At 38.0% G+C, this 72,089-nt stretch overlaps 1 long non-coding RNA gene across 2 annotated transcripts; it reads right to left on the reverse strand.

The window, feature by feature from the left end:
- Nucleotides 1-7,244: 7,244 nt before the first annotated feature.
- Nucleotides 7,245-32,874, reverse strand: LOC127467746 (uncharacterized). 2 transcript variants are annotated; one of them, XR_007903272.1, is made up of 5 exons: nucleotides 32,779-32,874; nucleotides 15,769-15,802; nucleotides 13,291-13,400; nucleotides 9,434-9,508; nucleotides 7,245-7,356 (listed from the first exon to the last, which is right to left on the reverse strand). It is a non-coding gene; the product is annotated as an uncharacterized LOC127467746 (long non-coding RNA). The 2 variants fall into 2 exon arrangements; XR_007903271.1 differs by lacking the exon at nucleotides 7,245-7,356 and adding an exon at nucleotides 8,251-8,437.
- Between the last annotated feature and the right edge of the window lie 39,215 nt (nucleotides 32,875-72,089).

Below are 72,089 nucleotides of genomic sequence, written 5' to 3' on the forward strand. Positions count from 1 at the left end.
GTTGCTCTGATTGCAGTGCTCACTTCAGTGGGGTATTAACAGATGACAAAATTATCTATGGTAAGCCTAGCTTTTTATTCTTTTTTGATAAGTACTTTATTAAGAACTATACAAATAAAATGCCAAGACACACCTCTCAGTGAACATTTTAAGTTCTCAGAGAGTGCAGGAGTCAGACAACTTATAAACTCTGACTAGCTCTTTCCAACAACTGTTTTTCACAATTAAAAAAGCCCACCACACACCACCAGGAAAAAACTACAGAGGAAAATAACACACAACTAGTAAATTTTGATCCTCTTGTCTGACAAACTAGAAATCTGTAACAAGGTCAAATTATGGATACTTTTAACTTAATCTCCTTGAGTAGCTGCTTATCAAGAAAACAATAAAGGACAATACTTGAAAACAATACTATTCAATCCTTCATAATTTTGGTTGCATTCACAGTTTAAGATAACAGATAACATCAAAAACTCGTATTTTTTTCCTTCATTCATGCAGCTTCCTACTTTACCAACCAATGGTTTTAATCTTTTATACATTTATTTTAACTCTACAGCAACATCAACAGTTGCCTCTTAATTTTGTAGATAAACCCTTTCCTAAGAAAGAATTTCACTTTTCACCATTGTTTATTAGAAGTCTGCTTCTTTCACAGACTGGCAGTGTTATCACTGATACAGTAATTACTAACAGATACCATCAGCCATTGAAACAGAAACATCCTGTTGTTTCAGTCCTTTCGCATGCATTTGGTTTTCATACAAAGAACTCAGGGTACCAAAATGAGAAATAATGAAAAAGTAGCAATTATTAAATAAATGGAGGCCTCTGCTTTTTCCTCTTAAAATAACAGATTATATGTATTAATGAAGATCTTCATCCAATAATAAAGTCAAACCTATTATTACTGGTAGTAATCTCGCAAAGCTGTACTGAAGTGACACTTGCAATCTTTGAATAATTTCAGGCTTTCATAAATATTGTTATCTTGTTAAAAAATAGTTTTTAAAAAATAATACAGCAGATTTGATCTTTGGCCTTTTATCTTCGGTGCTGCAACAGAAATGGTCTGCTTAAGTAACTAAGGAAAATGTAATGCTAGCCAACGTGAAACCCATGGACAAGGAGTTTCAAACGAGGTTTTTAATTTTCCTTTCTTTCCTGTTTGTACAAACTCCACTTGTCTTTATTTTCTCTAACAGGGGAAGTTCTTGCCAAATTATTTTTACCTAGTTTCTTAATCTTGTGTAATGTAAACACCACAATTTTGATATTGATGTACCTCCAGTCTCTTCATGCAGAGAGTTAGTTGCATTGCTCTGCTGTTTTGGTAGGCCAAGTAACAGCACAGTTCTTAAGATGGTCATCACACCGATCTTTCAGGAAAACCCAATGCTTTAATGTGAATGGAACAACCAAGCCAACCTCACATCAGCACTGTTTCTTATCCTTTTGTAAAGTGTATGAAAAGGGAGTCTAGTGAAGTTTAAGAAAGGCCCTGTTGTCAACTTCGCAGAGTCAAAACAGCTATTCAGCTACTTCTGTGTTTCCAAGTATCCGATTAGGGCATCTCCAGCTGTTTCCTGGTGTTCTCTGGCAATAACCTTCATACCTTCATACACCCATGGCACTATCTTCCAACAAAGACTCCTGCACTCTGACACCCTGTACATTGAGAAAAAAATTGCCGCTCATGAGAAATCTGCAGCTTTAGTCAGACCGCTAGCCAGTATCACCTGCCCATGCCACACTTTGTACTCCTTGCTTTGACAGCTTCCTAGGAAAACCTCTAACTGGCTCGCTAGACTTCTTTGCTGACCTCTATCTTACAAAATTTTTACCATACATTTTGTTCCATGTTGCAAAGAATGAGCAGCAACAAAGCAGAAGCCTTATAGACCACTGAATTTCTTTATTTGCAAAGCTGAAGAACATTTCTATAGAACAGACTTGAGGCCTGATTCAGCACCTTTCAGATAATTAATTTCACCTAAGAAATGCACATTCTCATCATTGTTCACTCTGTGGAAGAAAAAAAAATAAAATCAAACAACTTAATCTTTCCACTACAAAAAATTGAAAGCTTTCAGAAATTAGGCAAACCGTAACATGAAGTGCATTGTGAAACACTCTTCTGGAGTAAAACAGAGAAACACATTGCAAATATGTTACTTCAATGAAAAAGAAAAGGACAATAGGACCAGAGAGATTTATTGCAGTATGAATATTGAGTAGTATACATGACCCTAATAGGAGTTTTCTGCTATCAATTTCTATCATTCAAGTGTTTCAAACTTTTTCACAATAGAATTTTCCAAGTTTTACAGTTGCCATGACAAGTAGCTTTGCAGGTGTCAACATAACACCTGGTATATTCTGAAGCTTTTTTTTCTCCTTTAAATATATCCTTTTAAGGATGTGCTGCCTTCAGAAAAAGAGGAAAGCAGTGTTTCTTTCAGGCCCAGAGGAAGCAACTACCCTTGAGATACTCTTCAAATATAACTGGGGTCCTTAGAGTCCACAGGGATGCTCTTATGGTAATGAGTTCTGCTGGGAAATACAGTAATTTTTAATGGCCCCAGAAATGCTTTGCAAGTTCCTGCTGGCTTTTATGCAGGCAGATTATATGTTTTTAATTTATAGTGGTTTTACTGTGGTTCTTCAGCAGAGAACGCCCTTCCTCACCATCCAGCATGTTTGTGTATCCATGCTTAAACTACTTCATTTCCAAATTGGTATAATATTCATCACTATAGGACTACTGAATGGATGGTATGAGAAAATAAGTGATTGGAAAACAACCCGTTCACCAGTTTTTACTATTGTGGCTTATTCAAACTGCTTTGCATGTAAGAAAACATATGCTTTCACACAAGAAAACATAAAGCATTCCACATACCAAAGAATTTATGATTAAAAGGAGAAAAAAGTTTTAGGATCAGCATCTATGCCTAAGGTTTCCAGTCACTGGCCCTTACATTTAAAGACTCCGATACTGCATGTATGCACCTCAAATGTTGGTGATTATCAGAATTTACAAGCTATCACCTCTACTGTTTTCTCTGCAGGCATCTTGAATGTGATTGATTTAACTGTGCTGACCTCCCAGCTGTGACAACTGCGGGTCCCACTGTCACCTGCTAATAACAGCCATATATTTAGCTGCATCCCCTAACTGCCTACTGGTGGGAGATGTCTGATAAGTTATTTAGCCTGGATTTAGGGAAGACATGAGACATCAGAGATTTTGTGTCCTAATAACATTCCCTTAAGCCATCCACCTTCTCTGCCTTTTAAGTTGTTTACTAACCAAGATAAATGAGCTTGCCAAGACAGGACAATGACAATAGTTGGCAGATACATTGCTCACACAGCTGACCCTATTCAATTTTAAAACAAAATAAATCTATGCTGTTTTGTTTTATGTATGACTTATTAAATTACTGATATAGAACTTGTCTGCCCCAGATTGCAGGGCACCGCTAATGCACTCAGCTGCAGACACTACTAGCCTTAAAAAAAGCCCAAACAAAAAAGGTTTACATTAAAATTACCATGAAAAAGAGATAGGTTCAGATGGAATGAGAGATGAAAGATTAAAAAAAAAAAAAAAAGGTTTGTCTAATTGTCTTCCGGGAACCCAACATGCTATCAACTGCCACGATTTACAAAGCAGCTGATGACTGGGAAAGACAGCTAGGACACATTAAAGCTATTCATTCAGAAGGTGGAGTCACAATGCTTCAGAAATTGCTGTATCCAAAGAGTTTTTGTCGAACCTCCGCAACTAGATGCACTCAAAAACATCCTGTGAAAGCATTATAGGATTTGAAAAGGACTCATAAAAGTTGTTAGTTGGAGGCAAAATATTTTTCAGCCAGAACTAGTAATTTAGGAAATCATAGAGTCATATCATAGAAAGGCTTGGGTTGGAAGGGTCCTTAAAGATCACCTAGTTCCAAACCCCCTGTCACAGGGAGCGATGCCAACCACTAGATCAGGTTGCTCAGGGCCCCATTCACCTTGGTCTTGAATGTTTTCAGGGATGGGGCAACCTGTTCCAGTGTCTCACCATCCTCACAGTAAAGAGTTTCTTCCTAATCTCTAACCTAAATCTCTCGGTTTAAAACCACTCTCCTATCACTATCCACCATTAAAAAAGTTGCTCTCACTCTTTTTTATAAAAGCTTTTTAAGTGCTGCTCTAAAATCTTCCCTAGGGCCTTCTCTTTCCAGACTGAACAACCCCAACTCTCTCAGCCTGTCTTCACAAAAGAGATGCTTCAGCCCTCTCATCATCTTCATGGCCGTCCTCTGGACTTGCTCCAACAGATCCATGTCTTTCCCATGCTGGAGACCCCAGAGCTGGATGCAGCACTCCAGTGGGGTTGCAAAAGGGCAGAGCAGAGGGGCATAATACTCTCTCTCGACCTGCTGCCCACACTGCTTTTGATGCAGCCCAGGATTTGTTTGGCCTGCTGGGCTTTAAGTGCACATTGCCAGATTAGGTCCAGCTTTTCACCCGTGAGAACCCCCAAGTCCTCCTCTGTGGGGCTGCTCTCGAATGAGTTCATCTCCCAGTCTGTAATCACATCTGGGATTGTCCCGGTCCAGGTGCAGCAACGCACACTTGGACTTGTTGAACCTCATAAGGGTCTTGAGTTCTGTTTGCTGTTTCTTATGAAACATGCAATGCTCTGGTATTAGGGTTAACAAAAAAAGACCTTGCTAGTTTACATAAATATTATTATTCTAATCCAATTCATGGGAGGCTTATAAAAAATAATTTTTATGAGCTCACGAAAGAACCCTAAAACCATCTAGTATTTCACTTCCAGGTGGGATGGACATTTGTTCCATCCCTTATCACCATAGACCTTGTGTCTTTCTTTACAGGAACACTAAATAGTAAAGGTCAGAATAGATGGAGTCAGCAAAGGTCTATATGACTCAAGGACTTATGTGGGAAAAACTGTGCAAAATAACAAACTGAAAAGAAGCCTTGGCAGAAAACCCTCGAAAAATATCAGCATCCAGAACACCCAAAGGCACAACACTGGGGCTTTGCTGAATTCTTCAGATTTTTTTTTCTACATTTCTAATAGAAACCATTGAATACCATTATTCATTGCATTATAAGAGAATGTTCTCTAATAATGAGATTAGAGAGACAAAGAAATAAAACACCCATTTCTTAATCTGTCAAGTAATTACCACATACTCCATTTTAGACCAGCTAAGAAACATGAGCCATCCCATTTTTGTGGCTGCAATAACTCAGTTTTTGCCTAACATCTCCTTAACAGGAGAGAAAATGGCATCCAGGCAGAAAAATAATATGTGGAAAACAAAACACATTGCTTGTAGTAATTATAAAAATTATGTTCTACATGTATTTGGCCAGGTCAGGAAGCAGCCAGTCTCAGTGAAAAGGAAGAATCCAACACCCTCTCTCTCCATATAAGCAAAAGGATATTTCATTCTTTAGTCTTCAGATATTTCTTTGATTGGTTGTTTTTTTTTTTTTCATAAAGTAAGCCCTAGTTATACACCAGACTCTGCTTCAGACTTCCCATACTCCCCAAATTTATTCCCTCTCCTGGGATTTTATTGTGTGCACAGACACCCTGACGCATGAAATCATCTCCATTGTTCTTCACATTCTGCTAGCAAGAATACAGGCCATTTATAAACAAACAGCATGTTGGATGGATAAAATGCAAATCACCATACTAGTCAGAAAAATACTTTAACACGGTCTGCAGTGCTAATCCTATCCAATCACTCCTCCCACCCCAATCCCTACCAGTTTCAGGGTAGCTTCTTAAAGCAGTGCTTGAATAACAAGGTATGTACAACAGAATTTGGTGTTGGGTGAATCTGGATAGAGTCAGAGAAATGACAAGACACCCTGCAGTTTCTCCATTTCCTAATGGTAAAAACATGAGTAATTCCCTTAATCCCAGTTTCTCCTCGTCTGTTATTGCCCTGGCCTCACAAGTGCATTGCAAAAACTACGTAGAGAGGCCCCAGATTCTTGCGCTGACAGCAACTATAAAACTCCAAGTACTCAGTTTTTACAGGACAAGAGGGGACAGTTGGACAACTTCAGACTAGAGGAAGACAATGAATTCTGCTGCATGAGTGACCTGAGAGTCAGTGCTTAAGCATAGCCTGGAGCTCTAAGCTAAAATCACAGTTTAAATCTGCATCGTGACCTCAGTCACAAAGTCACACCAAACACAAAAGTCAAAAAGGTTCCTAACTTGTAAACAGAACCTAACTAAAATCACAGGAACAGGAGTTCCTATGATCAGGATCAAGGATCAAGATAGAAAACATAATGGTAAGATGTTTTTTCCACTTGTAATGTTCAGATATATCCAGCAATAAATGATTTAGCTAAACCATTTTGTGCCAGAGCACTTAAAACAGAAAAAAAAAAAAATCAAAATTACAGACAACTTTTAAAGTGCAGTTGCATATTTTTAAGTGAAAAATAGAATGAATCACAGACTATCATTTTCTCACTACTTATTTCCAGTGTTTTAGATGATCACTAGTGAGAAGCCACTTCCCTTACATCCTTCCTGAGGTAACAGTTAACTCTAAGAGACATTGTAGTAAATCTAATTAAATACCAGTCCAAGATATATTCCCAGTGCATTGTCTTGTCTTGCAAGAGCCTTTTTTCTCTCTGCGTTTTCAGAATTAGAGGCTTTTTTTTGGTTTTGGTTTTTCTGGAGTTTTTTTGATATTGTGACAAAAGACCCAGTCAAGCAGAAGATAAAATGTATAAAACCACAGAAAAGTATGTAGAAAAGGAACACTTTTGATTCAGCTTTTAGTAGCTGTAACATGTTGCATATTAACCCCAGACACCTCACTATTTCTCTAGAGCTCACTAGCCTATGTCCTAACAAATGAAATGCTGCCTGCTATAACACCTGATCACAAAAACCATTGTTATTTACAAATTGGGGCATAGACTCACGGGCAGATGTAGTATTTTATTATCATATTTGACTAAAGTTTCTTTACATATTCTCATTATTTCTGGGGTAAGACTGAGTTGTCCATCTCATCCACCTGTATCATACCCAGTGAGAATCAGTAACATTACTTCAAACGTTGCTGTCTTAGCATCAAAAGGAATTAATTTTTGCTGTTTCATTTCAGTTTTTTTACAGAGGACAATCTGAGCACAAAAAAACCCTAGCATACACCAGACAAAGGGGTCAAGTGGGGTTTTAAAAGAACATATAAGGCAAACTTTAATGTGACGATACCAGTATTTCCCTCCTTGTGTTTATTGTTCTGTAAGTAGTACCATCCTCAGAAGCTTCTCTGCCTATAAAAAAGTAAAAATATTAAGATAGACATGGCAGCACGAACACACTAAATTATGAAGCTTTACTCCCTAAATGGTCCAACTGGCTTAGCAGGAATAGAAAATAATTGTGTGGAATACAGAGGAGACAGACAATGCCTGGAAAACCAGAAAGAGAAATCAAGCCTCCAGCTTGAACTGCTCGATAACAACTTTTTAATCAATAGCTTCTTTTTTGTGGCTAATGCAAAATTTAAATGTATTTCAGACAAAGCTAACTGGACTTTCTTAATTGGTATCAAAATTATGCTCTCTGGCTTCTGCATCCTTGTTTAAGGTAGGAGTTGTGTGGCTTTGTGGCAGCTTTATTGGGAATTTCAACGTTCTGTTTTTTTTCCATGAATGCAAATGAGTACCCTTCCAAGACTTACTTATTACTTTATGCTTTTAGATCATTCCCCCATAACTTATCCCCAAATCCTAAAGCAAGTAAACTTCACTCATGAAAGTTCTGCTGCCTTAAAGAAAGTGGCCATAAAAGTTACCCTGATGAGCTGAGTTGTGTGGAAAAATGAAATAGAAAAAAGATTGGCCTAAACTAAAAAGAAGTAATATAAAAGAAGAAAAAGAAAATAGTTTCCTTTATATAATATGCCAAACTGCATATTATTTTTCTGAAAGGCACAGCCTAATAGAATAGCTTGCTTTATTTATAGAATACATTTGATACATTCATTTCTTACATATATCATACCATGGATGTTTTCTGCACTTTAAACAATTCAACATGCAGTAAGACTCTCTGGATTTGCCAGGTGTAGAACAAACAATATAAACAATACCTTGACGTATTATTTCCATTTATTCCCAAGAGAGACCTTTAGTTCAAACACACTGTTTTAAACTTAATTTTTAACTGAGTAGTGGAGATATGGTGGCCAGTACCCAAAATGAAGACTGACTGTCAAGACAGAGCCTAAGCAGTGACAGAGTTCTCTGTGTGATTTCCATTTAGTCTGAAAATCTCTTCAGGTTGGAAATACAGCATTGGTAAAAGTCAGGGTCGGTGCTCAGAACAGAATCTCCCCATTCATCTCTGAAACTAAATTAAAAGAAACAGCTCGAGATCAGTTTTTTACTTTTAAATACTATCCACTCCCATTCATCCTCTCACCTTTTCTCTCAACCACAAATGCAAAAAATTAGTGTTTGAAAGATCTTGACATCATATCTAGTGGGTAAGACAATTCATGATCTTACAACTCCTTTCCCTTCACTCTATTCTCTCTGAACAGGCCAATAGCTCTTGCCCAGGAAGACCATCCATTATCATGGTGACAGTTATTGATTTTAATTAAAGTAGTAGAAAGAAGCTGAAAATATTAAGCCCTATTCTTCCACGTTCCACGAATCAAAATAAATGGTACTGAGAATTTACACTGACACAACCACATATTTATGCCTATGTCCAAAGCTACAGCCAATTTGCACAAGATGCCAAGAGAGAACTCCAAGAGCTTTAATTAGTATAGAAAGCTGATTTGATGGTAGGTACAACATGTAATAGTCTTGGCACCAGTGACTCACAAGAGCAGTGAGTCCCTATTGCAGTGAAAGACTTGACGGGCAGCAGTAGTCACTTAATTTGTTTGTATAACTAAGCAAGCTAGTTTGCCCTTTCATTTTTCCCCCTATTGCTTATTGCATACATGCAAAGAAAGCATTTGGGTTAACATCCAGCTACTCATAATTACAACTTGAAATGCCTGCCAACTGCATAAATCTCACTAGCCATGAAAAGGAAAAAGGCTTTTTCGTAGAACGAGAGATCAAGGCACGCAAACACACACACACAGAGAAAACAGGAGTGCAGGCTGCTCCTAAGCAATGTATGACTCCAAGCTGCATAAAAACACTTCAGTTACAGACTTCAGAGAAGTAAACTGATTCAGAAAGGCTGTGCTTCATGTAAAATTGCAAAACATGCTTTTGTTGACCTTTTTTTTCTGTCCCATCAGAAACAGCATCTTGTAATATAGCTTTGCTGCCCTGCAAGAACTGATGAAATGATGTTCACAAGGCACGGGGCACTACTTACCCTTGAGTAAGTGCCAGATAGAAAGGACTGCTACTCTAATGATCAAGAAAAATCCATCCATCTCTCAAGCTCCACCTGATCAATGGGATAAAATTGGTTTACAATGTGATCCCACTACATTTTAGAGTAAGCTGACTGAAGGATAGACTTGTGCAGTCTACCTTCAGCCTTTTCCACTGCTATGTGGATGAATGAACAGAAAATTTTCTGTGTATTCCATTTTCTCTGTGGAATCCCTGCAGAAAAATGAAGTTGTTTTCCCAATGATTGTCACATGTAAGTACTTAGATATTAATCATCAATTTTACATATCAGGTAATTTTTCCTGCTTTCTCTCAAGCAACAAAAATATGATATGAAATCCATAACAGCCTTGTTCCATCTGTAAATCCATCTGCTTTTTTAGCATGTGCCCTTGAAGTACTGATGCATTTGGGGAAAAACAAGCTGCAAATAAACAAGTTTCATATACAGCATTTCAGTTGTGGAATGCAAAAATTCATCATGTCTTGCAACATGAAACTGCACTGCATTCCTGTAACAGATATCTCTGGCTTGCAGGTTGTAGCACATTGTTGTCATTTGAATGTTTATTTCTTTCAATACCATTTGAACAGGTACCTCCTTTCAGTAAAAGAAGGATGCAATAAAGGAACTGCTTGGAAGTCTGAAATTTATTCATTTTTTTTTCCCCAAGAATCTGTGAATTTGGCCATTTTCTTGGTGTTCCTCCTCTGATTATCTGCCTGCATCTTATGGGCACAGAGATTTCACGGGACCTGATGTGACTGTGGGTCCCTTTGGAACAATATGCTGAATGAGCTTTATTGTTCCTGCTGGCTGAGTGACAGGTATTGAGCACACGTATGTTTCTCTGATTCAGGGTCATAGAGGAGAACCAGCTACTTCTGATGCAGCTCTGAAGTCAAACAAAAGAAATTCCGTGCTACTCAGGAGCATCATCTGAACCAGCAACTCTTTTCCCCTGACAATAGCGCTAAGTAAGAGATTTACCACGTGCAACAATTTTCTGCCACCTAGAGAGAGACTTGACAGAAAAAATGGCGTAAAATTAAAAACTGCCACTTACTCAACTTGCACAGAAAAAAAATAAAAATTGTTTGCACTCATTTTGAGCTTTGACAAGGGAAACAGGATGCTAATGCTTCCAGCATGCGCTGTCTTGGGTAAACTACAGCATAAACATCCATCAATCCCGAAACCAATTACTGTTCTTCTGATGTCCATCACAACAGACACCATTTTCTCTGTATGAATATTCATTAATCGGACCACTACGCATTGCAGGTAAGTTCAAAGAGGCTTTCCTTATCATGAAATGCGGATTAAAACATACTACAGCAAGAATACATTGTAATGTAATGTAACATAATGGTCGAATCTGGCCAATATATCTCAATTCACTCACAGCACTGTTGGAAATTCTCTAAACATGTCACTTCTTGGCTTGGACTTAGTTAATGACTGAAGTAGAACACACAAAGAATTTGGGGAAGGTATGCAAGCATTTACCCACCAACAGATGTCCCATCAGGGAATGACCCTTAAATCACAGCATGACCGGTAGAAAAAGAATCTATTGGAAACCTTGTGCAGCTAAGGGATGAGCATACCAATAAGTGAGGAGAATGAGGAATGCTAATTTTCATGCTACTCTAGGGTGTAATGAAAAAAAATGAAAATCTTTCCTGAAGACATGAATCTTTCCAGGTTTTCAAGAGCTCCATGTCTCACTCTCGGCTGACAGAATACAGTCACCTTGGGGTTATATTGAACAGAAGTAGTTATCGATTAGAAAAGTGTTTGCAGATTAGGAGCTTTGCAAAAGAGTTACTCAGCAATCTCTATTAATTGGATATGTTCAGCGCTTGAAACTTAATTTCTATCTCCATTTAAGCGGGTCAATATTGTGGAAGCAGCTAGAAAACAGGTCTGGCACAATAAAACCACAGTTCTATTCCTATTTGTGTGGATCAGTCTAGTCAAAAGCGGAATGTGTCTACCTTTATTTCAGGCTAAATAACCACTGGCCTCATGAAGAGGTTGTGATGGTTTCCATCTGGCACTGTACCAGGGATTCATGGATTGTACCAAGTTACAGAATCACAGCTTAGCTCAGAAACTGGTGATTGCCTAGTCCAAATCCCTCCGCTCAAGCAGGTTGTACAGAATCATGCTCAGTTGAGTTTTGAATATCTCATAGGGTGGAGACTCCACAGCCTCTCCAGGTAGCCTGTTACAGTGTACCAAATGTAGCAAACTCTCCCTACAGCAGCTGAGCCTTCTCTTCAAGGCTAAACAATCCCAGCTCTCTCAGCCTCCCCTTGTGCTGCCATGTATACACTCCCTGAATCCTCTTTGTGATCTTTGCTCCATTATGTCCATGTCTCCTCTTGTACTGGAGAGGACAGATCCAGACACAGCACTCTAGATATGCTCTCACCAGGAATGAGTAGAGTACAGGGGTAACCTCTCTTGAACTCCTGGCAATGTTCTTCCTAATACAGCTTTCTTTGCCCCAGGGGCTCATGCTCAATTTTTTTGCTCCAACAGGACCCCCAGTGCCTGTTCTGCAAAGCTGTTTCTCAGACAGTGAGCCCCTGGTCTGTACTAGCACAGGGAGTTATCCTTCACCAGATGCAGGATCCTGCCTGTGTCTTTGTCGAACTTCATGAGATTCTTGTTGGCCTGTTTATCAAGCCTGTCAAGATACCTTTGAAGGGCAACACAGACATCTGATGTGCCAAACACTCCTCACAGCTTTACATTTTCTTCAAACTTGCTCAGAGCGCACTCTGCCCTGTTGTCCAGGTCAGGGATAACAGTATCGGCCCCAGCGCAGACCCTGGGGTATGCAACTGGTGACTGGCCTCCAGCTAGACTTCATGCCACTATCACAACCTTCTGAGGCCAGCAGGCCAGCTACTTTGCAGTCCATCTCCCTGTCCACTTGTCTAATGCATACTTCATTAGTTTGTCTACTCTTGGACACTTTTTGGGGCTCAGGAGCTCCATAAAAATCAGGTTCTGTTAAATTCTGTTTCTAGTAGTATCAAGTAACTAATCTTTACAGACTGTAACATGAAGACTTAGGCATTGGCTGTGCCAAAACAAGATGACTGGTCATAGTAATCTTGTCAGTTTTGCTCCTCAGTTCTGTAGGAAGTGGCAAATCACACTGAATAGGGATCAAGAGCAATTATGCAATTGAAGGAAACTCATTGTGTTTCTTCCCTCAAAGGCTAATATGCTAACATGACTAAAGGAGAAATACCGAGCACATTTTCTGAAAAACAACATGACCTTTAACAGGAAATGAAAAAAGTCTCATTTTTTCTTCTCCTATACAAAACAGAGAGCTCCTGTTTGAAGTTGCAGTGAATCTCAGCCTTAAGCTAACCTCTGGAGCCTTGCACATCTGTAGCTTAACTCAGAAGCAGATTAATTTAATTAAATAACTTTCAGTGTGTATGTTTTTGAAACACTAAATAGAAAGAGGTAAAATTTTACAGTACTAGCAAAGATAGGATGGAGACACTGAATCCAAACACGTTTAGTTTGAGTTTATCCATTTACTAATCTTCAAGGTTTGCCAAGTCATTTAATTTTTAGAAACACAGCACCTATGTAATGCTTAGAAACACCCGAATACCTCATGACAATTCTGATAAGACAAAGCAATCACAGGACTCCTGCACCTACTTAAGAGCAGGAATAACAGAATTCCCATAAGCAAAATATGTGGATACAAGCTCCCAGAACCCAGGTCTTTCTGACCATTAGTCTTACAGAGGAAGAGGTATGTCTTCACATGTTTAAAAGCACCAACTACTCACATTTGTTGAGGCATAAAGTTCTGCAGAAACATAGTAATGAGGTACGTTCTTCTCGTTTTGTATAATTACTGTAAATTTCAGTGCCTTGCTCATCCAAGTCCCATGCACAACTAAAGTAACCAGTAGAAAGTGTCAGTACCAACTGAAGACAGAGTTCTCCTAAAATTCGTTTATGATGGGTCCATGTGTCCCTTCTCTCTTTTTATGCATGTAACCATTTCATCCATACTCCCCATATACAGTGAGAAAGCCAAACTTTGTGAATGCATCTATCTTCTAAAATCCTTTACTCTCTGAACAAAGAAAGTATTTTGCTATTTTTGCTGTGATAATGTGATGTGTGCTAATAACTTTCTGATAGGCTGTCATCAGTGTCTCAGCAATTGTTTTTTCATCATGGAGTTCTCTTTGAAGATTATTAGTCACTGTCAAGGGTGACCTGCTAGCTCTATTGTTAATGGTTAATAGATGATTTTTCTTTACCTAATTTATACCAAAAATTAAACTCTAAAGGTTATGCTAGATGTTCCAAATCCTAAAGACCAAGTCTAAAAGTGCAGGTATTTAAAAAGGTGAGATGCATGAAGCAGCACAGCTATTCTTGGGCAAGCATTAATAATTAGATATTATTTTGGAGAAAGGGCAATGCTTCATCTGAAGATGAAGTATTATCTTCAATATCTCTTTGTGCAGTTGGTGGAACATGCCCACTGATTGTGCTTCTAATCTCAAAATAAGTTGGCAGGTTTGCCCTTTTCTAGCTGAAATATAGTCTCTTCTGGGAAATCTTTACCAACACATCCTGACAACTGTTATGTCCTATTAAAGGTTGTTCACTGATATTTGTAGTATCTTAAATACACACGGCATTATTACAGGTGAATTCTACATTTGCTTAGAATAAAGATTATGCTGAAAATAAAAGGCAAGCAGACATCCACAGGGCTGGTTTGTTTAGGAAGCAGACTCATTACTGTGCTAGACTATTGTTGTATACTATGGAGTTTCTTCAGGATCAGCAAAGTCAGCTGGGGATGAAAAACAGGCAGTTGTCAGACTCTGGGAGAAATGTGGTTATTTATGATCTCCTGCTCTCTAAGAACAAGAGAGTTCCACAGACATTTTTGATAGAAAAGGTAAAGAAACAGCTTGACTGATCCCTACACCAGAGTGATATTTAAAATTATGCTCAAATATTATTTTGTCTTTTCCTCAGATAAAAGTAGGAAAGTCCTCTTCATTTGGCCAAAGGGTTTTTTTGGTTTGGTCTGTATTTTTTCTGTTTAAAAAAACCCAGTAAAACAGTTGATCACATGAGAAAACAGAGGACTTCATTTCTTTCCTGAAGAAGGAAAATGCATGCTAGACTGATTTACTGGTTGGGAAAATTTACCTTGGCTTCAATTAAGCAATTTAAAAAGAAAAATCTGCTTGCTTGCAATAATGAAGAAACTATACCAGACACTAATGCACTCATTACATTATCCCTTTAGGGCTGGCAAAACAGTCTACACTCCATTTTTGTCAAAAATCTACCCTGGAACATCTGATGTCAAAACAATTTAGCTTTTATGTTTGTAACATTTTTAAGGTACCCATTTGTGTAAACACAAAAACAGTAGCAAAAGACCGCAATGATTCATTTGATAAAAAAAAAACAGGAAAGAAAAAAGAAGAAAAAAAAAGGAGAGAAAAAAAACCCACAACAAAGCAGCAGCTTAAAATCCTTCTGACAACTAAAAGTTAGAGCTCAGTAAAATAATTCCATTACATGAATTGTTGCTGAGAGTGTTACAATATTGGTTAACAGACAATATACTGATAATATCCAACTGTCATAATTCAGAAAAAAAAAATTAACTCAAAGGCCAATTGTAATACTACCCATTCTCCCTCCCAAAAAACATATCCCATTTTCTTGTTCTTCTTTTAAACCTGTGTACAGGCACCAGAAATATAATGAAATAATTTTTTTCCCAAGGTATTAAAAAATCCATAAAACCAACTCTGCTAACATCTGTCACGCATTCCTGGACTAAAAGGCAAGTGTCACTGGAAGGTAATTGTATATAAAGTGCTAGAGCATGTAATTATTGAATCCCTTTTATGTTAATAGCCCCATTTATTCAGTAAGGATGGTCAAAATGGTTTTCTCAAACATGTTTGGGCAAACCTCAATCTCAGTAGACATATTCTGAAGACAACGCTTGCAAGGCAAGAAAGTTATTTGCCCTTGTATGCAAGTGCATACATGGATTTAGAAAGAGTCCCAACCTGTCTCTAGTCAGTCATATTCAGAATGCCTCGTCCTATTTATTTCTCACTGTGAGCCAGTGCATCCTGCTGGAGCACATATCCTGTGCTCCTGAACTCTCCAGTAGAAAAAAAATCTGTGTGCTCAGGAATTCGACAAGCAAAGCAGAACATTGGGGCATTTTCAGCTTGTGATAATCTCAAAGCTAAGTAGTATGTACTCACCTGCAAAATATAAAATCCCTTTAGCCTACTTGCTCTGTGGGAAAAAAAAAATTGACGCAACGAGTTTAGCTTGTTTGCTTGCCCATCACAAAAAAAGTATTTTCCAATATTAATTGCAAAAGACACAGCCTTTATTACTGTTAATGATCCAGCCCCAGTCGGTGAAAATCAGCCCAAAGCTTTATTCCTAAGAATTTAGAATTAAGCATATTCATAGAGTATAGCCAGATTTTAAACAAGGATTAGAATTTGTGTCCTTCAAGTATAAACTTACAATAGTGACATTTGTAAATTAATATTTAAGATTAATTTAATGACATGGGGTTGAGTACATTTTTAACCTCAACTAAATTTTCTCTTTATATTTTGCAAGTCCTTTTTTAACTTTCTCATTTCTTTGTATGCCACTTGCATACAAAATCTGTACATACTAAATGAACAATCACAGGCAGAAAAGTAATCATGGATATATATTAATACAAGTGGTTTACCATCATGTGACACTTCAAGTTCATGTGTTTTACTGTGTGGGATCTGACTCTGTGTGTCCTGAGTATTCTCTCAACAACAAAGACATGTGAGAAGTCACTTGTATCCTGTTTCTGAGAATACAGTTTCACATCTAAAAATGTACTCTCTGAAACAAATTAAATTAGATACTGCCTACTTTATGAAGTGAATTGAACCAAACACACCAGTAGGACTATTTTAATAAATAAAAATAGCTTGGTTTTGAAGGGAAGGGATTTCTGACAAAATGGAGAAACCTTCAGCCTTTGGTCTTTCATTTTGTTTACTGGAGTGGTAAAAAGAAGGTGGGGAAGAAAGTATGAATCAACAGATAAATTCACGTTTGTTTTTCTTGCAAGAAATAAGGAAAATAAATTTCAGAACTTAAAAACCTCACCAAACTTTCAAAAAGTCAATCTGCAATTATATGGATGTCAGAGAGCTGAAACAGATGAAAAGTTAACTACTGCTACTTAAAGCCAAGAGCCATATGCACAGTCCACACCGAGTTTTAGTTCACAGAAGTAAGAAGAAACAGAAAGTGTTCCAGGACTGTAATTACAGAATAAAATGTAGGTGTTTATATTGTAAAATATGAGTCAGTCTACAATCCATTTAAAAAGTCTCACTTTTCAAAAAAACATTTTGCAGTAACAATATGTACAAGGTAATTGAGGCAATGAGAGACAGGCCAACAGAGTTAGTATGACTATGCATCTCTTAAAGCTTATAAATTGAGAAGATATTTTAAAGGATTTTCTAGGCAGCTGGAATTCAGGAGTCTGGCTTTGACAGCATAACAGAGAAATGGAGAGAAAGAGAGAGTGTGTACAAGGCGGTGTGCAAGAGGGCATGATAAAGGGTGAGGGTGAATGAGGCAGCACGAAAGGGGGAGAACAAGAATAAAGAGTGAGCAAGAGCAAGTGAGAAAGAGCATGAGGGAGAGCAAGGGCGTGAATGAGTGCAGGCAAGTGATAGGAAGAGCAACAGTGAGGGCAAGTGAGAGCAAGAAAGCAAGCACATGAGAGAGAGCATGTAGGAGAAAGAGAGCTTGTCTAAAATGTTCAGTAATATCAGCTATTAATAACAGATGTAAGAAACTAACTTGTCTCCAGTGAACTGCGCTTTGACCCACTTATTACAGAAGTCAAATGTGAGCTAAAAGAGTTGGGCTTGGAAAAGTGAAGTTCAGCTACTAACATTGTGTTTAAAAGCAATATCAATTAGTTGGAGGAAAAAGCAATTAAAAAAAAAGAAAGATCAGCAGAACACAGGAGGGGCAAGTAAAGTCTTATAATTGATAGAGTCTATGGGTTTCTGTTGCTGGTGATTCACACTGGCACAGTTTGTATAATTTCTCTGCCTCCTTTGCAACCGCACAGTATGCAAGTGTGTTGATTAAATGACACCATGGACTTATATAGAGACTGTTGTCCTGAAGTGTTCCCACTGATCATCCATTTGAGGCCAAACTCACACTAGACTCTCTAATAGAGTAGGAATACATAGAAGAGCTCTGGCCTACTAGCATAGATCAACTGATGCAAAAGGGTGCAATCCCCTAGACTGTCTCCCCCTGTTACACCACAGCCTAAGGTGGAAATGGACCTCTGGGACAGCTTCTCAGAGCAAACAAGTAGCTTGGATCAGTATTTCCCTCACAGGAAGGAAGTCACTCATACTACATCCAAAATGAAAGAAAAATAGGGTGGGAAAGGAGTAAGAGTGGCTCTAAAAACACAGCTGGAAATTAGCTAGCTCCAATTGCAAGAAGCAGTTTGGGTTTTGGTTTCACTATGGATGACTTTCTGTACCCTGTTACATACTTTCCTATGACTTGTAGGTTTGCAAGTCTGATGCCTGTTGAGGCATATCTGTGACATGAAAGTACACCCTTCTACTGTCTGTCCAAGATGATGCCAGGAGTACCGTTACTCATTGCCAAAAGACTGGACTACTAAGAAGGTACATCTGCCATTTTGCATCAGGCAGGCTGAGTTCAGGTCATGTTGTCCTTGCATTTGAGTGGTCAGGTAGGAGAAAGATAGACTTCCTTGAGGATTCACTTTCCAGTTTCTCATTGAAGTGTACTACTGCATACCACCCCTTTGTTTTTAACTTTACTTTTAAATCATTTTAGTTTCCTGTCTAAAGGTAAGAACTGAAAACATAGGTAATTACTCATCCAAACCACTGGTTGAAGCTAACGTTTCCTCACTTGTAGTTATGTTGCATAGTATAACATTAAAAAAACAACCCACACAGAACTGAAGTCTGCTTACCAAACATCCTCCCAGCAGTCTGTTTCCCAAGCATCCTTCAGCCTTCTGGAAGCAGTAAAATGCTTCTGCTGAAGGCATGGAATAATCCTGAGAAAACTAAAAAAGACTTTTCATAGCTCTAGGATTAATGAGATAGGTAGCTTGTCACTAGTTGCTCATTATAAAGCAAGCTCAGAACAGTAATGGCTAAAAGTCATTAACTTCTGGCAGCAGCTCAGTGACATATGGGAAGAACTGATGGCCTCAGCTCACTTCTTAGAGCATGTAACATTTCTCAGTTGTCAGTCCCAGCAGAAAGACCACAGTTACAACGCAATCTGGAGAGCTGATTTCTACATCCCAGCTATCAGATCTCATGGAATTTGGAAACTAACAGAGGAGCTAACTCAGAGATCTGTCTTCCCCGAGTAGCACACATCAGTTTCAAATTAGGTAATTTTGCATCTGCTGTGAATACTAACGTCAAGCCAAAGGGATTCTTAAAATAAAGCAACCCCCAAATCATTAAGCTTCTTTAAGAGCCACAGGAACATATTCAAACGTACTTACTGCTCAATCACACTCTTTATCTTAAATCATGTCCCTTTGGTTCTCTCCTATTTTGAAGAGCTGCATAAAACATCACAGTATTTTTTTAAATCATAGATGTACCTGTGAACAAGCTGGGATTTACAGCACTTGGGATTTACCAAAAACTGCTAACATCAAACTGCCTTGAAGTACTTCTAAAAAAATAACCATGGAGGCAACTGAATAAGTTTATATTATGATTTTTTTCTTTTCAGTCATAGGAATGTGCATTAAAATACACAGTATTTTGAACAGAAAACCTGTAGTTTGATCAGTGGCTTGACCCACCCAGTGGTGAAGCACAATTGCCCCTTCAGAGGGTGCAGTAATATTGTCAGACCTGTGGCAGCCCGTGAGTTGAAAGATGAAAAAATATGGAGACACAGAGAGGAAAACCCACACTAGAAATGCCGACAAGCTTTCGAGCATGTAGATTCTTCTTCCAGTAAGCACTGAGACAAGTAAAGTCTTGAGGATCTTCTTTGCAAAAGCCTCTACCATGTTTTACATTATTTAGGTAGTAGTGGTTGAATTCAGATGCAAATTACAAAGTAGTCCTTGTGCTATTCCCATTTACTCACAAAAAACAACCTATGTGTCATCTTTCTTTTCAGAACAGACAAATCAAAAGTTTCATGATGACATATTGAAGAAACTAGTCTGGCCACCAGCTTCAACCAGCTTTGCGCTATGTTTGAAAGAACATTAAGTTGTCCTGCCCTACCCTATACCCTGATGTTGTTTATATGTCTGCATTTATCCCAAGTAGAAATAAAATCCAAACCCCTAAACCCAAACAACTTAACTCAGCCCCTTTGCTGGGTTAAGCCCCTGAAACTGTGCAGTTGCTTTTCCTCAACGTTTCTTCTCTAAATTGCTATACCACATTGAGAATCAAAACAGCCAGTGACTGAGAAATTGCCACAACATTTTGGTCATGCTGTTTCTCTTGAACTGAAGTCAAGATGCTTATGGACAAAAATAAATGCTTTCTTCCTTTTTTTTCTTTTTTTTTTTTTTTTTTTGCTACGAAACACTTATTATGAAAAGCATGTTTCACTTCCATTACTGTTCCTTAACATCAAATCTTTTAACCACTGAGTAATTTGTTGCTGCCTACACCATGACAGCTAGCAAGCCTGACATGCACAGCTTTGTTTCTGTGTGATTTAGTGCATTACAATTGAAGATTCTCTACTCAGTCCAAGTAGTACAGTGTGAAATCAGGACAACTATTTTTCTATAGATTCAAGAACCCTTGCTGGCACTTTAGGACCATTTTATAGCTCAGGTATAAGAGAAGATGTTTAGACATAATGCATTTTTACCAGCGAAACCATATGTTTCTATAATTTCATGTTATGAGAAAAGGTCAGCTGTATTTCATATAGAGTTAGGTGGAGATGCAAAAAAAACTAGAAGAAAAAATGGTGGACAAGTTTTAAGCCAAGGTCATAAAGTTGAAGCTTCTATTTCATTCTGTTAACTGTAATAAATACTGAGCAAAGCAAGTCAGTGGATCCAGAACATCTAGAAAGGGCAAAGCAGAAGCTTAATGGCACACTGAAAACATGGGTTGCCAGAGAAGAGTCTGGGATATGATGAATGGACTCAAAGGACAAGAGCTGGATTTTCAAGAATAGAAGCAGACCTTGGTGTTGCCTCAGAAACTGGAAAGGGAAGAGCAATGCCACATTAAATTAGAAGATAATTGGAGAATCATGCTGATAACCATAAATGTTTTGGTGATTTCATAGGACAGAAGGTCATAGACATTTCACCCTAAGACCATGACATTAGATACAACTGTTGGGAGGCACAATTACAGAAATATAAGTTGGTTGTTAAAAAACAAAACAAAACTCACACCTAAAGCTGTTCTATAAAGTAACTGTTCTTAAAAGAGGGAAGCATAGCAGCTCACTTAAACCACAAAGTACTCATAAATGCCTCCTCTGTACAATGATGGGAATATAATTATACGCTTTGCTATGTTTTGTACAGAGTTTATTTGTCTTTTTAATTTATGACAAAGGTCTTCTCAGTTTCAGGTAAATTATAAGCCCTCAAAATAAAAATCTAAAATTGCCATGTAACTGTAAGACCTCACTCAGGGGAGGGAAATGAGGAATATTTTATGACTCAAAAGATCATACTTGATGCCTTGATAGACTTATGGGAAAGTATTTTTAAACATGGATTTCATAAAACATTATCAAATTGCAAGAAGATAATTCTTGAGGAAGGTTGTAATTTTGAAAGAGCTTTGAAATGTCTGTGTGTGTTGTGTGAACATGTATATAAATGTAAACATCCTGATGTTTTAGAGCAATTCGTCTCTATCCCTTCCCAAAAATGTCAAGAACTTTCACTGAGTTTTGAGATTCTCTGTCCAGCAGAGAAAGTCCAAAACAGCTGCAAGACCTGTTAGAATATCACACACCAGGACTCACACTGTCCCCATCGACTGCTGCAGCAGATAACTAAGTTAGGCAGAGGAGGGGCAGCGGCATCTGAGGACACGAGGGTAATCAAAAAGTTAATTTCTACACTGGCAAAATGCAACAAAACACAACTATTCTGACAAATTATTTGGAATTGTAGAATCACGATTGTTTCAGCAACTATATAATTTAATCTCACACAGTTCCAGCTGATGCTTTATTCTAACAGTTTTGAAGAGGGTTGCCAACAGTGATTGATGCAAGATGCTGAAGTGTTCCAATTTTATGTGATTGTGATTTCTAATCAGAAATAAATAATCAGTTAAAACTGAGAACTACTTTGAAGTTACTAAAAACCTTAATAATAGCAGTAAGAGGTTTCCAAAAATTGCTGTCAAGGAAAATAAAAAAGGAAAAGAAATTTTTTATTTCCCACTAAACGCTTGATTTTGTTTACCAAAGCTTCAGCTTTGGTGTCCCTACGTTGTGTCTGCACCCATCAGATCTAGAACCTTGTTTTTAAATGACACCTGAGACCCCGATGCACTTAGCTGAGATCAAGTGCAAATATACTCAACACTTCCATTCATGACAAAAACCGGCAGTGAGTCACTGACAGTGCTCAAGTCAAAAGTCAGCTCAGGCAACAGTTGAAACCCCACAGGATTTCATAAAACCCAGCAGGATCCAGAGACCTCTGAATCACATTTACTGATCTAATATGAGGCCTGATTATATCACTGTCTTGTGCTTCACATTTATTGCTCAAAAAAATAGCAAAACTTACCTTTCTCCTCAATCTATTGCTGCATGAAAGTACTGTGTTTCCTTTAGAGTACAATGCCAAGAAACATTATAATAATATCTTTGGGGCATAAATCTCTGAAGGAGATTAAACAAAAGCCTATAAGGGCAGCATGAAGTAGACTTTATTACATTTTTAGACAGAAATCAAGGAATTAGTGTTTAGACAGCAGACCTATTCTTTCCTGTTTAGCAAGAAGAACATTATTAGCTCATACTCTCAATTCTAAAGTATCCTGTAGGCATTATACCTCTACAGCTGAACAATTACCAAAAGGGATTAATTTGCCACCCAAAATGATCTCATTTTCTCCTCATTGTTCAGAATGCTTCATAAAAAGGAAATACGAGTATTCTAGTCTTTAAAATTAGTAACTTACGTTAAAATAATTTACATTTTGTTAGGATAAAAAGATCCTAGGGTAAAAAAATTTGTTCAAACTCCTTGTCAAAGCCTTCTTTTCTATAGTGAGTCTTTGAAAAATTAAACTGATTTTATTACACTATCTTTCTGCAGATGTTTATTTTTATCCATGAATCAGTGGGTTACAAGGCTTAATTGGGATCCCTCCATTAAAGCAAGTGGTAGCATTGATTTACAGGGTATTAAGGGACAACACCTTTCCCTCTCACCAGCCAGTGAAGTCCTGGTTATGACTATATAGGAGAATGTGATATGCAGCCAAATTATATTCCAGTCAATCCATATCTTATAAGCTTCCAATAAGCATCCCACATAGGATGGAGCAACATTTGTTATTGAGTAGTTTAGCTAAAACACATAGTTTTATTTTAGTCAGGCCACATTTAGTCACAAGAACAAGAAATATTTTTCATGCTATTGAAAAAAAGCTTAGGATTTATGTGAAATTCCCAAAACACAGACGGCATTTGCCATCATGTTCTCTATAGTCCAGATTCAATTTCCAACAGAAAATCTGTCAGCCAAACATTCTCTTTTCCTCAAGTTACTGATAGTGAATTCAAAATCCATACAACCAGTAAGAACCCTCATCCTGGCAGCAGCCAGATACCTTTTCCTGCAATGTGCCATTCACTTCTCAACCAGTTAAGTTTCAAGACATATTCACCACCCGCATTTACAAAGGGAAGGAATATGAAAAAAAAATCAGCCAGCCTCTCTAGCTCTCCTCTTGGATCACTTTTTATATTAGACAATGACATCTACTTAATGACAGAACTAGAGCCCATACCCAAGCATCCTGGATTTTTTCCCATAGCTGCAGAGGGAAGTCCACAGGGACAACTTCGTTTGGAAGAACCCGTCCTCTCCTCAACAAACCTGAGAATGTTTCCAAACAGGTATGGGATGCTACTGATAAAACTTTGATGATCCTACAGAAACCTAAAAGGGTTGTGAATGCTTTGATACTGGCTTTTCATATTTATGTTTAGAGAGTTTGTTCTATCATTAAAGAGGAGCACTCAGGAAATAACAGGAGTCAATCAAAGCCAGTATAATTTTATTTTACCCCTGACTTTAACTTGAAACCTTGCATAAAAATGTATTATAAAGATGAAACCTAAATCAGTGGTCCCTGTCAAAACCAGAAAAAAACATCTCAGTGGCAAGTATTTCCAGCTGTACTATAGTTTCACCAGAATTTATCCATCCTGAAAGCCTGCCACATCACAAACAGCTTTAGTTGGAGCACTTTATTCACAGAAAGTCTTTAAAAAAGTTGCTTCAGTGTTTTTATGTTTCCTCTTTCCTTTCACCATTTGTCCCATTCTTATCAAACCCCAGAGTCACCACTGCTTTGTGGTATGTCAGAGATTTGGTAGTGAGTTGCTCATCAGAGTACTACATTGGTTTCCAGCCACAGTAAATACACAAGTGGCAGCACATTAAAACTGAAAATTTATAGGTCTAAAAAATTCTAGTTTAAGTTGCTATTCATCCACATAATTGGATGTTAATAATAGGGTGCACAGTGCTGGCATTCATATCAGATACACATACTATATATTTATTAAGTATAATTCATTCCACTGAAGTTCTAATGAGGGCTGCTTAATTCTGGCTTTAATCAAATGTCAGGAGGCAGAAAGCCAAGCAAAGACTGTTTTTCAGAGGTGCAATTTTGTGAATGAGTCAGACAGAGTTTTTTTAATGTTAAGTGTGATTATATTTGGCTTTATCTCTGCCTACATACATTCTCTTCCCTATTTGCATTATTTTTTTTTGCAGCTCATAACTGAAAATGAATGGAACTGAATGTTATGTTCTGATTGTCTGCTTGTTCCAGTGATGGTTCTTCATTGTATGACTACCTTTAATGGATATATAATATATACGACAGGTGGGAAAGAAAGGTAATCAAGCATGTTTTTGAGTTATTTTTGAGGTAGATACTATGTGAGCTGTTTGGCTGCATATGAACAAGCTGATATACACTTTTGAGCCATTATGATAAATGCTATGATCATGTTAAGCACTCACTCCTTTGACAAAGCATTCTGCCATTGGCACAAGATTAAAAAAGTAAGAGAAATTAATAACAGCTCATCATATTTTCTGATCTCTAACTGTCATCCACCATCACTGTCAGTCACAGTCTCAATGCAAACTGGTACACACACATGCTCTTAAAAAGGAAGTAAATTCACTGATCACAGAATTACTGCATCTTATACCCTGGAGAAGACTGTTCCAACCCTTTTCTCTGGCAAAAGTTCTGAAGAAAATAGAACTGGATATGGTAAGACATAGCAATAAGAATCAAGAAAGACCCAAAATATAGCAACCTTTTCCTCCTGCTTTGAAGGACAAGTTTTGCATCTTTTTGTTAATAAAGCTAAGACACTCAGATGATATTCTGATTATCTTCACAAGAAGCTTAGCTTCTGACACTAATTTCTTCCATAAATTTGTAAACTCATCTTCTGAATGAACAAATTTAGAATACTCCCTTATCACCATCAATTTCTCATGTAGCATGATCAACCACCAAAATGGTTGCTTAGAAGCAGCTATATACACTGAAATAATAAAAACCCCCAAAGATAAGCATATCTATTCCTGTAAAAAACCAGTAAGTATCTGAAACATCCCCGAAGAAAAGCTCTTTTATATAACTACACCCTCATTTTGTTCTGAGAAAAATATACCCCCTGTACAACCAAGAGAGCAATTACATAGCAGGGCACCCATTTAAGGAATTAAGTCAGATTTTGAAAGAAGCACCAAAACACTGTGTGAGAATTTCAGTAAAAGCCTCTAGTCCCACCCAGAATTTTCTCAGTGTCATTTAGAGTTGGTGTCTATACAGAGAAATCAGCAACTAATAGCAATACATACTAACTCCTCCTAGAACAAATTATTTTAGTCTTCACATGCCTTCCTATCTCTACTACACAAGGAGTTGGAGTTTACTCTGAAAGGAGAACTCCAAATACATTAAAAAAATTTAAAGCATGCCTGGGCAAGTGTAAAATTTGTAGGGGAGATTTACCTTGTCAGTAGCGGAGATATGACAACAGAACTGTCAACATCTTACCTCTGCATTTCTGGGAACATAGCACTTCATTAACAGCACCCTTCCAATGTCTACACAGATTAATCTGAACAACCATTTCAAACCAGAATGAAGTCATACAGACAAAAATGTCTCTCTTGCCAGTGAGGGAACACAAAACGATCCCTCCATTTTCAGGTCTTTCACTCCTGAATGATAAATCACAATTCTACTGGGTATTTAAAGCTGTAATTCTGTCCTTCCCATATAGGTAACCACTTTATCTCCTTTCCCAACAACTCTGTATTCTACAGGTGTAAGACACTACTCACTTTCTATCAATCTCACTGCCTTCCTAGTGGAAGTTATAAAGGTTGTTCCCAACATATATTTGGTTTCGAAGCTTGCTACTACGTTTTCTGTTTTGAAAAGTAGCTTATCCACCTGAGAGTTTTTATGTTGTTTCCAAAATAGTTTACGCTTGTCATATTTAAAAGTGATCAGCTCTCTTCCTTCATAGCTCACCTATATCATTGTCCTTAGATCATCATAGAATGAATTCTCTTACGTATTAGTTGCAGAAAATACTGGAATTTATTATCTTGACTATTGAAACAAGCAGAAGGATTTATCAAAAACACGTTATGTTGGTATGCAAACACTACTCAATCAAGTACCCATGATATATTTTGGTTGGTTTTGCTCATTTGGTTTTAAAAATTAGATTTCTATCCTACTTTATTAAAATCCTACATTACCTAAACATATACTGTTGCACAAATAATTTCTGCATGTTACAATTTGTAAGTCATGTCATTGTGTTCACAGGGATGCAAGATTACCAGGTCTGCATTTGAGCACATAACTTGTCTGAGGAGAACTGATACAAAAGCTGATGAAAAATTAATGCCCATTTTGCAGTTGTAGTAGATGCAAATACACACTCTGCAACCATAGCATGAGTTTAACAGAGACAAGGAACAAGTATGAAAAATGGCATCTTAGTAACTCTATGTGACATCTTTATAATTAAATGCCACAGTTATTAGAAGTCTAAGCCATCAACTAAAAACTAATGCACTTCCTGTAAAAAGAGCAAGAGGGAATCTGGTAATCTTGGAGAATGTGTGCTTTTTCATCAATATGCTTTTTGACATAGTTAACTATCACGATATTCAAGGAGCAAAGTGATTCTTCAAATGGCAGTGGAACAACTGATAGCAAGGTGGCATCAATCATCTGATGTATATCTTTCCTTGAAGAGTCCACCCATTTTATGTACTCCTGATTCCTTTAAAATAACTCTGAAAACTCTTTGTACAGCCTGCAACATCTCTGCAATCACTTTCATGCAGACATTAGCATTTTTTTTGCCCCTTCTGGTAATCATATAGTTTGCAAATCTGGAAAATCCTACTGACTCTTAGCATTCCACGTTAGGTTTTAGATTTCATTCCAAAACGAATGCTTAAACTTTTTCCAGCTATTTCTCTGTGTCAGAGTCTTGTCTTATGAGGCAGAGGAAAAAAAAAAATCAGAAAGTCTTTAAGGCTCTAATCAACACAGGGACTTAGTTCCAGGACCTGAGATTGACACAGAAACAATCAGTGTAGCAGGTGCTAGAAAACTTGTAGGGTTTAGGTTTGATTGTTAGCTTGTTTTCTGTTAGTTTGCTTGTTTGTTTTGTTTTGATTTTTCTTTCTTTTAGTAATTAAGTTGCTAAAAACGTCAAACAAACAAACAAAAATACACACAATGCATAAGAGAGAAGAGTAGCAGTCAGAAACAAGTTGTATGACAGCCAATCAATCTGATGGCACGGTGGCACTTCATCTTAGGTAGAAGAGAATTTGGTGTTGAGAACGCACCAGGAATGCAGCCATATGCTGGTGGGAAAAGATACACTGGTGACTGCAGACATGTTGGTCATCCCATGATTACTCTTTTCCCATGCAGGAGGCAAAAAACCCAAAACCAACTAACCGACTGCAGGCACATGTGATGAGTTGTGCCGGAGTCTCCTGTGTAAAAGGAGCACAGATAATGATATCTCGACACTCTTTGAGACCAAACCCCTGACTCAGTAGACCTGCAGGGCGCTGGGTGGAACACAGCCCTCCCAAAGAGGCCGGCTGGGCACGGCCACCTGCTGCAGAGCCTGGCGGGGGATGAGCAGCAGCAGAGCAGAGCAGCTGTAAAGCCATAAAGGGAAGTCAAGTGAGTTGCCTGCCCATTTAAGTCAAACGTACCTAACCAAATTCAGCCTCCTGGCTCTCAAGCAGTGATCTACCTTTAAGTAGAAATCCCAAAGGCTGGAAAATCAGCTATTAAAAGTGTCAAAGGCAAGCTTGCTGTTAGCCAAGGAGAGACACAGAACTAAATAAACCCATGATGACACCTCCAATTCCCTATGAGCAGATAAAAAGAACATTTTAAGGACTACTAGCAGCATTTTGTCCCTGTTGTGCTTCGCAAAGCAACTGGTGAGTACTGCCACCTCTTTAATAATTTATTGCCTGAACAGAATTGACTGCTTTAAGTTTTGATAAATGACTGATGAAAAGACAGAAAGAAGTCCCTATTGCAGAAAACAACTGGACCTCAATAAAACTACATTAAACTCAGTAAACTTGTAAAGTTTCAAGCAGACCAGAATTTAGCAGACTGGTGAGGAAAATAAATATGATTCCATTGCTGTGTTAGGTCAGTTTAGCAACACTCACTTTATCAGCACCATTTTTGTGAAATAATCTTTTCATTTAAAACTGAGTAATTCTGAATTTGGCTCACATGCTCCACAGAAGCCAATGAAATCTGGGAACTATTTTTAAGTTTAAGAGCTTTGTCACATGCCTGAATATTACCCACAGTCACATATGTAAGACTTCCATACGGCCAGTTTACAGTTTGAGTCCTTCTCTCTCAAATTTCCATTGTGCGCCAGCAAAAAGCTCAGGGAGATATATTCCCTGACAAAACTAATTTTTCCCAGTGTACATCAGACCTATCTAGCACAAAAAAAAGGCACCTCTGCTCTCTGATCTGTAGGTTAGCTGAAATAGAAAGAGCTCTGGTAAACACAAATCTGGTGCACGTTTTAAACTCAGTGTTTTAGAGATGCACCTGTGACAGTTGTCACACAAACAATCCTACAAGAAGAGTTTTACATTCAGAACTGCTATGAAGAGGTAGCTTGAGCTGTTACATACAGAGAGTATGTTTTATTTGAAATTTTTGTGTTTCATTGTTTTGGGAAACTTATAGCCCAGAGGGCCATTAGCTGCAGCCAAATATAAGTGTATTAGATGCTACTAAACATCCATTCCCTATAGCCTTATTTGCAAAATGCCATCAACATTCTTCTGTGGGAGTTCATCTTTATGAAGAAAATGGCATTTCTCTTTTGAATCCCTGTTCCACTTTAAAAACTGCCCCACTCCCTTTTTTTTCCCCGTCTTCATCCTTAGTACTTGGTTTAAGACAAGATATGCAACTTTGCCAGCTCATAGCACTGTCTCTGCCACAGTTTCTTTCAAAAGCAGACTACTCTGGTGAACAAATAATCAAATTACTTCTTCATTTTATGTTACTTCCCTTAACAGTTGTCTTCTCAGAAGTAGGATCTTTGGGTCACAATACACCACAAGCCCAGAAAACAATTAGGTGTTCTAAATTAATCAGAAGAGTGTTAATTTGACCAAACCAGTACTACCTGAATCTCATAGCATCCAGGTTACTGAACAAGACCTTGGATAGTATCCAAACATTCCTTTTAAAGAAAAAATTTACATCAGAAACAAAGCGGGTAAGTCTACTATGCTCTTATAATAATATTCCATATAGAACTGAAACATATAGTGTATTTTATTTTTTTAAGGAATTTATTGAAAAGAGAGATGAACAGTACAGAAAAGGACTGTTTAACAACAGATATTTCCTACAAAAAAATAAATAGATCTCTGGTAAAAGCTTTAATTTCAATAGTCAGCAGACAAGTTAGCAGACTAGGACAAGGGAAGCAGATCACAGAATGGTTGGTTCACCTCCCCATCCCAGTGCTCAGCCCTGTTGTAGTTCTGGAAACATGGCAGCTGAGGACACTCATATGACATTTTGGGTACTGTATTCTGTGGCTGGGAATCAGAGACAATATACACAACTACAAAATCATTTGGTTTTTAGATGATCCAAGTGTATCTACGTGTCAACATGGTTGATGCCCTTTGTTCTGCAACAACCAAGAGTAATATATACAGGCAGACTGTCACACACATATGGCTTCAACTAAGTGAACAAAATATTGAGCTCAGTGTTAAAATAATTACAGTTCACAAGAGTCTCAGCTCAAACTGAATTACTTGGAATCTTCTCAATTTACCCCAGAATTATTCACGTTTTAAGATTACATCACATCATTAAGATACTCATTCTCCCATCTAATACCTCAGTTTCTAACCCTGGAGATCAAGTCTGTCAATGCCCATGATAATTCACAATAAAAATACAGTGACATTTCAAAAATCTGAAAGCACTACTGCATGTAAACTATCTGATAAGCTGATAAAATAGACACTTTCATTCTGAAGTGTAGACATTTTGACATCTTTCAGCAGTGCTAAAGAGTGATGCTAACAAAAATTAATCTCCCTTATGATGTTGAAGGTAGGAATTTATCCTCCACTAAAAAATTCCCTGTCAAATTCTTAAGAGATCAGATGTTACTGTGGATAAAGGATCTGCAATGTGAAATAAAATCAGTAAAATAAACTGGGAATCTAAACTTCTAGGGTTTTTTAACCAAAACACAGCCTTACCAGCAAGTATAGAACTTATCCAGCTACAACAAGTTTAAATCAGATCAAACAAAAGTGTTATTAAGAGAAATCTCATTATTTAATCAAATCTAACTTCCAAACTGGAAGCCTGGAATGTGTTTAAGACCAATGCAAAAAAACCTGTTTCATACCTGTTTAAGTGGAATCTTTTTAATTCAGTATTTCAATTTCATTTTAGAACATGTCAATGGCCCATATGAAACATCTGAGAAAATTTACTCATCCTCTGTGGAACAGGACACAGTCCATCAAAGATAGCATTGCTACACTCGTGCAAGCCTTAGCAGAAAACCGAGACTGAAACAACACCCTTATTCTCAGAGGTAGTCTCTCCAGAATTAAAAATAATATGGAAGAAAGAAAAATGGTACAAATTTAGACTTACTGCATGCACAATAACCCTATCACACTGGAAAATACTGTGTGCTGTAGCGATTGGCCAGGGACACTTCACCATCCCTCTCCCAGAAACACAACACCACTGTGGAATAATTTGGAGAAGAAGCAAGCTGTGCAGCAGATTTATTTTCATCTGACCTTTATCAGACTTAAAGCATGGAAGTGTGCTCCAAAATGCTGCAGCTACCTAGGATAAAGTGTCTGATCAACCCACATTAAAGAAAACTCAGTGATTCAGAGCACATAAGAATCAGTGCCCACCAACTGCAGCAAACCCAGAAGTATGAGGTACCACAAGAGGCTCTCCCACAAAAGCTGAGAGAAGTGGTGGCACAGGTGCCTGGACTGGCCCAGTTTTAAGCACCTGAGGTACTCAGAAGCAGATATTTCAGGTTCGTAATACAACTAAAAGAGACATTGCCAGGAGATTGTTCAAAACTTCAGAGCTGTTGATTTAGGCTCCGAAGATGCCTCTTTCTCTCCATTACCAGAGGATAAAGACTAGGGAGACTATGATCCTAAAATTTCTGCAGTAGGGAATAAGGCTAGCATGGTCAAGATTCAGCTCAGAACAGAGTATTTGGGTAGTTCAAATCTGTTAGAACTCATAAATTATAATTGCAGCCATTGAATTTATTAAAACTTGAACGATTCATGCAGTCATGTGAAGCAATTCAGGTTTATCACTGACCATAGCATACAGCAATGGAGAACAATGAGCAATTATTTGTGACCAAAAGCAACAGGTAAAAATAAGAGGGAAAATTAAAACATGCATTCTTTCTCCAACAAAAGAGAAGAAACATTTTCATGTTTTCTCAGTTCTCAAAGACCAATTAAATGTTTCATAGTGTACGAAAACAACTAGGGTATAAAGAAAATAAAAAAAGGAAAACAGAAAGAATAGAATGGGCACTTTTAAGGAATATGCTTAAACTTGTTAATTTTTAATATTAAAAGGTGTTGATGATAGACCTTTTCTCATATTAATCTATGAATATGAGAAAACATGGAATCAAATACTTAAAGAAAAATAAAGAGAAGATGTTAGGAGAAGACAAGTCTTGGATCTACTTTACTTTAATTCATTAAAATATTATCACAGGGGTAATATTGCAACATAGCATCTGGCTGATGTCATGTTTACGTGCTTTCCCAAACAAGGCACTTCAAACCCCACTCATAAAAATTAAAACTACAATTTGAGTAAAATTATAAATTTTGGTCATCAATTGATACAACAGTAGTATATGATATTTGCATACCAATTTCAACATTTCAACTTTGAAAGGTCTGCACAAACGTCAGTTGTATAGTTCATGTGTGAGAAAATGTATTACTCCAGCATAAAGGGGAAAAAAGACAAAACCAGATGAAAAAAACCCCATAAGGCAGTATTTCTCACTCTTGAGTTCTGTCCAGCCTAGAACCTCATGCTGCTTCATAAAAATTTGTGATGAGATGTACTAGAAACTGAACAATTTCTGTTCCAGTCAAAGGATTCACAGATCAGAAGCACAGTGTGGTAGCTCACGATTTTTGACAGCTTGTCAGTAGTGGTACCAGAAGTTGTTGTATCCAGCTGCTTACCCCATCCCCACCCCGACACAGCACTACTAGATAATGCAGCAGTCCCTGCAGGGCATCCACTGTTTAGCCAACGTACCTCACGGCTGGGTGCTGTTACCTTCCAACACCATCTATTTCAACCAGGATACGAGCTCAGCAGCCAAGGGGACGCTAACAATCTGTTCTGCTACTAGGCAGTAAAACTCCACCAGTGATGGGCAGATGGCAGTCACAGAGCCTCATAACTTCTCCTTGGGACCGCATCACAGATCAGATACATTTTACATCACGGTGAAATCGCGAACTGGGAACAGGAATGCCTTGACATTAGGCACCTGGGTTGCAGGAGGAGGAGAAATTTTAAAAAGGCAAAAATATTGCTGTATCTGTGGTCTAATTTTCACTTATCTTTGGAACCTTAAAATATTGAGTGGTATGATGAAGGAGGAACAAAAATGAAGGTGTTTAGATTCTGTAGATTCCTGGAAATAGCCAGTCTTTGATAACATCCAGCCTGTAAAATACCAGTGAAATAAGTATTTCTTCAGAACTTCCAGGCATATTGGCAGCTTCAAGTAATTCCTCTAATTTCTGCAGCTCACTGCACAGAAGACATTTCTGAAGGAAACCTTCAAATAATCACGGAAAAGCATAGACATTTTGCAGTGTGGTCTGACACATTAGCTTTTCCTGAAAATGATGGCTGGATTCAATGACAGAAGATGCGTTTTCTCCCTACTTAGTCCAACTTGGGTTTAGCTGGAGGTTCACAGGACTCAGGCAACGTGGTATGGGGAAAAAGGTCAAGGCAAGTACAGCTTTCAGTGCTCCTGTATGACAGGGCTACTTAGCTGTTATTGATGAAGGATACCCAGTGGTCTACCAGAATCACCTTAGGTTTTATTCAATTTATTTATATGCTTGTGGTAAACAAGAAAGTTGATTTTGAGGGACAAGTCTGTGGTTGCAAATCCTTTTCCTACACAAAACCAAGATGATTTAATTGAACTTTGCCTGCTGCTACACTGTTTCCAGACATATTGAACAGCAGTCTGGGTTTTCCAGACAATTATTTGCCCTTTGTTCCATTATGTACATCTCTCTGCATTTCCTTGCAGCCATATGGGCTGATGTAAAAATACCAAAGTCACCAACAACAGCTTTAGTTATAAATAGTCCTAGGAGAAAGTAATCTAAGTTTCAGTATGAGCAGGTGTAAAAATTACATGCATCTGGGAAAAATCAGCATTCTGTAACACCCTCTGATAAGGCTGGCATGCATATTAGCGAGCACTCACCACAGCTCCTCTGGCACATTTAATTTAATTTAGCATTAGCAGAACTATGGAAGCTGAAGAAAAGGACAAAACCCTCCATAAACCTATGAACAGCTTCCCCTTGCCTCTTGAGATGCAAATACTACCATTTTCCCCTAAAACGGTGATCTTTGATAAAGCTATCCTTTTATGCTAATATAAAAAGTTATTAGTATTCAGCAGTGGAAGCTCTGGAGAGCTATTTCTAACAGTTTAAAAATAGAATTTAAAAATGTTCCTTTAAACATCACCAAGGGAAATTGCAGAGTCAGGAGAGAAATTGCTTACAGTTATACACAAACCCATGGTACTTAGAGGAAATAAAGGTCTTCAGTCACAGAGCATCCATTTGTGTCCTTGGGAACACAGGAAAAGGGGAAAGAGAACTTGAAGCTAAGCAAATGCAATGTCTTTTTGAGACTGGCTGAAGGACTTTGTGCAAAACAACTATTCAGATATAGTGAAAAGAGTACAAAACTGTGGGCAAGGAATGAACATGCACTGACAGTCAAAGGCCATGTTTTTTGGATGCACAGGTAGGTCAGGAAACTCATCAGTTGTAGTCATTCAAAGAAGAAAATTATTTCCTAAAAGTATCTTTATCTTCTAGACCATAAGAAGCTTTCAGGTAACTGGGGTGACCATAGACCTCTCCTGAGTGTCTTTCTCTTTTCTCAACACTCATCATTGATCAACAGACAGTGTAGCCTAAAGGTATAGAGACTCATTGCTCAAAATTCATATCCAGTGATGAACACTATCTGATACACCACTTTTCTACCCTCCTCAAAAGTTTTAAAAGCCTCCTTAGGATCCTGTGAAGGTGAGAAGCAGAGCATATAGTCAAATCATGATGTGGTGGGTACAGATCTCTAGGGGAGCCCTGCTCCTAACTCCCCATTCACAAAATCATGAGTACTTATAGATTTGAATGAACTATGGATAGTAGCATTTTAAGGAAGAGGAGGATACTTCTCTATAAAAATACGGTTCACAAAATAACATTTTGCCTGTATTTGCTAAGGGTGCAGGACAACTGGCACTATGTCCAAAGTCAAGAGAGACAAAAAATGCTGCTTACACTCCAAAAAGAGGGCTCAATGGAAGCAAACACCGAATCTGGATAATTTGGGATTTCTTTCCTCCCCAGCCCCCTCTTTCTATCCCCTAAGGCCATAGATCACTCTTTAATGGCATATTACAATAATAAAATCTTTTCACAAAGCCACTTAAAGGAATTTATTGTAGTTCCACACAATACCACATGTTTATTTCTCTTCCGAAATCATGTTTTCTCTCTGCTAAGCTAAGAGTAATAGCTGCTGAATACTGATTAGGGTTTTCCTTATTTGATTACTGTTAATTAGAGTCAAGCATGTAGTGCATCAGACAGGAGGACTGCAGATCATCGTGACACTTCAAACAGCCTGTTTAACTTCAGCAGAGCCTATTCAAAGTTTGAGGTCAGAATAAATCTTCACAGAGTTGTTTATGCATAGTTGTGTAACATTACACAGCATGAGGTACTGGACTGTTGGGTTAATTAGTTTAAGAGCCTGTCAGGAGCAGCTCACCTCCAGGTTTACCACTGGAAATTGCAATTAGCATGAAACAGTTTTCTTTTTTGGTCCAATTTCTCCCACACAAATCATTCTCACAGATGTCTTGCCCAAGTAACCAAGGACTGTAGCCAGTCAGCATTCACTCACCCTCCTCAACTGGTTTCTCCATGGGACGTCTGAAGTAACATCAAAGGGTTAGGCTAATCCCAGCTGATCTTGGAAAAAGTCCAGGAGCTTTTGAGGCTTTAAGGCTGTGATTAAAGAATACACCTGTCTGCCCCAGTAATGAGGTCAAACTATCTTTGCCAACAACAGGCTGCTTTTCATCCTGTGACACACCTCCTGGAGGAACTGTCAGAAAAAGGTGCAAGTATGAAGCAGTCAAACAGCCTTTCAGCATCAAGTAACAATTTCTACAAAGCCACAACTGTAACAGAAATGCCCCCCCAACAAAACCTTAGTCAAATTCCTATTCTTAATATGATTTGCATAAACTGCAAATGACATATGGTGCTGAATTACTTTACACACAATGCTGGAATTTATTGATATTGTCTAGGTTATCTGAAGGTAATGCAATCTACACAGAAGCTACTTTTGAAACAGGGACAACTTAAAATTTACTTAAACTCCAAAACTAAAAGTAAATACTATCTTCTCCCTCAAATTCTCAGGGATATAGACATTTAACAGTTAATCCACAACTATTCAGAAAATCAATAATGAAGTTCCTACTTCAGTTTGTAATTAAGCAACATCTTTTTCTCAATATTGTTCTCAATACTAGATAGCAATTTACCTTGCAGCTGAGCTTACCAAGTTACAGGTGTTAAACAACTAACCTGCTATCCCTCACATCAGCCAACCACAAGATATTAAAGGAGACTGAAATTGGCTGGAAAGAGAAATAAATTATTTTACCTCATGTCAGACTCACTATCTGTTCAGGCCCATCTGCTTGTGCTAATTTCAGGGTCAAGTAATTAAGATATGAGAGTTTTCCCCATATATGGGTCACAGTTATTCAGGAGAAGGACTTGTGCTCATTAGTCACATATAAAATTAACTGCATTATATGCCAGACAGAGACCATCAGGCCCATCAGGTGGCATTGAAGATAAAACTTTTTTTTCTGCAAGGTATTCAGAATTTATTTTAAAAATATACTTAATAAGAGATGGAATTAAAAGTAAAGACATACTCTTTGGAGAAAACAATCTCAATTCTTTAAGGAGGTATGTCTTTTGTAAATATTTAAAACAGTTTCAGCCATCAGGAACTGCAGGAAATTCTCTTTTCTGCTAATTTTTTTAACCCCACAACTCAACAGGGTTATATTGGTGGTGCAGATTTACCTGGGACCACTATCTCCAGCTCCTTCTCAATGCTCTCACATTAATGATATTCCCAGTGCTCTGGCAAAGCTTGTCAATGTCCCTGACTCCCTCTCTCGGAGGGGAGCCAAAGGACCTGTGCTGAACATCAACACAGGAGGTTGAATTCCTTAAAGCATTCAGGAAGCTGCCAATGCCTACCTGGTAGCATGTTCGTAACAGGTCTTCACCTACCCCTGTCCAGAAAAGTTCATGGCATGCTGATTATCCACAGAGCCAACGGGAAGAGATAGGAGACTTTAAGTGGTGAAAAATGCTCTATTTTCCTGTAGTATTTGCAATTTGTTAACTATTGTGTCAGTCACAGTGTGCTGTTCTGAAACCTATGCCTGCAATGTATTAGAAAGTGAGGCAATTACTTGTACTTTTAAAAAAGAGTTTCATGTTTTGATAGGCCTTAATATGGTATATTAAACAGCTTTTACTACTGTTCAAAATAATTGTGGATCTTGATCAATTAATATACTTAACTTTCATGATAAATAAATATATCCGTGAAGCTTCTCCAAGTTAGCTTTCTTCACTCTTTTCTTGAGATTCTTATGTCAGAACTCCCTCAAGAGTTTACAAAAAAATTCTTTTATTTCTATCTTAAATTAGTACAGTAATCCTAAAATCCTAATCTACCCATTGCCAAACCAAAAGAAAAAAACCACGTTGCCATTCTTTTCTCCTTTTCCATAACTATTAAAACACTCAACTAGGGGACTAAAGATACTCTATTTGTTACTCTCACCTTTAGGGAACATCATATGAATCTGCTATACTACATCTTCATCTTGTCAAGTGCATTGCTTGATTTCCTTTCTTCTTTTTTTAGTTATCAGTTCATTAAAACACCCTTGATTCTACCATTCCTGAAGTTGTTGAGACTTATTTTTAACCCAACCCGGACACCAACTCAAGGGTGAACACAGCCAAACCAATGTGGTAATTTGCTCTTAAGACTAGGAGACATTCTGAACTTGAGAAAGAAGGGATGTTTCTTTTTTCTTATCATTTGCAGTAAAGTGATGGTGGGGTATACTGTCTCCCACCATCACCAGAACACTAGCATATGTAGCTCTACAACCAAAGGCAACTTCAAAGCCAATAGTTGAAATCAGAAAACATAAACTTAGTTTTACATGTGTTTTGTTAGGTTTTTTTTCCTAAGGCTAATTGCAATTACATTTTTATGGAAAATACATGCGGTTTGCTTTGTTCTAATAACGCAATAAAAAGTTACTGTAAAATAGAGTGGACTTTCAATAAGCAAACTCAAATGGTAACGTATTGACCTTTTATATTGTTTAAAGATATTAGATGTTCCAGTAATATTAATGTTTAACTTATAATTAAGGAGATAAAATCCCTATTTCATCAGATACCTACTTAACTACAAAATTGGTACCTAATTTGCCATGAATTCAACTTTTTAACGCTTGAATCTCCAGTTATGTTTTCACTGCGTTAACAACAAGCCTTTGAAATGTTACCAGATTCATTCTAGGGAATTTGTTCAGTCACTTTTTGTGACTGTCCTACAGTTACCAAGAAATGTATGAACTGTCTCCATATGGTATTTCCTACACAGCTTTAGATGATCTTTTTTACTCCAGCCTTGGGAAGCATCATGACCAACAGGTTGAGGTAGAACATATATTTGGGGCAATTGTGGCATAAGTTTCTTCTAGCTTATGATTAATGGACAGCATGATGAGCCTTGTCCTGATCCAGCTAATTGATTTTTCTGGGCTTTCCTTGGAGATACAAGAAATGTGAAGGAGATCAGGATAGAAAACAGCTATATACAAGTCACTTCTCACGGTATCCTCATTAACTCCATCCTCCAACCCTGTTGGCAGCTCTACCAACACTCCTGCCCCTTCTGCTTCCTACTTATCAAATCTCTTACTGGCTGCCACAACTCGTGCAGGAAATCTATTTTAGTGTGCAACATCTACATGGCAAAAGTGTTTTTCCTGCTGTCAAACTGAAATCTTGCTGCACTTCAGGATCCTACTAGTGCTGAACAGAGAACATGCAACTCTCAGTAAACACCACCGGGGATGTTCGCCTACCCTACATCAACATAACTCTTAATTACCTCTCAGCTTGTGAACCTCCACAAGATCATGCTGTGCAGCTGATCATTCCTTTTTCTACAAAGACATTCCTCCCTCTTGGAAGGTATCTTATTTGTTATAGCCAGTTTCTCCATTTTGTAGAGATCATTTCAATTTTAACCTTGTCTTCTGTCATTCTTGCAGTCTATCCTAGGTTCAAATCTAATAACACAATGCTATTCCACCATCCAGGTCATTAATAAATATGTTGAGCTGTATTAGAGCCTAGGCAGGTCCTTGCAGAATCCCAGTCAGTTCTTTCTTTCATTTTGACAGTTGATCACTGACAGTGCTCTAAATACAATTTTCAAAACAGCCTTGTACCCTCCTTATTAATTTCTTCCACATTATGTTTCCTAAGTCTGCTTATGAGACTGTAACATAGGACAGTGAACAAAGCCTTAACAAAGTCAGGGTACATGACATCTACCATCTCTTTTCTAACCACAAGACCTATTACCCTGGGAGGATTTGAGAAGGAAATTAAATTGGTTTGACATAATTTGTTTTTGACAGCTCCATGATAACTCTTAGTCATCCCCTGTGTTCTTTTCAGGTTTGTTGACTTTGATGCTCTTGGCAAAAGTAACATAATACTGATATTAATAGCAGGATCCATCTCACACTTAATAACAAACTTCATCCTAAATTCCTTTATTAAAATTTTACAGAATGTGAGAACTGACATCACACAGCTATTAGAGCCTATAAACACAGAAATACTCAGTTATCTGTAACTTTTAAATTAGACAAGTGTGAGGGCATGCAAATAATAAATTTCCAGTGTCTTAAAATGAGATCAAATTAAATTGGATTAATATTTTCGGTTGTCATAATTACAAATTTGGAGTATTAAGAAAAAAACTTGCCAGAAAGACATGGTATTGCAGCATATTGCCAGTAGTGCTGAGCCTCTCACTGAAATGCTATTGAGAAAGGCACATTCTAAGTGGAATAAAAACAGTTGTGTCCTAACTAGGTCTATTAAGGGCTCAGTATTTAATCTTTTATTTACTGCAGTTTGAACCCAGGTTTCGGGTTACCAGCAATGCTAACTGAAAGTGTCACTATCTGTGTTGCTTTATCAGCAGCACTCCACAGAATGTAGCCCACGGATCATAGATGGAGGCCCAGCAGGCCACTACAATATCCCACACAGCTCAGAAAAAAATTTCCCATTTGTTCTACTAAATGCATGCTCATGGGTCATGTCCTGGATGCAGCCTGCAAAGAAGCTGTCTCAGATCACAGCTCTCTTCTGCAGTCCTTCAGATGTGAACAGTAATAAGGCTGTGGCTGCAAGAACAATTATGGCAAATTGCTTCCTGATGACCTGTTTCTTAAGAACCCTTGTTGTCAGACCAAGACACAGGTATATCATATGTATCACAAAGGCACATCAAATCATAACAGGAGACTGTATAAGGCAAATGAAGATAGAGGGTGGCATGAACACTCCCAGTTCATGACTCTACTCTTCACGTTCCTCACATTCATTTCAGTCATGGAAAAAGTGCCACTTCAATAAAATGAAGACATTAGCATCAAAGTGCTTCCAAAATATTCTACTGCATTTCTATGACAAAAAGCTGAGTAACTGAGTGACAACTGCATGTGTCAGTGACAACCAAGGATAAAACTTCAGTGGAACCATCATGCTAACAAGAGAACCTGAACCATGCAATGAAAGATTGAATTTTAAACCAGCATCCATGTCAATTTGAGGTCCTTTACAGCTGAAGTTCTATCCACTGATAATTTTACTGATAATTTTACACTTTCTCATCTAGGAAGACGTTGGAACTGTTCCTGTGAATACTAAAACCAATGAACTCCTAAAATAAAAACACTGCTATGTAGAGAGGTAGGCTCCACACTTGACAAGAACAGTTTTGATTGATTTGTATATAAATAGAGAGACTGAGAATAGTTGAAATATGCAATCTCAGAAAGACTTGATGTAGACATTGTAAATGAAGGCTGCAGGGTTTTGTTTGCATTTACATTCATAGGCACTCTCACCCTACTTTTAAGTATGTTATGAGAACAATTTGTTCCTTTACCTCTGCAGCTTCTATTGTTTCCTCCAGCTGCTATTCTAAAAAAATCTCATGTTTGAAATCTAATCAAGACTGAAAATATCCAGCTCACAGCTTTTGCTTTTATTGCTAGTTAGTCTAAGAAATCAAAGAAAAATGACTACAGTTTTCCCTTAAGACACTTCTGATCTTGGAGAGTAATAAAAGGTGTTGTAGGAAGAAAGTGAGACATCACACATGGAGACAATTACGAGGAAGGAAGATGATGCTAAGGATTAAGCTGAAGTTAAGGACTGAGCTTTGAATTGTTCTCAGTGTGGAAGATATGATACTCAATAAGACTTTGTCTTAGAGACATGAAACCGAACCTGAAAATAGGCTCTCAAGTCTTTCAAAAGGAATGTTGCAATCAGTGATGGCAGTTTGGTTCAACTGCAAGGCCAGAAATACAACAGAATCCACTCAAGATACAGGGAAAGAAGACAATGGTACTCTTGGAAGATGCAATGTTTAAAAGAGTACTTCTGTGCTAACTGAGCTAATGGGGGCTGAAGTTTTGGGAAGTGCAGAGCTCTTTACGATGATGATCCCCCCTTTCCCAACATGATTGATTGCCCTGAGTCATCAAACAGATATTGAATGACTTCATCGTCTACTGTTGCTGACCTGCAAGTTTGTATGCCCAGCTGGGCTCGATAGCGAATGTTTGTTCCAAAATATGTGATGTCTACCAAAATTAGTTCAGAAATTATGAGTGGAGAGTAGTCTCACAGTAACAAATGGGGGTAACTTGTTTATGAAACAAATAGAACATGGACGTCCTTGAAACATAATTTAAAAATTCATTAAAAATCTCTTAGTTCCTGGCTTCATCCCCACACAAAAGAGATGCCAGTATTTATCTGTCATATTTATCTATAATTTTCAGGGCTACACCCCTTGAAAAATAAACCCAGTCACTCTTACCAATGCTCAACAATTCTGGAGATTAATACCTGATAGGGATGAAGTACCTCTCCTATGACAAAAGGCTGAGAAGGTTGGGGTTGTTAAACCTGGAGAAGAGAAGGTTCCAAGGAGACATTGTCGTGGGTTTCCACTTCTTGCAGGGGTCCTATAAGAAAGATGGGGGCAAACTCTTTAGCAGGGTCTGTTGTGATAGAACAAGAGGCAATAGGTTTAAAACTGAAGGAAGATGGATTTAGTTCAGTTATAAGGAAGTGATTTTTCACAATGAGAGTGGTAAAACACTGGAACAGGTTGCCCAGAGAATTTGTGGATGTCCAATCCCAGGTAACATTCAAGTTTAGGTTGGAGAGGACTCTGAGCAACCTGGTCTAGTGGAAGGCATCCCTGCTCATTGCAGGGTGTTTGGACTAGATGGCCTTTAAAGGTCCCTTTCAATTCAAACCATTATATGATTTTATGATTTAGTAGTTGATTTGATGTTATGATTTTAGTAGCTGATTTTCACCTACATATAAAGTACCCAAATGCTGCTGTATGTATTCCTAAGGTTTGCACTAATCTGTGAGAACTGCACAGATGAGACAAGTGTAGTGGTAAGCATCAATTTCCAATGATCAAAATTGTTTTGTTAAGCAACTTCATCATGGAAATTGATAGAATCTCACCCAGAGACAAGACGAAAGTAGAGCTGGATAGGCAATATTCTCAGTCTGTGACAGGAGAGACCTTTGGCTGTACCTTATTTATCTTATTAAGCTTCCCAGAAAACAGGCTAAATCACAGCATAGCTTTTAAGCTTTTTAATTTTTTTTTTTCTTTTTAAGGTCAAGGATTACTGAGTAGCTGAGGGCACAGGGTAAACTTCTGTTCCAAAACAACACAACCCCTTTTAGAAGGGGTTCTCTCCAAGTTTGGTCAGCAGTGGACTCCCCCCTCCTCCCCTCTGGCTCCATCATGCTCTCTCTAAGATATAAGCAGGCAAATGTACTCAATGTATGCTTTGAAACCCCTGCTGCAAGGCTGCAGAGCAGGAGGAGCAGGGCTGCCATGGGGGTTCAGCCAGACACTGCCCTTGAAGATTCCAAGATGGTGCCCAGAGAGCCTGGCCAAGGCTGGAACATTTGGAAGCAGCTTAAAACTAAACAAGAATTAAATTAAAACAAAATTAAAGCTTTTTCTCCTTTATACCTAAGTGAAATTTTGATGTGGCCTGTGATTAATTCTGCCTTTATTAGAGAAAGAACAGGATCTTTGGGCTTGATGCCTCAAGTGACCCCAGCAGATGATCCAGCAGCATCTCCTACAATTTAGGAAACTTGTCCCTGATCAACATATGAAGCTAAAGGCAAAGGTCTGAGGGAAAAACAAGTCCTATCTCCTTATTGCATATTCCTTTTGGTGTGTCCTTTCCAGCAAGGTTTATATTGAAGCTCTACATTTTTGCATATACCTGGCATAAAGAAAACATTTTATTAACAAACTTTACACTCAAAAAACTTGATGTGTATAAGTCAATTACCAAGGGCAAAAAGTGACCTCAAGTCATCAGAGGTCTGTCTTCACTGACTGCCTCCTCAAGGTTTCAGAATTGGTTCTTTAGCCAAAACCTTAAAGTGCAAAGTAGCTTTTCAAGAGACAAATGAATAGAATTCACCTGTAATATTACATAGCTAAATTTATTTATTCTATTTTACAAAACAAGTAACCAGATCAATCTGGAAGGATGATACATCAAATGTAGTTCTCAGTAAAAGATCATAAGTTAAAGAAATTTCTTTTCCTGGTAGACAATAAAAAAACCAAATCAAAACATGCACTTTTATCTTAAGTGCACTTACGAACATGACTATTTTTACCATATTATAACAGGTCATATACAAGTTTGTTTCTAAATTGATACCTCCACACAAACATAAGCAATTAAGATGTCATTATTCTACTAGACCTTAATTAGCTGCTCACATTAGAAATATCCTGAGATTTCTCTCAGTATAAGGGTCTGTAATTAGTGTAATTAAGATAATATTTTGATTACATGGTTTCAATCTTTTAGGCCACATAATGGGAAACTGAGCACATATTAAAGTGACTGTCCTTTAGAAAAAACAAACCCAACAGTCTGATGAACTCATTTGTTCTGCATCATCACACTGGCCTCTCACTCACACCATGTCACCAGTGCCTGGCAGGTTGCATCCAGCTGCTAAAGGACAAATTTGGGCCTTGCAGAAATACCACCTTCTGTATGGAACATCTGGCTTAGAGCCAAAGCCTATTAGAGCAGAAACATGAGGGTTTAGCTGACTTACAGCCCTATCCTGACAGTAAAAAGCATTTTCATCATTAACTTGCTGAAGGTACTACACAGTGAGTGAAATGAGCTCCAGCTCCTCACACTTTTATTCTCAGCTATGTTCTCCCTCCAAAGTTTGTCCTTAACATAAAACAGTCACCATCTCTCTTCCACTTTTATTTTTGTTTTTATCCTCAGTTTTACTAAAATGCAGGTCACTTACAGAAACCAGAGCAACCTCAGGGGAGAAATATGCGACAAAAGGGAGAGAGAAATGGCATCCTGCATTTGAATCAATGTTCTTTGCCCTGACCCATAGCTTGAACAATCCTTGGTGGAGTCATCAAGATATAATTTTTTTTTCCTTGTGTTTTTGTGGTTTAGACTCCTGCCCATGTTTACAAGACTGCTTCAGAAGTTTGAAGCGTGAATTGGGGGTGGCACATAATTCTTTTCCCCCCTTAATCTGAGAGATGTTTTTCTCTTTTCCTTAGCTTCTTGTTTTAGGAACGATACATCAGTCTATTATATAAAATACAGAGCTTGGCTAAAACACAAAGGCAAGTGGTAGGTAATTAATCCTCAATATTCAAAAATTGATAAGCAATATGCATATGGAATTCAGATGAGGTCTTTCTTACCCTGAGTGATAATTCAGCACTGCATCTGTAGACACAGGTCTTTAAATGTTTACTTGCAGGCTCAACAGCAACAATTAAAAAAAAAAAAACCAAAAAAAAAATATCCTTAAATCCCTCTACCTTTTAAAACTCATAAACTAAGAAACACCAAAGAAGAAGAAATTAAGAGGCTCTAATTCCAGTTCTTGGAGTTTTGAACTTTGGAGAATTCAGACTTAACTCTGTAGAAAAGCAGACAACAGTCCTTGATATCTTACCTAGTTCAAACCTTAAGGTTACAAAAACACTTGTGATGCAGGTTTTAGCAATCCAGAACATCAACAGTTCCCTCAATGTCCTTCCATAGAGTGGACTGCTTTGCTGGGTTAATATCTTATCTTCGGTTTTAAAAAGTCACCATTAAAACCAGAACAGCCAAAAAATTAATTGCCACTGCAAAGTATAAGATGCTATCTAAAATGTCTGTAATCATGCTTCCTTCTCTAGCCTATCAAGTTGGAGAGGTGCAGACCAGAGTGGCTCTGGTTGGAAGAAAATTTTTTCTCTTCCTCCCATATTAAGTTCTGGATTAAAAAGCATTTCCAGGCCCGAAACCTGCCAATGGAGTTTTACATTCAGATCCCATTCGCTTAATTTTCTCTAGCCTGACTCTCAGCACAGCTCTCCCAGCTCTTACTTCCAGCTTCACAAATCTACAGCTGCAAAATATCATTATGAGAAAATCAGGATAGAACTGTCAAACACTCTTAAAGTTAAGGATATATTAAGCTAATTCATCAGCAGAATTTATTTCTTTTAATACAAGAGAATTTGAAAGAGTTTTTATAACTAGAGTATGGCAGCAAAAAATGCCTTTCTCAAACTTCTATGCTCTAAATCCCTTGCAAAAGCAGTTAATCACATCAACCACTCCTCTACTTGCTGGTTATCTCACAATTCTTATTATAGTATCTTGTCAAATGAGTATACCCCACACAATTTTATGCTCCTGGGTGAGGTGATTAATAAAATGGCATCACCACATGCACCAAACCCCCCTAAAATCTGAATTATAATCCTAGATATCGCAAACTGGGAAAGGGTAGGCAGGGGAAGGCTAGTTTGGTCCTTTTCAGGCACAAAGGTGAACTTAGTACTACACTTACAACTCATCTACCCTTCTATAAAAGGGGTGATTTATATTCTGTTGCATCTACACACAGTTAGTACCTCCCAAAAGATTGTCTCTAAGATCATGTTAATAAGCTTAATAGGACATGGTAAGATAATTCCTGAAGGGAGAGCCAATTTCTTCCACAGCTTCTTTAATGAAAGGCAGGTTACCTGTAGGCAATTGAGTCTGCTTTTCCCACATTTTTCTCAGCCAGGGGTAACATGTTCACAGTATCACTGAACAGAAAGAATGGCCATTGTAAGTACCTGCCTTGAGTAATTTAGCAGTGGCAGTCTGTCAGATACCTCTTACATATCACAGACAAGTATTTAGTCCAGGTGTCTGGAAACTGGTGTAGCAACACTAAAAGATGTCTTATGCTCGTAGCAGACTCCAAGGCTTAAGCAAATCCTTCAAAGTGGATGCTGGCTAGTATCCCAGGTCTCCTGTGTACTCATACCTGAATCAGCCTGTTTCCCCTGAAAAGCCTTTAGAAGAGACATATCTAACAGAGAAAATTCCTTCCTCGTGAAGGAATAATACGCACCTTACTCTGCAATCAGTTTCCCTCAAATCTCTGAAAGCTCAAAAGGTGAGCACAAAGGTTACAAAAGCAAAAACACCCAGTCAACAATGTCAGGGCAAAGAGGTGCAATTGCAAAGCAAACACAGGAAACATGCAACATCCCTGGATTTGCTGCTCTGATTATTTGTCCTTGTGCTCTTTGGGCTTAGATCTCAGATCCTGGAACAAACGCAGTTCTTTGCACATTTGAGGTGAACTGAAGCTGTCTAGGGTGCAGCACAGCACCCTGCCTGGTAAAGTTTGACTGTGTGGCTTTTCCAACCAGCAAGGCTTGCCTTCCCTACAAATAAAATGCACCACATGCCCTTTTCTCATACATCTGACACTCATCTTTCCAAGCCTGCCTGACACATTGGCTGCAGTTCATTGATCTTTTCCAGACCGTGCAGGATTGTCCACTCCCTGACAGTCTGCAAAACATTTGACAACATGAGCAACTCATACATACAACATTAAGCAGGATTCTCATTTATCCATCAAATATCCATATGCAAACATTCTTAAGTATCTATACAGGGAGCTGCTATATTCAACACACTTGTTTGCTTTCATCCTATCTTGTTGTTAGAATTTCTCTCCAGTACTGTAATGATGGACACTAAGAGTCAACACTTAATGCCCACTCTGAATACAAAAACATTTCATTACTGCTTCCCTTAGAGTTCTAGTTCATATCATACCTAGCTGGATGCTGAAGCATTCCTAAATGTCTGATAAACAGCTGAATATTTTCCAGATGCATGAGAAGACCATCAGGAGAGAATTTGAGCTTGCAGGAACTGTTGTGCCTAAATGTGCCTTTGATCAAATGGCACTATTTTAAGTAGTGCTTAGATACAAATATTATGCACCAGCAACATTACTGCTCTTCTTTTATTGTCATCACTGTGACAGTAAACTAAAGAGGCAGAGAGTAGTACAAGTGCCATCTCCCCTACATATCTTACTTCGAGCAGCTTCTCTATTTTGTTCTAAGTCAAAGATAAGAACTCCAAGATAGTTGTTTGCTGTTATTTTACTAACAGAGTGTGCTAGATGCATCTACTCTTGTAAGGGTGCAGGTGTGCTGAGGTACTGCAAAATGCATGTAAATTGCCCAGTAAAACTGAACTCCTCAATAAATAGGGCAACAAAAGAAAGGTGAAATTGTCTTCCTTATATAAGTGACTTATTGTATACACATATATAGCATATTTTTACTAAGCAGAGATCAAAAATGCCTCAATTTTTTCAGTTATGAATAGTGTAGACACTGGACTCTGATTTATTAGCAAGATAGTTCATGTGAAGGTAATTTTCTTTTTAAGATCTCTCTCAAAGCCCAGTACTTCAGATAAAGCAGTAACATTTTCTTATATCCAATCAGAAGTAGGGAAACAGTGCTTTCTCTTCTTTTACATCCCTTAAAATGGGAAGGATGATTTAAAACATATGAAGGCTTAAAATCAAATGACACAATTATATTGCTCTCTGTGTTATGACCTATACAGTCTATATCCTAAAAGACTTAATTCTTTGGGGTTAATGACACTTTAGAGAGCCAATTAAAATCAAATTAGGTTTTTTTTCATTAAAGAAATCAAGTTGACAAAGCATTACCTTCTCATACTGGAACCAAAATAGCCAAGTCACATTTTTTTCCTTCTCTAAAGGGTTTTAAAATATACAGGATGAACATTTGTTTCTGATCCATCCCTGCCCTAACACTCCTGGCAGAAATAAAAAGGAAGGAAGCTGTCAGAGCTAGTCTATTGACCCAAATATCTACATGAATTGAGATGTACACCAGATGATTCCTATCCTGCCACCTTCCTTTGGTGAAACAGAGCTAACAGAAATAATGCCACCACCCAACTTGGGCATTACAAATACACTGAGGTTGCATGGACATGGAGTCTTTCATTCCTGAATTAAAGTATGGGCTGACTAAATTGATATAAAATTACTGACTTTCTGTTCTACTTTCAAAAGCATTTGAAAACTGAAATGAATCCTTTCCCAGTGAGCATTTATCATCCTATTATATTCACCCTGGGGGATGTTAATGATTTTGGACTACTGCCTCCAGCCCTTACCTCACCTCCAAGTGGGTATTATGTGATGGCAGTGCACATTTCATCAAGATGTATTGCTGATTATATTTCCATTAAAGAATATAGCCAAGTCTGACTTCCAATTTTCCCAGACTAATCCACCACTGAGAGCTTTCGTGAACTGATGAGTTCATTGCAGAGAAAGGATTCCTTTCTCCTCTTCTTGCAATTTGCATAAATACATGCCCAGAGTGTGAGAGTAAGTTAATTAGGTTTGTCTACAGTAATTAAAATACTGACCCAACCTCTTCAGTTTAGCAAACTGTTCTTCATTCAATTACTCTTTTTACTTCATAGTAGCTGAATCCCCCTTTTAGCAAAACATCTCAACAGGAATAAAATTTTAGACCAGGGGCTTTTATCTCCCAAAAGGCACCTAAATATGTGTTTGAAAGTACTGCATAGATACTGCTGAAAAATTATAAGCTTACACCTAGTCAAAATAACAATTCTGAACTGTGTGCAGATCCTTTTCCTTTATGCTAGTACCAAGTTAACATGTAGAAAATACACCAGGGAATGATAATACTTTGAAAGCATCACACTTGTCAATCAGGTATTAAATTCAAGCATGCAGGTATTAGCATTTGCACAAGGAGCAAATTTCCTTATCCAAAATAATGGTCTTGAAAGAGAGAAAGTCAGCTGCCTTTCAGTTCTGCTTCTCAAATGTTCTAGTACAAAATAACAGCCTGTTGAGCATCTTACTGCCTGCAGTTTGGCTGTAAAGATAAGCTTGCTTGCTCTGGACTCTATTCATTCTCTTCCCAGATCTGTATTTATATTATTTGATTATTGACTTTAATGAAGGGAAATTCATACTTGTGCTGTTTTTATCACAAGAAATGAGGAGTATTTCTTACTGCTGGGCTTAAATAGAAGTGGCTAGGGCATACTGGGATATACAAGAGTGAGGGTGTGCTCAAAACAGCAGACAATTCCGAACTAGAACTCAGAGCAAGATAAATAAGGGGTGCTTATTGCATGAGTCACACCAGCTGCATATGGTGACACCTCCTGAGTTATGTTCTAGTATTTGGTTTTAATTATTAATGTGTTTTGCTCTGTTGAGATTTATTTATTTATTTTCACAGATCCATAAAGCTCATCTCACATTAGCAACACAGATTTCTTGTCAAGACTGTTCTGCATTCCCTACTGTTTGGAACATTAACAATCAGGTGAAATATTTGTGTTTGACCCACTTTTATAGTTCCCTAAAATGTAAATATGTTCCTGTATTTGCCTTCACCAAATATCATTAAGTTGGGTCTGGGAAAAAACAACATTCTGTATCATGAAATACAAAGCCAATGGGTATATTGTGCAGCAGCACAGGGAATATGCTAATTTCCACATAGAAAGACACATTAAACATCACTTTGCCTTTTTTTTCTTAATATGTTTTCTCTATAGATATTTGCATGAATTCATGTTTGTCCAAAACTGGCAGAACGCACCATATAAAGTCCTAAGGTTCATCTTCCTTTAAGCAAAGGTGCTATGCAAAATCCACAAGTAAATAATACTTAAAGCTGAATCTAATGCAAACATAGGAATAAATTAGCTAACCTGGAGTGGTCTTCCTAAGAAGAATTCCCAGACTGGTTCACTACTGAGATCACTTCCACAGGACTCTGGAAACTTTTGTCTCCTTGTAGCTGTGTACATACCCTGTTAAAGGTTGTTGGTCTGTACCGTGCTCTCTGTCTCAGTTTCCTCATTTGTAAGAGGCTGGTGCTGCTCCTCTCCTTATAGGGCTTTGAGTATATAAAAAAAGAGGGATCTGTATGAGGGTCATGTATGAATTTGAGAAACAGCAGTACATCTTTTCTATAAAACTCAGAAAAGCAGAGCAGTACACTTGCAAATTAGGGTCAACACTTTGGATGTAATTGTGTATTCATCTGAAGCCAAAGCAAAATGTACAACAGATGTGCTCTTCGATTTTCAAGTTATACACTATTACTAGATGATTAAGTATGATTTTACTTTTCAATCCCGTTAGCATTGCTGTGCCATGTGAAAGAATCACAGATCTCCAACTGGTCAACAAAACTGTCCATCAAAAAAAAAGAGGAAATTACAAGGTGTAAAGTCTAAATATCCATCATGTCTTCCTATAAGTATAATCAGGGCTTAAGAGCTGGAAGAAGGAATATTAGTGCTGAACAATGCTATAGCCCCATTATTTGTGGATTTTGAAGGGAAGAGATGGGAGAATTATCTGGATCAGAGGTACATAAGTCCCATTAAAAAACACTCAGCATTATAAATAATTAAACACTATTACATTAGAGACCTGTCTTGCACTTCATTCTTCCTGGAATCATAGCATATGTGATGAAGTCTGCGGTCACACGAAGTCAAAGTTCTCTATATAGGCTTAGCTTTTAAAAACTTCCTTTTCTAAGGAAAAATACCATATACTGTACTGCTGAATTTAGTCTCAAGAAGGGGATTCCTTGAACTTCAGAGACCAAAAAGCAACTCAGCTACAGGAAAGGCAACACAGAGCAGCAAACCAAAAAACAACATGTGCTTGCAAAGCTTCCAGTATAAGGGAAACAAGTTAAAAAGTGATCTTTCAATAATTAATTTTTATCTTCCTCATCAGGAGAGGAACATCGCATAACTGAAAACCAAAAGAACCCAACCTTCTTTTATTCTGATACTATGCAGTGACTTTAATCCAAATAAAAAATAAAGAGAGGACCACGAGATAGACTTTCCATGGACTCGATAGTAAATTATGAGGTTTGAGAACTGATTCAACTTTTGACAAAAAGGTAAATGACGATAATCAAGGAATAATAATTTAAGGGAATTTTTCAAGGTTTTGGTAGTATTGCAAACCATTCGATGGGATTTATCCACACTTTTTAAAAGATAACACTGTAACACTGCACCATCACGATCTTCCATTGACTTCTCAAGTTTTTCCTAGGGTTCTCAAGCACGTAATGCTTTTTTATTAAAGTCTGGATTTGGGAAAGCACTAACAACATGCTTAACTGCATATGATCTAGATTTGCCCACATAATGCAAACACTAGGCTGATAAAAAGGCAACTCATCCTTTTCACTGTTTAGACTGCAAAGCTGAAAACAGTTTGCTCTAAGAACAGAAGAGCATCTAGCATAATTAGGTCACTCTCTGCATAGGCATCTGCTTAACTTTAATGTTCGTGTTTCACTCATCCGTCTAAATCTTGGGAGTCGATTTAACTTGAGCAGGTTAGTAGCATGGCATAATCACAGCATTTTCCTAGGACTGGAATGAAAATAAAATATGACTTGGCTAGCTATACAGTGCATTAAAAGGAGGAATCACTTTTTATAATTTTCATGGACTGGAATATACAGTAGATGTCAGATGGATTTTCTGTGTGTATCATAATATTTTTAAACTGATTCCTTACGATACGTTCATCCACCAGTACAGAGATGACACTTGAAAAGGGTTGTTCATTTACAGTTTACAGATCCTTAAATAAGTTTGATCCCATTTAAAAGAATCTTTGACTTAAAGAGAAAATGAAAACCTAAAAACCTATTTCAGAGTTTTTTCTGTAACAGCTTAATGAAGAATCAATCAATAAATGAGGAATTGTAAGCATTTCATTCTTGAGGGAGAGAAGGAATGAGAAAGAAAACACTCTACTGACAATTCACAGGGACACCCTCTCTCAGCTAGGAGAAAACTGGCCAGGGGAATTTTCCTGGAATTCTAAAAGAAATAACCAGTAGTTCAGATAGGCAGCTCTTTAAAATTATTGTCTAACTTATTATTTTCAACAGCTTATGAATTATAACTCAGAAGCTAGCAAAGGAGACCTATTGGCCAGCCTTTACTTTTCCTACAATCACTAATATCTACATCTCTGAACTTAAAGAGTTAGAGAGCTAACACAAGGTCATACCACAAGCATGGAAATCATGTCTAACCCTGCATCTTTTTGGCTGTCCACAAAGACAACACCAATGAAACTGAGCTGTTGTAAATTGTTCTTTGTCCAAGCAAAGATAATACAATTCCTGTCCTGCATCTCAGGAAGAATGTGTTATTCTTGATCAATAACACCCTACTACTGTCTATGAACAAGATGGGCACCATATACTGGGAAAAAAAACAGTCAGGAGCTTGATGCCTTTTTTCCAGTCCTTTTCAATCCCAGTCAGCACTGTGAGTTTTTAGGACATGGATAAGAGTGTCACTAGACTGAGACCACCAGACTGTATGACCAACATGGGGAACACATTCCCACCTCATGCACCCTAGACAGCAATGTAACAGTCACAGAATGTTTTTCACGGGGAACTTATGACAGGGATACAACCATTATCTATAGAAAAGAGCTACATCGTGAGGCTCTGCATCGCGTCTTCAGCAACCTGTTGATGCCAGCAGTACTTTTTTTCCACACCTTCTCTACAGACTGCAACCTCTACTCCATCTCCCTGGAAATCAGGACCAGCACCAAGCAGCCTGTCCCTGAGGCTGTCCAGGTACACCCTCTCAACACAACAACTTCTGGAGGCTGACAGCTCCTTGTCAGCCAAAAGGAGAGGCTGGCTTTTATTTGTCTGTTGTAACTTCAGTAGCAGTTAATTGGGGTGAAAATATTACTGACACTAATTGTCTGGTGGGCAACAGGACTTTTCAGAGCCTTCAGAAAAATCAACAAAACTGGGAGCATACACAAGCTTTCCAGCTCATGGTTTTGATTCTTAAGCAGGTATAACACTATTATTTCCCAGCTCAGGGGAATGATCCATTTGGCTAGCTGAAAACTGTGTTAAAACATGCTAGTACCCTGGGAAACAAGAAAACTTGCTCTGATCTACAGAAACATTGCTTCCAAAAGGACCCAGTGTCTGACAATTTGAATACCTTCATTAATTTACAGAGAAACATAGAAGTTAACTTTTTTTCTGTGGGTAGACTAGGAAACTCAATATGTATTGCAGCTTGCTTTCTGTAGGCAAGTAAAATGATACAGATCTAGACTGTTAGAAACCTTTGGTGTTTCATAGCCATATGGTCAATTAACATAGAGCTCTCTGGATTTTCTGATGACTAGACTTTTAAATCTCTGATCGAGGTCTCTTCTACCACAGATGTTTATTTCCAACCACTTCTATTTGCTTCCACTGCAGACCTAATAGGTAACATAGAGGTTTTTTTTCTTCCAGTGGGCTATTCCCCATATGAACATCTACCATCTTTTAGTCTGTATTTCTTAAAATATTTAGAGAAAAATTTGTTCCAACAAAGAAAATTTAATCCAGAAAGCAGTGTGCTGACTTAGAGCTTTACTAACTTAATGAGATTAATGTGGTTTGGGTCACAAAACATGCTGTGATGTTGTTTTGAAATAAGTTTTCAAACCTTTCTTAGAAACCGCTTGTTTTCCTTAGGCAAGAGCTCTGATAGGTCTTGAACCATCCAAAGACAATGTGAATGTCCTAGTGTATTGATGCAGCACATGTCTTTCCAACTAAACAGTAAAAGCCACACACTTTCCATAGCTGCTAATAAAAGTCCAAGAAGGTGAATTGCTTAAGTATCACAATATAAAATACAGCTGGCTTATTAATTTTTAAAAAGTGGTTTTGACTAATGCTTTACACCAATCAAATGCTCAACAGCAGATTTTGGGAATAATTATTAAGCACTAATGGCAGTAACTTTGGTGCTGCTACAGAACCATTAAGGTTAAGATGACCACTGCATTGATTCAGGCTGAGAAATGTGAAAAACAACACAGAGGGTTGGAGGAACCAAAAAGGTTATATTGCAGTATCTAAACACTAGACTGAAATATCAACTAAGCTATTAGCAAATGTTAATGTATTAATTGTCCATGGCAAAGGGCACTGGGTTTAGAAAAGTACACTTTTCTTCAAAAGCATGTATGCGTGGCCAGACTACCAACTGCTTCAAAAGAAGGTTTTGCTGTGACGATAAACACCACACATTTCAAGTCTAAGACTTATATTTAGTCAAACTGAATAAAAAGTAAATAATAACTAAACAAAAGACAACTAAGAAACATTCATTCCTTTTCCTTGGTTAGTGGATTTGGCAAGTGTCCTCACTATACTAAGATTAGTCTTCACTGGCATAAAGCAGAATGTAATGAACTTTTAAAATATGATCTTTTACCATTCATGCAAAGTACAATCCAGATTATTATGCAAATGTGTATTTGCTTAGGATCAGCTTTTTATGGACAGAATAGCTATCATTGCAAAATTTATGTCAATACAAAAAAAGTGAGATTTTATAGGTTTCTTTGGGCATATGGATCAGGTTAATCTTGATGCTATTTACATAACAACATGCTACTTCCTCCTAAGGTAAGCTTAGATTTAGAACTTGATCTTTAATTTAAAATTTGCCCATGACTTTTCGTTCTACAACAATGCCTCAGCCACCAGACTTAGGGAGTATCTCACAAATAAGTCAGTTTTATATCAGTTTCTACTATAACTAACAAAGAAGCTGGAAACCTTACATCTTGAGCATGCTTGTGAGAAGGTTCCATGGCTCTGGGGAGCAACTTGATTGACTTAAAGTGAGCCCAGGCAGTCTCTGTTCCTGTATATGTAACCAAAGACGACAAAAAGACAAAGTATATTTCCAAACTGAAAATCCAAGGGAAGTTACAAGTTCTGCTTCCTTTGTCTGCGTTCAGCCCTCTTTCCAAAGCAGTCTGATTGGGTGACAGCAGAGATTACAGAGGTGATATGATCTGTTTACTATTATCCTCAAACACACTGGGAACCAAAAGGAAGTTTTCCCTTCATTCCTGCAACGAATATTTGCTCTGATAATTGTGTGCCTTTTTCTCAAAAGCTGGGCAGAGATTTTCTGAAGGGCAGTTACTGCATAAAACAGACTACAAAATAATCACACAGAACCAAACCAATGTTTCTACCTTTTGCATTACAGCAAGAAGAGCTATTTCAGTGCTATCTTCAGTTGCTGAGTACCATACCTGTGGTACCTTCAACATAGTAACTGGCAGAGACCATAGCAGTAAACAAACAAATAAAATAAATTCAATTTCAGTTTCAAAAAAATACTGTAAATGCTCATTTCAACTCTTAATAGGTGGACAAGGTTAATTTTTAATCTATGTCTCTTATTAATGTATAAATTTCTTGTCTTCTCTTGACTACAAAAGTCCACTTGTCTCCTGGACTACAAAAGTAGAGCAAACATATAGGCTAGTTATTTTATGCAAGTTCCATAGAAATGTCAAAATAAATAAAAGAAAAAAGAGAAATAGGCCATTAGAATATGATCTCAGTCATATGGTGATTATTAATATGGAACAAGAAAGTTAATTCTATATGAAATCAAGGTCACCAAATTCCAGCTTAGCAAAGTAATGATGTTAACAAGATTAACAAGGTGTGTTACACTTACAGGCTAAAAAAGTGTGCAAACAACAGAATCTCTAACTACATATGCTCTGCTGCCAAACCGAATGTTTACTGCAAGGAATTCATTTGATATGTGTTCACAATCATGGCTGAAATTCAAAAGACCTGAGCTCCCTTCAAACAAAACTGTAATTCCTAACTGCGAGAAACCCTGCTTGTGTGTCACAGTGTGTTAGTCTTGTCAACAAAAAGCAAGCTCAATTGGATGATATTTTTCAAGTCAGATAGAAGAGGTTCACAGAAATAACAGAAGGGAGAAAAACCAACTCAATCAAAACAGAGTCTGTATCATACCCCTTTGAGAGGGTTCCTTGCCACTTCTGTTTGGTTTCCTTAGCACCTTTTTCCTCTTAGTGGATTTTCCTTGTTAATGACTGAATCAATGGAGTGATGTTTACCTATGACAGATAACATTAAACTAAACACCCAGTCACTTGTCATTTTGATTATTGAAAAATAAGAAAAAAAACAAAGGGGCAACTAGAGAGAAACACCTCACACCATCAGGAAAGGGATCTCAAGTGTGACTGGCATTTTATACAGCAAGCAATAAAGCGAATGGGACTTTGTAACATCAGTGACAGACATTAAAGTTCAGAACCAGAACTTTTTATAGGTGCTACACATTGTTGTCTCTTTTATATGATAGCAGATCTGCAGTGCAGACTGCTTTACTGAGACATCTCTCTTTTTTACGTCTATGTATTACGAGTCACATGAAATCAGCCATTTTGTTTCAAGTTATGGTCCTGAGCAAGGTCTTTTGTCTGTAGAGTCTAATGAAAGGCAATTAATCCCTGGCAATATAACCCTTTAATCATATGAAAAATGTCTAATCACTGTGTTTATAATCTCTTGGAGCAGAATCTAACGCAGAAACTCAGCGCTCAAGTCCTAACTTTCCTCTTTAATGAATGTCAGATCCTGATTTCCTTTAAAATCCTGTGTTAATTTTAACACACATGCTTCTGTGAAGTGCCTAGTTCTGACTTTCGTTGAGACAAACACTGTAAAGTGAATGGGATTATTGTTTTGAGTACAGCTTGTTGACTAGGTCAGCGAACTGCCATGCTGGGAGTCTTGCAAGAATTTGTGTGTTGTCCCTAATGAGACATCCAGCATTATGAGTTCAGGGAAAGGCTCAGGATTTTTCTCCCCATTCTGATTTATCAGATTTTTGACATAGTAGCAAGATTTTTAACAACAATAATGTTCTAAAACACACTAGAGTTACATACACACAAGAGAATTTGAACAGTACTTACAGTTTGAAAGTTTGCTTCTGAGTTTAACCACAAAACTCTAAGAACTTCAAATAAGATTTTCAGTCCCATGCTCACCAGCTGAAGTTGTATTTCTTCACAGAAATACTTTTGTTTCTGAAGTGACAAAACAAGTTCCCCTGGTACCAAGTCAGCCGGTCCTATATTTTCTAATTAGCAATTACATCATGCACAGGAGAATGTACAGTTTCGTGTACATCTTTTAAGTTTACATACAAAGACCTCTGAACATCAGTGATTTTTTTACCATGTGGACAACTGTTCATCAGCAACTGGACTGAAATAACTGGTCTTGGTACCATGTGCTACACATTACAAAACTGAATAGACAATGGCTGAACATTTTTCAGCTCTTATTGGGGTAATCTATTTGAAACATGGTTCATAATATAACTACTTTCTCATCTATGCTTTTTTGGTTTTCTGTCACAAAGGAATCACTTTCAGCACGTGCTTGGCAATTGCAGCTGTTGATCATCATAGAATCATAGAACATTAAGGGGTTGGAATGGACCTTAAAGATCATCTAGTCCCAAACCCTTCTGCCATGGGCAGGGGCACCTCTCACTAGACTAGGTTGCTCAAAGCCTTATCCAACCTAGCTTTGAACACTGCCAGAGTTGGGGCATCCACAGCCTCCCTGGGCAAGCTGTTCCAGTGTCTCACCACCCTCACAGTAAAAATTTTCTTCATAATATCTAATCTAAATTTCCCATCTTTCAATTTATACCCATTATTCCTTGTCCTATAGCTACAGTTCCTGAGGAAGAGTCCCTCTCCATCTTCCCTGTAGGTCCCCTTCAGATTGGAGAGGTGTCCACGCAACCTTCTCTTCTCCAGGCTAAACAGTCCCAACTTTCTCAGCCTGTCTTTGCAGGGATGGTGCCCCAGTCCTCTTATCAACTTTGCATCCTTCCTCTGGGACTTGCTCCAACAGTTTCATGTTGTTCTTATGTTGGAGGCACCAGAACTGGATGCAGAACTCCAGGTGGGGCTTCACAAGAGCAGAGTAGGGGGGGAGAATCACCTCCTTGTACCTGCTCCAGTTCTGTGCAGTCACACTGTGGAAGGTAGAGTTCATTTGCATGACTGCATTCACTTTCACCAATTGTATTGCATTTGTGTGGCAAGGTTTTGGAGTGGGGAAGGCTACAGGGGTGGTTTTTGTGAAAGATGATAGAAGTTTCCCCCATGTCTGATAGAGCCAATGCCAGCTGGCTCCAAGACAGACCCACTGCTGGCCAAGGATGAGCCCTCAGGGGCAGTGGTAGCGCCCCAAGGATAACATAGTTAAAAAGGGGAAAATAATCCCTGTGCAAAAGCAGCCACAGAGAGGAGTTAGCATATGTGAGAGGAACACCTCTGCAAACAGCAAGATCAGTGAAGAAGGAGGGGCAGGAGGTGCTCCAGGTGCTGGAGTTGAGATTCCCCTGCAGCCCATGGTGAAGACCGTGGTGGCCCCTGCAGCTCATGGAGGACTACAGGGATGCAGAAATCCACCTGCAGCCCATGGAGGATCCCACACCGGAGCAGGTAGATTCCCAAAGGAGTCTATGACTCCATGGAAGCCCACAATAGAGCAGGCTTCGGGCAGGACTTGTGACCCTGTGGGAGCCCCAGGCTGGAGCAGCCTGTTCCTGAAGGACTGCACCCTGTGGAAATGTATCCACATGGGAGAAGTTCATGAAGAACTACAACCTGTGAGAAGGACCACTATTGGAGAAGTTTGTGGAGGACTGGTTCCCATGGGAGAGACCACACGCTGGAACAGGAGCAGAGTGTGAGGAGGAAGCAGCAACAGAGGCAACTTGTGATGAACTGACCACATCCTGTATTCCCATTCTCCCTGTGCCACTTAGAAGGAGGAGGTAGAGAAAAATTGGGAGTGAAGTCGAGCCCAAGAAGAAGGGAGGAGGGGGTGGAAGGTGTTTTAAGATTTGTGTTTATCTCTCCTTATCATACTCTTATTTGATTGAAAATAAATAAGCTGAGTCTGTTTTACCTGCAATGGTACTTGGTGAGTGACTTCCTTGTCCTTATCTCAACCATGAGCCTTACGTTGTACTTTGTCTCCCTGGTCCAGCTGAGGAGGGGAATCATAGAATGGCTTTGGAAGGTACTTGCCATCCAGCCAGAGTCAACCCACCACACCAATACATTCCATTCCCTAAGAGTCACTACCTTTTTTTATATTCAATGAGTCTTAAACATCTCTGGAATCAGTAAAAATAATGAGGTAAGATGAATTGGAAAAAAAAAAACATTCTCTTAACATGTATGTTCTTCTATCAAGAATAACTGGATTGTGAATTGAGATCTCACTAGAAAAAGGCCTTCAAAATGGTCAGCAATGCAGACCCGAAGGAATGATTCTGTACTAGTCAGGAATTTTAACGTGTCAGCTGCAAACAGCCCAATCTCAGGTATCAACTCTAGATGTTATATACAACAAAACTTCACCAGCATTTTCACAAACTATGGGTCATATTTAGTCTGTTGGCTCTTAAGCAGCAATAGCTGAAAAGGAAGGCAATAGTCAATTTTGTTCCTCCTACAGTTGACAGTTTTATGTGCTCTCCAGTTTCTGACGAACAGCAGAATTTCCTTTTTTCCTCCTTTCATCTCTATTCATATGTCAACTTTTTGAGCTCAATGCTGAAAAATGTCACTTGTCATACAGACTTGAGTAATACTTCCATATTGACTTTCAGGCAGTTACAGCAATGCCGTTTAAATATATATTGACTTACCTGTAACAAAGACACAGCTTTCAGTTTCTTCAGAATTTTGCACCCTCTGATGATGCTACCTACTGCTTACAGTCCTAAGTCATCACTCAAAAGCTACATTACACATATATGGCAGAGTTGAAGATGGATGTTTACTGCAAAATCCCTCTGTCTGAATAATGTTTTTCATCTTAAAATCTCAAGCTGCTGTACCATATATTAGATGGATTAGGCAATATGAAAAAATATTCCTCTGTGTCTTCTTTTATTATTTTGTAAATTTTCAACACATATTCTGATACTGAAAAAAGCTACCTTGTTCTCTCAGGGTAAGTTCTTATCACACCCCTCATCATACAGTCATGGCCTGTTTTGTGACTGACAGTAGGATACACGTAGGGCTGACACCCCATTGAACTACCATTGGTCCCAAGGTACTGAGATTCCTGGAGGAAGTCCCCTGTCTCACTGAAATACCTGGGTTAGGTTCCTTTCAGCTGCATTCATACACAAACATGAAAGTTTTGGTTGTTTTGTTTTTCTTTTTTTCCTTCCAACAAGTAGGTTGCTTTGGGAAAGTTGCTTTTGACACCATCATTCAGGTTTTCTATTCTCTTTTAACAAAAGCAGAACATGCCTTTTCATTTTCATTGCTTTGGTACAAAGCACTCAGCTACTGAAGTTCACAGTTGAGCTGGAAACTATATTATTATTCTTCCTCACCACACCATCTTGTCCTAACAGTAGCATCCAAAAGGTAAGATTGTATTCTTAAGTCACCAGTTATACCTCCAACATAAACTTCATCTTTGGATGCAAGAAAATTCAGGGCCAATAGCAAAGACAACTGTCATAGATAAGTTTGTAGAGTAAACACACAGTGTGCCTTCGTACATGCATGTCAGGAGGGACTATATTGCTCCCCACTTTTTCCTTCTGCTCCACCCATCCGCACCATTTCGAATCATCATGTAATCTACAGCACTACAGAAGCTTTTTAATTAATATTCCTGAAAAACTTAGCAACAGCAGTCTGTAAAAAGTCATTTGAGCCATATTTTGTTTGTTCACAACAACTAAATTCATAAAGCTCCACTCTTTAGGTATCTGATAAACACCAGTGTGCAAAATAAAAAAATATTAAATATTCCCACATTGCAATATCACCAGTTCTACCAGGCTTCAATCAGTAATAATGATATTTCTTTAATTAGTCTAATAGTCTCAAATAGTTAGTCTTTTCATAACTCAGACTGTCACTAAATGTCATTTCAAGATCATAGGTAATTCTCTTTTATATGCAGAGCATTTATACTGTCTGAAAGTAATAAATATTACCACCCACATTCAGAAATTACCTTCTAAACCAGAATAGCATCTGCACCAAAGTTTCACTATTTCACATTTCATAAGTAAAATTTAGTGTTCAACTATATTCTCACATCACCCTGTGAACATGAATTTCAAAAGTATCATGTAGATTACTCTTACTTTTAATTAAATATGAAAAAAGTATAGTTAGCAAAAATGCCTCTTACTTGACTGAGAATTAAATTTGCTGTCCTCAGAACATGGCTCTTTACCCTAGGTCACTATGACTACCTACAGACAAATTGGTTTTGGATATATATTAAATCTCTTCCCTGATTAGTCTTCAATTGTATAATTAAACAAACATAATGTTTCATACAAATTTGTTTCCAAGATAACCTTCTCAAAAAGTTATTTCTGCATTTTTAAAATGCAGCAGCCAGTTTTGATTATAAAGATGACCTTTACAAAACTACAAGGTCATCTTGTGTAGTCAGATTCCAATGTAAATTGCTCCCAAGTCAAATCCTCCAGGTCTTACTGTTGTAAGATCCTTTGATTAACTTCAATGGCAATTTTTCACAGTTTGAGATTTTGTTACAATTGCTTGTGCTAAAAAAGAGAGTCCATATGCCTTTCGAGCTAATTCAGCAGTGTTCCTGGAACAAGAAAAATATGCTAGAAGGGCTACCTGCGCTGCCATTGCATCTTTGAATGCTCCTGAGCTTTTCAGGCAGTAACAGTTCCCATACCAAAAATTATTAATAACATCTTGAAGAATTCTACAACTATTCCATTAGGGAAAATCGAGTATCATCAAAGGATTGCCAATTATTCCTCTGTATTATACAAAGATGCCTGTCAATGGGTGCCAAGGGGCATACATTTAGGTCTTTCACAGTCAGATGACAGGAGTTAATACAGGGACATCTTTATCATGAGGGGAGAAAGGGAATCAGAAAGAGGTTGGGCAGATTTTTTGTTTTATCCTGTGTTAACTGCTACCAAAAGAACATCTTTTTTCTTTTTTTCTTTTTACTAAAGGAGAGAAAAAAACATAAACCCCTTAAATCCCATAAAGGAGGTCATATTTTCCTCAGTCAGTTCTAGAACATACCTTTGTCAGCCTGAAGATTATCTTTTTCTAAAATTTCCTCATGAATTGCTGAAGGTATGAAGTGGGGGGAAAAAAGAGCAAATAGAATATCAGGACAAGATGATTATGGCGAGGGAAGACGTCAGAAGTTCTCTTATCTTCCTTTTCCCATTATTTACCTACTCATACTACAATAACCATTTCCCTACTGATGAGCTTGTCACCTTCATATCCAAGGTAAAACACTGTGCAGTATATTGTAGCCCCCAGAATACAAGTGCTGCAAAGCTGGCTTTGATATAAAAGAAACCCAGACTGAAACTGCATAACTTAAGGCATTATTTGGTTAAATATAAGCAGTCAAATTTTGAGGACAGGTGTGCAGTATTTTTGAACATAAATATAAAATTCATACACAATATTACTATTTAAAATAAAGTTTCCTGGTTAAAGTTACTGAAAAATATGAGAGTAATAATACAATTGACTAAAAAATTTCCTCTGAGGGATTTTTATTAAAAATATTTACTCTTCACAAGTCTGTTTTTGAAACTGCTCATTCTATTCTTTTATAGTTACTACTTGTTTCTAAAAGGAAGCAAAATACATTTTTCCTCCTTAGCAATACAAAATGTAAATTATTGCTTTGTTCCTTAAACCCAGTCTATCAAAACCACTATGCAAACAAAGGACATTATCTGGTTTTCTCCGTAAGTAGAGTTCATTTTTTGCATCCCTGCATATTTTTGTCTATCCTCTAACTCAGTTGAATTTTTTTGCAGGAGTGGAGAAGAAGAAAATTGGTCTAGCTACAAGAAAGGGGAAGTAAAAATGTGCAAATTTTTCATCTTTTTATTTAAGAAAACAAGGTGGAAAAATCTGGACTCTTACACAGCCTAGTTTTTTCCATGGAACTTTTGGGCACAGGGCAAATAATCAGGTTGCAGAGCAAAGAGTTCTGCCCAGAAACTCCAGTGCATCAGCAGTCTCCCAATTGTAGGCATACCAGAAGGAGTCAAGATTAGATCTTCTGAGATGATTTTCAAGATCATCGATTTTGTCCAGGAGCGAATGTTTTTTTTCTGTTACTGTCAGCACTGTCTGTTGAAAAACAGTTTAGATCGTCCTTGGCTTTATTCTTTCCTCTCTTGCAGTTGTTCTTGCCACTATATCAGCCAAGGTCATGTAACTATTTATACATCTGCTTTAATTGAAGGCTAAAGACACATTAAATGGGAGACACTACTTGCTTTCCTTACAGCTAAGATCATGGCAGGGCCATGTTTTTGACGTAGTCTTTTCTTAGATCCATTTCTAAGCTGCTGAGTCTATCAAGATTACTACTGATGCAGACACCCTGCACCTGAAAGAAAATACCCAAATAGCAACATCTGCAGCCTGCAACGGATTCTCAGGATGAAAACCTCAGTGCTGAGTATTCATCAAATGGTTGACTACTAGACCCCTGTAGAAAAAGTACATGCAGCTCTTTATTCCCCGTTTACACAACCTAGTAGTACCTAAGAGCACTTTGATGCAAGATACATGGACATAGTGTGAAAACACCGACTGCACCAAGAATTTTGACAGCCATGGACATGCAATGGCAGCATGCAATATTACCATATTCTCCTGGCATAGAAAGCTCCAGTTTTTCCATCATGTTATTCTGTGTGTAGAATACCCTGTTAGTAAGGAGCCTGAGAAAGAAACCGTACATACTTCTATTTTGTTGTTTCAACAAAAGGCTCAATAGGTTTAATTAACTAAAGCATTTAAAATAATTCAGAACTAAAGATAAAGTTAGAGGTCTTTGGTTTTCTAAATAAGTTTTTCTTCCCCCTTCCTCAAAGCTAATATTATTTTCTAAAAAACAGAAAAAATTTGTGTGAAGAAATATTCATGACTTTTCCTGGAAAGCTCTTCTATTCAAGAATCTCTTTCTACTTTGTTAAATTAAAAGCAAAGTATTTCATGTACATAACATTTTGGTGTAATTAAACATAAGAAATTGCAGAAAGAATTCTTTCCAGTTCCTCTCTACAGCTGACTTCTCTGCCCCGGCTCCAGTGAAAGGACAGTGTAGTCAGTCCTGGGAGTCAGATATATAGATTTGCCATGCAATTTCTGTGTTCATAAAGGAACTACCACCAAATGATAGAAGCTTCCTTTCTAGTGAAAAAAAAAATATAAAAATCCAATGACATCTTCAAAGAAATTAATGAGACTTAAAACAGAGGACACATTTACTGGTGGACTGATGGAAACTTAAAAAGAAGGCAGTGCTGTGCTATTAGTTTTCTCATTTTCATGTATATTCTGGATTGCCTTGTTGCACCAAAAATCTTAGTATTTAAACTGAAGAGGCACCTAACTAGGGAATATTTGAGGCTTCAAGAAGACTATTAAAAATGTATTCTTCTGAGAAAACAGTCTCTGAGATAAACAAAGATGTGAAATCTGGTTGAAATATCTTGTTGCCCTGTCTCCTGGGACACACTCTTTGTCTTTCCTTCTATTTACTCTTAGAGACTCTTTCACCACAGGAAGAAGGTACACTTAAGAGCTCCTCTAGTGGAAAGCTTGGAGCTGTTCTCTGTGTTAAGAAAGGGACTCAACTGCCTGCATTCTGGTTACAGAGAGGCCAAAATATATAGGTTTGATTTCCATGGCAGTTTCAACTTGAACAATGCGTGGCAAAGTCCTTGCCCTTCCTGTACAGCACTGGAGGTCCTAATGGTGACATCTGCATGGACATTAGTGATGCAGACAGAAGCAGAGCTATCTTCCATTGCCAACAGGAGCTGTTGCATGGTCCATTCATTTCATTAGCTTGAAGTTTCAGGTTGGACACCTTAAAAATCAATTAGCTTACTGTTAACTGTCTAAGATAACAGCTTGAAGAACTATTCCATTGAAGGGTTCTGGGACTAAATATCTTTAATTCATGACCACCTATCAGTCAAATTTAAACTTTATTTTTATTATTATTATTTTTTATGTACAAATGCAGAAAGAATTAAAAAAAAAAAGACAAAGCTGAATAATGCACTTCAGATAATTGAATAAAATTAAATTGAAAGCAGTGTCAAGGCTTGTATTATCTGATCTTGATGAATCTTTGAATAAAAAACAGCCCAGCTACAAAGAAGCCATATTCACTGTTCTCCTTACATGTGTACCTAGGAAAAGAAATGAAAGTCTGAAAAAAGGAAAATACCAAGAAAAAAATGTCTTGTCACATGTTCAGTGAGAACAAAAAGCAATCTATTTCCACAAAAACAATTTTGCCCTTGCCACTGTGCATTAACAAAATAGGAATACATAAGTAGAAATATTAATTTCAGCTTCAGTATAATTGATGTGCAGGACCATAAAGCAATGCTGCATTCTACAGATTTACTGGTGCGGCTTTATTCCACCCTACCTCTCAGAAAAAAAATCACCAGTTCCTGGACATTGAAGTCCTTAAGTAAAGTGAAAGTTGCCTAAAATTTCGCACTGCTCTTTGCCACAGACTTAGTCTCTGGAATAGAAAAAAGGTGGTAAGAAACCTTTCAGCAGAAAGGACAAGCTTCAAAAATGTGCTACATTCCTCTCATAAACAGACTGTGAATACAAACACCCCCCACCCTACTCTAGCTTTGACATTATAATAGCACAGTGTACCACTTGTTGATATTCTCCCAGCTGCCACCAACTTGAATGTGTAATATGCAAGCAGTCCAGTTTTCATCAGAAGTCATATGCCTAAATTTTAAAAAGTACAGGATTCAACTACTTAAGGAAGAAGGAAAAGCAATAAAAAATAAGTGCATAAAATAAGTGCACTTTCAACCCCAACCGTCTCAAAACAACAATAAAATACACCCTATCATATATTGCAGAGAATATTAAATAGTTGCCTTGCACACAGACTTCTCAGGAAAGTTTGATTTCCCTACAAAACGATCCTGGAGTTTACCATGTTTTAACCTAAACTGAAGTGTTTGTGTTGTTTCAGCATTTGGTGAGTATTTCAGGAAAGTCTAAAGGGCATATTACATCAGAAAGAAAAAAGGTGAGAGAGTACAGCTGTGACAGCTGTGAAACCACATATACCACAGTTATGGGAACAGTGTCCCACTGCAGGCACATATCAAAGCATAATTTTCCCAGAGCCAGCTATACTCCATACAGCTTTGATTGCATTTGCCTTACAGAGCATGTTAAACTTCCAAAAAAGTACACAGTGTACGCTGTCTGGGTACACTGATAGCACCTCTTTTCTTCTAAGCGTACGCCTGTGACTACCATGGTGTACACCCTCAGCTCAGCTCTCGAGCAAGTACTTCAGGAAGCAGCAGCAGTGGCAGTGCTGAACTGTGTGGAGCTCAGCAGGCACCGAGAAACCCTCCCGAAAACCAGGGTGGTGCAGGCACAGTTCACCTCTGCTGAGTTCCCATTAACACAACCACGCTGCTGCACGCTTCACAGACTACTGCATCCTCTGCTCTGAGACAGCACTCTGGTTGATTTTTCTTTACAACTTTAATCTGAAAACTGATCACTGTCTTTAAATAGCTGACAAGAAGGTATATATTTCACCTACATGTACTGGCAGTTTTTTCCTCAAAATTAGTTATGAGTCAACTCCTGAACATCATAAAATGATTTGGATTGGAAAGGACCTTTAAAGGTCATCTAGTCCAACCCCTCTGCAATGAGCAAGGACATCGAGTTTGCTCCAATCTGACCACGAACGTTTCCTGGGATGAGGCATCTACCACCCCTCTAAGTAACCTGTTCCATCATAAAAAATTCATACCTACATCTAGTCTGAATCCAATCTCTTTGAGTTTAAAACCAATACCCCTTGTTCTATTGCCACAGGCCCTGATAAAAGGTCTGTCTCCATCTTTCTTATAAGCCTCCTTTAAATCCTGAAAGGTCACAAAAAGGTGTTCCCAGAGCTTTCTCTTCTCCAGGCTGCACAACCCCAACTTCCTTATTGGAGAGCTCTTTCAACCCTCTATCATTTTTGTGGCCCTCCTCTGGATCCATTGTAACAGTTCCATGTCTTTCTTATTCTGAGGAATCCAGAACTGAACACATTAGTCTAGATGGGCTGTCACCAAAATGAAGTAGAAAGCCTTCCCTCAACTGCTGGCCACATGTCTTTTGACGGAGCCCAGGATACAGTTCTCTTTCTGGGCAGTAAGTGCACGTTGCTCAGTCATGTACAGATTTCATCCATTATTACCCTCAAGTCCTTCTTGGCAAGGTTGTTCTCAATCCCTTCATCCTCCAACCTGTACTGAGGGGTAGCAACCCGAGGTTTGAATGCTTTTTTGTGAACCTCAAGTCAGCAGAAATGAGTGTGCCTGCTTATTTCAAGCTATTTTTTTTCCTGGTTTATTCCTCATCATTCCTAACCTGAACTCAAGAGAAGCATCAAGAAAAGTAGAAATATGATTAAGGACAATAAGACAGAAATATAGAGTTTAAAACTTAAGCACAGGAAACAAGTACTTTGTTTCATAAGCTCTATTTATCATGAGTATGAAATAGGAGCACAAGTGATGTTCTGATCAGGCTTCAGCACATCCTCCATCGTAGAACAATCTTTAAAGTTGATGGAGCAAAGCATGACTTATTCTAACACATTTAATACCTAGATGCCATTCTAAACTGCTACTCAGATCCACTGATTTACTGTAGGTTTGTTAATGCATAAATGGTAAAGCTTACATCAGTTGCTCCAAGGGTTAATTGGTTTCTCATCTTTCAGTAAATATTGCAAAGTTTTGTCAGCATAAACAAAGCTAAGCTCTTAAAAGATATATTTGGCTTGGCTCTATTGAAGCTAGTGTACTAAATCATCACCTCAAGGCGTTCAGGAACTGGAACTTGCTGTGCAGGAAGACTCTGGCACAGTATTTGCTGTGTGGAAAGAGTTATGCCTGTAGGAAAGAGAGATCTCTGGCTCGAAGAAACTCAGGTCATTGACAAAGAAGGATGGTTTGACAGAGCATGAAGAGCAGAAGTACACAGCCTCGAGAGAGAGATACTGAGCATTCTAGAGAGTGTCTTTGGTGGCAGAGGCAAAACAACAGTTTGGGGAAGGAAAGTTTATCCCATATACGAAGAAACTACATCTCTACTATCTCTTCTATAGAAGCAATGACAACTGTGATCAAGTGGAGTAGGGCTATGGTTTTAAGACTGGACCATTAGCTGGGTACCATAAACATGCCTATTAGCAACAGGATATACAAGTACGGTATAGATTGAACATACCAAATTCTTCTTGAGCTATTAATTCATTTTGCTTTATTGACACAGATGACCCATCAATTTTCTTTATGTGTGAAAACCAACAAAGTCTTGGCTGCCCTTTATGCTGCTACTCCTGCTGGTGTCAAAAATTTATTGAGGAGGAGTTCAGAAACCTCTTTGAGAACTTTACCTTCCACTTTGTTTTGTAAGACATGGGGATTTTTGGCCTCCAGCAGGTATTTAATTCTCTACCCCTCTGCTATATTATTTGTTTGTTAGGAAGAAAAATTGTAATTCTCAATGTTAACTCAGAAGGTTTCTTTTAGACAGTTCACAAACCAAATGAAGCAAGCAATCACAGTTAAAATGGTTTGGCCTCCTTCATTTTTGATGTTGGCACTTTTGCACATACCAAATCCCAGCATGTTCCTAGAGCTATTTGCCAACAGTGACTTCTGGAAAGATCTTCCACTATGGCAGTTCAACTGTCTCTTTCCTTTTGCTCTTTACCAGTTCTGGAACTCTGATCTGAGATTACAGCAAAGCCCAGTGAGATCTGCATTGTGGACACGTGTTTAGCAATTAGATATTAGTAGTGGCATACAAACTGCTTCCTTATCTGCCACAGCAGTATTTCAACTGATGCTTTGCAAGTGTGCCAGGATATTCCCTGGGATGAGCTGCCACAGATGTCTCTGATGAACCTTCAGTGTTATTGACTCAGCTAAGATAGTATCTCTCAATAACAACTCATGCTGGAGCCAAACATTTCCATAAATTCCCTCTTTACTAGACACTTTTTCTCACTGCTGCTTGACCTCAATTAGTACCTTTTACAGGAAGGAGAAAGGATTGTATGTTACCTCCAGTAATTTCTGTATATTTTATTAGCTGTGGGATTTTCTAAAACTTCTCTATAATTCCAGTGTTTCAGAAATACACCGTCGCATATGCAAGTTCCTCCTCATTCTTAGCTTTCTGAAAGTTCTAAAGCTGGGAACAGGTTTTGTCAGACTGGATTTTGCTTACAGTCAGTTCCATCCTCCAACACTGAATGAAAATATACATCAGTTTTAAGGAAGTGTTGTGCCTCGGTTTGAGACAATTTGGATGGGCAGAGACCTTGCATGGAAGTCTCCTTCCTCCAGTTCAATACCTCTGGTTCTCTCCAATACAGAGAGAGAGAGAGAGAGAGATCAAATACACCCAGACATAAGTGGAAAAAAAAAAAAAAACAAACAAACAACTCTTTACAACGAAGAATGATAAGCAACAATACTGATAAAACTGAGTCAAGCTAACCAGAAAGATTACCAAGCTCCCACCCACCATATCAAAATGAGATGGCAGTGAGCTTCCCCCCATGCGTTAAAACCTGGCAGGAATTGTTTGGAGGGTCAGTGCTGGAGTGAGGCTGCAGTGCTGGCGCAGGCAGTTGGAGCAGGGATGCGACTGGAAGGACCCACAAGACATCCAATAGATCCACTGCATTACAACAGAAGGGGCAAATACCAAAAACAATCAGGGGTAATCATTCTCCAGGTAAAGTATCATACAAGAATTCAATATTTTTCTAAATTTGGCTGATTGCCTTTAAATGAAACTATTTTCTATTACACATAAACTATTTTAATCCCAGTTCTTCAGCACTCATGATAATATTTAATGTGGTGCTATATTTTAAATCCCTTATTGCACAGTTCCTTTTAATGTTAATCATTTCTCTTATGCTGGTACTGCTGGGAGCAACCACGGCATAAGTTTTCCTAATGCACAGATTTTACTTTTTGCATTGGATTCATCAGAACACCAATCTGGAATCCACAATTCAATTAATTTTTCATTTTATTTTAATGGCCTTTCTGCAAAGCAACTCACTAGCATTTGTTTTATTATTATTATAAACCTTCACTGCTTGGCTTTCCCAATCAAAACACATTAGAAGACAATTTCTTCCCTCTTCGTGATTTAGATATGGTTTAATGGCAATAAATGAAACATTGTTTTATGAGAATAATCCTCCTCAATGAACAGATTAAATTCTTAGACATCCAGAAACAGAGAGTATTTTCAACTCTCCTACTTTAACAGATCCACATTCACACAGGGTCCCAGATTCATGCAATAAAATCTATCACACATGAAAACAGTTAAATATGAATGAATAAATCAGTAGGATAGCATTCTTGTGAGGACAGAATTGAAAAAGCAGAATTTCACTGTACCTTACTTTCATTAGCATGCTAGGGGTTATTTAGGAATGAAAGATTTCCTCCCCAAAAAACAGTGTCTACATACCAATATGGTATTGTAGGACACAAGGCCCCTGACTCTCAAGGAGACTATTTTGTCTTCAACAAACCCCCACCCACAAAAGCTGCTTTTGCATATTTAACGGGGGTGCTACCTACTTAGAATTAATGACTGAAATGCAAAGATGAGCCTAAAGTAAAATTTCTGCAATTTAAAAATCCACAGCACCAGGACATCCAGAATCTAGTCTAACTCTGTGCAGCTTGAGATCCTCTCGAATCCCGGTGCAACAAGTAGCTGTGCCTTTATCTATGGAACAAAACCCCCCACTTTACAGCACCTGAACTTACTTGTCATCAACGACTATTAATCACTCTGGTTGGGCTGATCAGTAATATTTGGCTTGCACAGCTGCGACATGATCTCCAGTAGGAGTACACTGAGGCAGCAGCCATCAATAGATCAAGCAGCTCTCAGACTGCACAGGAGAGGACCGTAGTCTGATTCCTCTTGACAAGATTGCTCGGTGATTGCGAAGTACTTTATATGCTTGCTGTCTTCTAAAGGACGTTGAGAACACTTACTAAATAATACATGCACAAGTACTACGGATGTCTAGCCCTTTCCCAACAGCGTTATCCTGTGATATAAGACAAAAATGTTTAAATGAGAAATGATTGAATGAGAGAGCTCCTATGGAATGGAATATACAGAAACATACACACAAATTGGTGTATTTGATAGTAGATTGCAGCCAGTTAACTAAAAAGACAGTCCAATAAAACTGTCCCTAAAACACTCTATGGAATTGGCAAAGATTGAGTGAGAGACACTGCAAAGCCACTTGAAGCATACTTGAACATGTTTGTATGTAATAGCTGTAATGAAAGG

The sequence above is a fragment of the Manacus candei genome, unplaced genomic scaffold, assembly GCF_025592945.1.
Source record: "Manacus candei isolate 608988 ecotype Guabito, Panama unplaced genomic scaffold, ASM2559294v1 h1tg000014l, whole genome shotgun sequence".
NCBI lineage: Eukaryota > Metazoa > Chordata > Aves > Passeriformes > Pipridae > Manacus > Manacus candei.